A 72,089-nucleotide genomic window follows, 5' to 3' on the forward strand; every position below is an offset into this window, starting at 1 on the left:
TTGACGTAGCTTTTGTTGTTATCAATGTTGATGTACCCATGTCTATGTACGTGCCCAATCAGTGATATGCCATCTAACTCATCTTCTTGTCCCTGAGTAAAAGGTTAGTGTCATTCATTCATTGTTCACATTTTATTTCATTTTTTTTTTTAAATTTCTTATTGTATCCTACAAAATACATTAACTAAACTCTGTCTTAAGCCATTTTCAATTTTAGTACAAGAACTTTTAACAACACACATTGTATAGTTACTTAGAACAACAGAAAACAGCACCAATAGTCGACGCTGACACATCTACACATAAATACATATATATTGGTAAATGACTGAACATAGATTCTGATGAACTGTTGAAAGATTTATTGAACATCATTATTTATTGTGTCTTTGCAGACTCAGGTGAACGATTTAAATATGGCAGCAAAATTTCTTGCCGATAGCATACTGCCAGTTCATGAATATTTTCTTCAGCATGTAGTTAAATAAACCTGGTCATGTTCACCAATTGCAACCGAGGCGTTAACCAGAGAACATACTGTCAGAAAAATTATTGGATGGACTGTCGATATGTGCCATTTGTAAGAGTGACACGCAGTCTTAAGACGAACAGACGACATGAGCAGAAAAAAAAATAGTAAAGTGCAGCTACCTGGAAATAGCAACTTTCGGAAATTCATTTATTATTTTATATGGTGTAAAATTGTTAAAAACAGTTGGGGGAGGGTCAACTAGCGGGTGTAATAGAAATAAACGCCATGTTAAAAGCAATTTGTTTTTCTTCAATAACATTTTAATTTTTTTGAATCTTTGTATTTTGAGAAACTCCTCCTCCTGTTTGAATGATACATCGTGCCACGTCAGACTCATTACACAGCGGAAAATTGAACTACGGGACACTCGCTTATTCTGATGGCTCACTGGATGTGACAGTAAGCAAGCAAGATCTCAAAAAATCCTTCATTGTCTTTGACATTCGTGGGAAAAATCACTCAAGACTGACCAGAAGGTGTCATAGAAAAAAGAAAATAGATAATGTAGCTGTATTCTTGTTCTTCCGAAATTAATTAGTTTATTTGATCACAAGACGTCCTAAAAACTTAATCCGCCGCCGTATTGACCTAGTTACATTGTTGATGTATTAAATATTAAAATATGCACTTTTAGTTTTCTTCTTCTTCTTCTAGCCAGCTTTATTGCTGCTGAGCTGTGAGCTCTTTTGCAGACTGTGCCAAGGAAAAAAAGTGTGCTGTTTTCTTCAGTTGTTCAGCACTGCCGTACAGGGTGTTGGTTATGTTGGGCTGTAGTGAAAATAGGGTCTGCCTAAGATGGATTAGGGAGGGGCATTCAAAGAAGATATGGTTTACGGTTTCAAAGGGGTGGGCGCAGTGTCTGCAAAGGGGGAGTTGTGTGGAGTTTATTTTGTTCAGGTGGTAATTTAATAGTGGTGTGTGTCCTGTTCTTAGTTGGAAAATTTTAGATTGTTCTTTGCGGGGGAGGAAGTTAATACTGTCCAGTTTGTTAGGCGTAGTCATTTCTTTGTACATGGCTCTGCCTGTGTTTCGTGATGCCCATTGGTTGAGCCACTCCTCTTTGTGATTGTTGACTAACATTGACCTTGGGGTGAGGTAGTTATCAGGTCTATCTGGTTGTTCCATAGATGAACCTGCCTTTGATAGCTTATCTGACTTTTCATTTCCCATGATGCCAATGTATCCAGGGATCCACTGTAGTGTGATATTGATATTTAATTTATAGTTTTAAACTAAACCTGATCTTGAAGCTAGTGTTTACATTAAGCAGATCGCACGCTGTCAGGAACAGACTATTGTTCTCTAATTATCAATTTACAATGTTTACCTTAAAGTCATCGCTCAGGAAGATTTTTCAGATTAACATAGCCAGAAAAAAATCATTTTAAAGTCTTTGTTGAGGAGCTTTTGGTGTAGAAACTGATAACAGCAGGCAATTTAATCCTTTGTGGTCGAAGATGAACACAATCTTATGTCCCATGAATAATAATTTTGTTGAAGAACCTTCCGGGTATATTGAGACTTTTGCTGTAGTATATAGTTTTATTTTGCTGTAGGTTTTTCTCTCCGCCTCAAATACTGACATTCATGAGAACAGCTCTCACTGTGGGTATGAACTTTATTAAAATACATCCATTCCTCACCATAATCAATGATGAAGTATATGAAGTCATTCCATTATTTGAAAAATTTAATTCCTTAAAAAATTGTTATTACTTATTGTCATCAATTTTTTGTTGACACGGTATGTTTGCCCATTTGTGAAAATATATTTATATTTAAAAAGGCATATTTGTTAAAGGTAGATAATACAAAAGACAATTAAATTCAAACTAAAAAGAAAATAATACTGATTGTGTCCCTTACTCCCTCTCTCTCTCTACTGCCATTCCACGTGTCGTGTAAAGGCGTCGCTTCTCTTCCGTTTCTCCTTTACAACATTTTGTGTATGTAGTTCAGATAAGGAGCCGACGGTGGGTAGCCTCTGGTCAGAAGGGAGTGAAGCTGCAGGGGTGTCATAAAAGGGAGCGAAGGTGACCGATTCACAACATAGCCTGGAGCATCAGTGAAAGACATGGGCGTCCCTACAGAGTCCTGTTGGTCAGCGTTTTGAAGGTTGTTTTTCTGCTGGATGGCTTGCTTCTTGTGTTTGGTTCTGCAAGACAACGTTGTTATAGTAAATAAGAATATTTACACTTGTCTTTTTATTTTAGTGATTGTGTGGGGGGTGACAGGGGTGGGAGGGGAAGATTACTGATACTATACACGCACAGTTCCCATCATTTTCTTTGACCAGGGATACGTTATAGCCGTGACACAAGTGGAGAAGGCAGTGGCGTAGCAAAGTATCCATGGGCCCGGGTTCATTGAACCCATTCGTGCCACGGATGCTACGCCACTGGGAGAAGGGGGGCTGTCAGGAAACGTGGGAAGACCAGATTTACATTGCCTTCACAAAAGTTTTCCAATAACAGGAAGTATAAAGGAATTCTTCAAAGAAGAAGGAAGTTTGAAGGGCAATACCACGAAATAGGGTGTGACCCAAATCCAGAATGGTCTTGATCGTTTAGTTACTATCACATAAATGCTTCAGTCCTAACCCCTGGGAAAAATACTTCTCAGTTGCTATATAGTTTCTCAAAGCCGGCCGCCTCAACCCTTAGAAAAAAAAATGGAGAAACTCCTGACCAATTACAATAAGAACAAGATCTACTGTATAGGACATGAAATCAATTTAGGTGGCAAGATATTGAGTTCTATATTTACTTTACTGTACACTCGGTGCATCTACAGAATAAATTATAGGATTTATTTCCTCGTTAGAACATTTCCCATACAAATTACACTATAAAGAATTTGAATTGCCAGATCATGTTGACTGACCGTTTGTTACCGACACTAGAAACTATTGCCAATCACTATAACGCGGCCTATAAGGAAAAAAAAAAGATTATTTGAATAATAAAATACAAGGTGGATTTAAAAAAGAAATGTATATCTAGATCAAAGATCACAGACCTAGATATATTATACCTAGACTGGGAAACAAAGACAAATTCATATCCGATCATTATGTCCGTAACTCTTTTTTCAAGCTGTAAGGGAACTCGCCCCTGAATCTTGGAAAATCTATCTTTTCTGTCTTAAAAAAAAGTAATGATCTTTACTTTGGAAAGTTTAGAAATATTGCAATCCCATTTTGCGTAGTTGTATGGGCTATTAATCACAGAAGTAGCCTATATATTCATTCAAATCTATGATATATGGCCATTTTGTTTTAGTTTACATTGAGATAACATTTAAACAATCCTAGATCTAAATAATTCAAGCCTGTTGATTTTACGTCTTATGATTTTAGATTGTACATTTAAATAGATTGATTACCTATATATTTATAGATCTAGATTCTGGATCTAAAAATTGCAAAATAATAATTTACGATGTTCCAGTTACTCGAACTAAACCTTATAATGATTATTAGTATTACATGTTGCATAAGTTAAGTTTGAAAATATTTACTTCTTAAAACTACTTTACAAAAAGAACACCTTGTCAGTTTTTTGAAGTTTTTCACTACATTTTTGTGTAGTGTTACGAGATCGGCGCGTCCACTCTAGGTATAATATACATACATACATACATACATACATACATACATACATACATACATACGTACATACGTACGTACATACATACATACATACATACATACATACATACATACATACATACATACATACATACATACATACATACATACACATATATAGGTCTGTGATCTAGACTTAAGAAGTCCCAGTTGAACTATACAGTAGCACTTTCATTTGAAACGCAATTTGTTGAGAGCGTGAAAGATGTTTATCATTCATGTCGGGAATACGTATAGACTTCAAACTAGGAATACTATATAAAAAGTCTGCTTTCCCTTCTGGAAGGGTTAATTCAGATAAAGCATTCGCGGTTAATGTAGATCCTTCAATTTGCGCTGTAATGTGACCACCACTTCCGAATTGTAGCTGTTAACCCCATTTCTCTAAATCAAGTTGACACGATTGCAGCTATCTTGCAGCATTTTACATACATTACTTCAGATTCAGTGACATGTATTGATATCTTTATTTCTGACAACATCTTAAGATTGCTGTGTTATATCCAGAAAAGATTTATGGAGCAATGTGTGTGTGCCTTCTTTGTAATTACTTTCACACGACTGTAAGCGTTCCAACAATACGTTATTGGTATCGTGTCTATCGCCTGACGAAATGAAGCTGCTGTTTGAAAACTGGGTAACTTACCTTCGATTCTGAAACCAGGCTTTCACTTGATTCTCACTCAGACCCAGCGACTGTGATAAGGTTTCCCTTTTATCCGAACTCAGGTAGCGATTATTCTAGAAGAAATCGGGGGGAGGGGGGGGGGCGGGGAATAAATTTGCAAGGTAAATAGGAGAAGAATATATTTGTAAAAAAAACTTATCCAAAACCAATTTAAAACAAAATTCACAATATTTAGAAAATATGAAATATTGTTCATACACATCAGCCAGTGTGCAGAAAATATAAATGTTCATTTTACTGCAAAATACTTGGAACTTCAATTAAGTCAAATGTTGGAAGTGGAAAAAAAATGAAGATCACCAGCTGCAAGCTAGTGGTGTTTGAATCAAAGTAAACAAAATGTTCAGGTTTGTTATCCCGTCAATCATTTGCTCTAGGATTAGAAATAGATTACCCCGAAGGAACATTCGAAACATGTCAAACCAGGGCAGGACTAAAGTATATGGATGTCCCGGGGCAAGATTTTGTGCAGGCCCAAACACACTTTCATAAGCTTTAAAAAAGATCCATTTGTGAATAAAAATGTTTATATCTAAAGGCATGCAGAAAGAAGTAGAAAGAAATAGACTACTAGCAAGTTTAATCACACTCCTTTTAAAAGAAAAATAATATACATATTTTAGTTTTTAAAAAGTGTATATGTTTGAGTTTGTAGCGGAAAGGGCCCTTGGTATAGGAACTGCCGTAAAACCGGAGCTGTACCGGCATTTACCTATTCTAAGCATGCTGCAACTACAAGCGGACACTTCTTAATCAAGACCTTGTTGCCACCCGACGTAAGATTCAAAGTATTAGCGTTAGAATGAGAAAAAAAAATACTTAAAATTATCTGAGCCGTCGAAATTCCGAGATATTTGTCTCTTTTATGGGGCCCCCTTTTTGTGGAGTCCCCCCCCCCGTAGCCCCACCTGCCCTCCCTTAAATCAGGCCCTCAGTAAAACATTTAACTAACATTTTTACAGTGCTTGATATAGATCTACTATTCAATCTTTTCTCACCTTAAACTCTTCTTCCAGTGTATTCAACTGTGTAATGGTGTACGCCTGGCGCTGTCTTCTGGGTTTGATCTTGCTAGCAACTTGTCTCACACCTGACGATGTACAAGCCACTGTGGTAGATGACAGTAATTGAATTTGCTAGTCAGCATATTTTTCTTTGATTTACATCTATTAAGTAGAGAAACACTATTACAAATAAAAGAAGATGATTATAATTATATGCAGAGAAAGTAATCAGAGGTGCTCGTTTCTTAGCAGTCGAAGAATAATATTAATATCAACTTATTTATCCTAGATAATGAAAATGATGGTAAAGAAGCATGTTGAATAACTACAAAAGATAAAGGGATATCACATATTGAATTAAATTTCGATATATTTATATATTTTGTCTGTCTGTCCGTCCGTCCGTCCGTCCGTGCTGCCCGTTTAGATCTGTTAAACTAGAAAAGATATTAAAAATCCGAGATCATGATATTTTTAGACCATTCTGATGCAATGGCTACTTTTTTCTTTTCTGAAATTTAAAATTTTAATTTATAAATTCAACTATGCAAGCAGTTTTTTTTTTCATAAAAATACACCACTTTTACAACTATTCACTATTAATAGTAACAAACACGGGAGGCTGTTTTGTAAGAGAAGAGACAATGTTTCATATTTTTAACACATTTACGGAAACAGTTTTAGATTTTTTTTCAATTTTTTTGTTTATAATTGTTATTGCTAACTTAAGTAAGTTCTGTCATAAAAACTACTAAATTTACCCAAAAAAATGTTTACTTTTTTTTAAAGACAAAAAAAATATATTTATTATGCATATAAGTGGAGCATAATTTAAAACAATAATTAATAAGTACTTTTTCATATTATTGCGTTAACTGCCGCTCCGCATTTAATGCAATGAACACTTATGACTAACTAATGGAATTTTTTTTCTTGGGGCTTTTAATACAAAACAATAAAATCATATAGATAATCATAATATGACATAGGTTAGGCCAGGTTCACATCCAACTTCATCTTCATTTGCACCTTTCCCTTGGTCTGCTGGACCGTTGGGACACCACACAAGATCTGTCAACCATCTTTTTCCATACTTCTCTGTCATTTGCCTTTGATATAATTTTATTCTGATATTCTTTCTGAAAATATTGAAATCTGTCTTTTTACCTGCATGGGTGGACCACTTTGTGGGCCGAGTTTGAGTTTGTGTTTTCACACAAACTGTCTTTGTAATCTTGTTCTTAAGTAACATATTTCTAAATAAGACATTTTCTACTTTGCCTAACGTAGATATAGTAATTCTTTAGAATGCCTCGGTAAATTAGGAAATGGAGAAACATTTCGTACCTTGATTATGTTACCAGTAACATAAAATCATATTGCAAGACAATGTATAGCTGAACATCCCGGAACGATGAAGTAGTCCAGAAAGAAATCATTCCAAATCTAATCTACTATTTCTATGTGGCTCTACGGATGAACGTTTTGGAGATAAACGCATTTGTGTTTTGCTTTATTTTGTTACATAATACGGTTATTACGATTTATTTAGAAACATTGACTTTTGACACCCAAGTGAAAAAAAAAATACACTTTTGCATTAGCAGAAAATTCATAAAAAACAAGCTTCAGTAGCTAGAGACTTGAACATGTTCATGCACAATTAATCAATAGATCTAAATAGCCATTTGTTTTCTGCTACAAATAATTTCGTAGTATCAGAAAGTATGAAATAAACAATTGAGATTTCTAAGGATAATGATGCAATGGAAGGAAGGGCATTTATTTCAGTAAACTAAAGTTTCAGCAAAGACGAATGAAACGCTACAATTAGTCAGTTCAATGAAATAGACTTCAATACTTTAAAACTATGAGATGCTGCCTAATGGAATCACTCAATACTCTTTAATTTTAATACACTTCATAACTATTGTTTAATTGTCATAGAGAACGAAAACATGTAGCCATCATCAGCTAATGTAGCCATTTAGCTCGGTGTTTTATGTTACACTAAATTAACAAACCAGAGAGGGGGGGGTGACACCATGAGCTCACCGCACCGAATGACACCCACCCTAGTGACGCCTCTGGTGTTATAAATTACTGAATACTTTTATGTAGTGATTTTAATAACTAAAATGTTAAACATATTAATAGGCTCACAATGTGCTAATTTAGTGATAGAAGTAATAAGGTAACCGTAACACTAATACAACACAAATATTACATGTGCAGTCATGCTTTGATGTGACGTCATCGCCCGCAGCCTCCTGATCGTCTGAGGTGTCTCCTGTGAGGTCACTGTCACTGCCGCTTAATCTCTTGGAACTTTCCTCAGAATCCAAGCCTACCATGGGCGTCGGCCTGTTGGAGAACCAGCAAGGCGGCAAAAGCATTTTGGACAATTCCGGTGTACCTGAGATGGAGAGCCTGCTGGAGCAAATCTGTTGCCACAGCGACGTATTCCACCAAGGCAGATCACTCAGCGGGTCATGGTTCTGGGGATACTTATCATCCGTAGCGTCTTTGTTAAACGTGCTGATGATGGAATGTTTATAGAAGAAGCTAGTCCCCTGTATATGGTCGCGTAGCAACGAGCCACTGCCTTCATCGACTGAACGAGCGCCATCTTCGCTCAACTCTCCAGAATAAAGTTCCTGAATCTCTTCAACTCGGTCACCTTGCCAGGACTTGGCAGTGTTGTGAACATGCTCCAAAACACTGGAGGACAACTTATGCGAACAGAAATCACGTGGTTTCTTTCCACCAATCGAATCACAGTAAAGTATATCCTGAATAGAAAGGAAATGATGGGATTTATCCCTTTTTTTCGACATTTCTGAAGCGGCATTCTGGACAATGGGAAATGAAACAGCATTCTGGACAATGGGAAATGAAACAGCATTCTGGACAATGGGAAATGTATTTCCAACTTCCAATTTATTTTCATGTCCAGTTACCACCTCAGAACTATGACAAGCCGGTTCTAGGTCGTCAGCCTTGACTGACACTAAACTTTTGCATTTTTCCATAGTGGACTTTACAAACTCATCTTCGGACCTCTCGGCAGAATGTATCACGCAATGCTAACACATCACATGGTCGACTCAGGTATTATATAGCTGGCGACGCGCGAGCGGTGTTTGCTCTCAATTGTTTGTCCAAATGTAATTTTCTCTCAAGTCAATCAATGTAATTAGCCATTTTGTTCTTACAATTAGATAGCAGTTTGTTTGACATGGTTCAAGAGCACACCGTCAGAGGCGGCGACGTCCTTATATTAATGGGTGGGTGCATACTATATTTTATATAATTGCAGTAGAGAGAGAAGAAGAAGAAGAAGGTATATATAGTTATAAAAACCTAAAACGTTTAAAGTGCAATTTCAGTCAATATGTCTGTGATACAAATAGTGAGTAATGAACAAAAACTTAACACATGTAAGCAGAGGCGTAGTGAGCTTAACGGGGCAAGAAACTTTATTGGCGCCCCCCCTCCCCCCCCCCCATTTTCAATGAACATGATATAGAAATATAGGCTTATAAATAAAATAATAATAATAATACAAATAATCTTAGAATGTATTACCTAACTGAATTACTGAAATATCTACGATTATTCAGATTTTTTTTTTGGCACCTGTCAGAGTGTCATCGTGCCCCCTTGACTCCCATACTACGCCTTTGCATATAAGTAGCTCCTTGTTCTCGCTACACTAATAAATTCCAACAAAATCTATTGTTTAAGAAAGAAAGAAGGTAGGAACAAAAACAACAACACACACATCTCTAGGGAACAGAAGTAACTAAACAAAACTATACCAGTCTCTGCCATGGACATGGCGCCTCAAAACTTTAAAACATTATGCTCTTCACAAATAGAATGCATATGTCTGGCCTATCTGGCAGCAAGTTGCTTCCGTCACAGCTGGATTTCTCTTACAAAGGCCGCGTAATACACCTTTGAGATCAAAAGGAAAAGTATTGTCGAAGACAGGCGTAGACGGCGAAAAGTGAATTTCAATCAACCACTGGCAGACAGCGGTTTTGTTTGCGTTGGATGTGGCTAACTAAGTAGGCCAAGGTCACAGCTAGAATTGTGTAGACAAGTGAAATAATACAACTAATATTAATCTTCGGTCTCAAAGTCAAGACCTATGATGTGGTGCAGAGAAATGCACATTCTGTAGTAAATACTTTTCCCATCTTGTCTCCGCCTCTGCTCCCCTAAACAGTAAATAAAATATTTAAAAAAAAATATCCCAACGAATGGACTTGCTAAGCAATCAAATCACTTGCAGACGTTGACTGAAAAGTAGTAATGCAATCAATTCACCGGCCATTCTTGTCAACACAATCGCTTGTTGTCTAACCGGTGCCCCGACAAAAGAAGGAGCTCTTCAGCTCCTGGAGTGCAGAGAGCCGGGGGGATCCATCTTGTTTTCAAGCTCTGTAAAGAAGTGATAATGGTTAAAGAACGCTGAATATTTCATGACATTTCAATGTGATTGGGGGGGGGGGGGAGGAAGAAACTCAAACGCCTTTAATGTATATGGCCTATAAAACTAAGGAGACCTTGGGAACGAAACCATCTGTACCCTGAGAGCAGACGCAAGAAAACAATGTATCATATTCATACAGCTATCGATTTTGAAGCATCACTCTGGACGATGTTAAAAGATAAAATTTGGAAATTAATCGCCTTTTCGTTTCGTCTTTTTCTCTGAAAAGCGATCTTATTTTTTTATTTTAAATTATCTCTATTCAATTTAAGTGTATTTAATAATTATTTGCTTTCTAATTCGTAGACTCTTTTAAAAAAAAAAGTATTTGAAAAACTTGCTAATGCATTATGATAGCTGTGTGCGTAATAAGGATTTCTTTTTATACCTTTGAAAAAAGATATTTCGCTTTTTTGATGAATTTTTAATGCATTTTGCATCATTCCTTTTGATTGGGAGAACTTAAGAACGATCTCTTCAAACTAGATCATTAGAAGAAGTATTTGAACAAACTTATGCCTTGATGGACATAACCTTCAGGAGACTGTTTTGTGTATCCAATTTGTAATGGAAGATATTGAATATTTTAATGCACTCAATATTCACACTTTATTTTTATCTTACTTTTTTAAAATGTCCATAACTTTGATTAAATTTTTACATCAGAACGTTTGAAACAAAAATGTGAGTGTGTTAGGTAGTCTGGCACGTTTGTTTCCCAGGTATCTACAATATACATTTCTTGGTCCGACCACTCACTCATAATAATCACTAATTCTCCCACTTGCTAATTGTGAGGCAGAAAAGCACTTGGCTTCTGAACCGGAGGTCCTGGGTTCGAATCCTGGTGAAGACTGGGATTTTTAATTTTTGTAACTTTGGGCGCCTCTGAGTTCAACGAGCTCTAATGGGGGTAACTGACATTAGTTAGGGAAAAGTAGAGGCGGTTGGCCGTAGGCCATAGCAACAGATAACCTTTACATCATCTGCCCCATAGATCACAAGGTCTGAAAAGGTAACTTTACTTTTTTCTCAAACTTGATGTGGACGATAAAATACGAAAATTGAAGCTATCTTGTGAGTGTATTTGGTAGTTTAGCACATTTGTTTAGCAGGTATTACTCATACGTATGAGAGTGTTTGATAGTTTAGCACATTTGTTTTGCAGGTATTACTCATACGTATGAGAGTGTTTGATAGTTTAGCACATTTGTTTTGCAGGTATTACTCATACGTATGAGAGTGTTTGATAGTTTAGCACATTTGTTTTTGCAGGTATTACTCATACGTGTGTGTGTGGGGGGGGGGGGGGGGTCAGTAGGTTTTTAATGAACCAACCATGTTAATATTCTAGAGTAAAAATAATGTTTTGTTTATTTTGTTTTGCTTAGTTTATAAAAACAATAATTTAAATTTCATTTCTGAAATATTCCTTTTTTTTCATGATAAAATAATAATTCCACATTTGATACAAATTGAATTCGTTATTTGATTAAATGAATTAGAAAAATTGATGATTAAGTCTGGTACGCTGCATCCACTCAAATCAAAGCTACTCAAAGCAACTAAAATCAAATCCAATCGACTCAAATCGGCTGATTGGTCCTATTTGTGTAGGTGTTATACCTCGATCAATGATTTTACCACAGGACATAACATATGATGATGTATGTTTTTATTGTGTTTAGTTAGTTGATGCTTTTATATTAATGATTGTGTTTCTATACATTGCTTCTTTTGTCTCCGTGTATGTATTAATATAAAATGACTCAAATATACTGAAGAAACTTCTCAACTTCTTTTTCTTTCTTTTAAATGAACTCTTTCTAAACATTGGTTCGATATTTTATTTCGCACTCGCTGTCAATTAAAAGTACAAGAATTATCCTCCGATCTACATCTTAGTCTCATCATGTTGGCATTTCTAGACGTTGAATCAGTATTTTTAAAGCTATACGTTAAGCATTGTAAACAAGTTTGAATATTTTCTCTAGCGTTTTCTAAAAGACAAATACAATTCAGTGCGGTCGCCAAAAATAGTGTCATTTGAAACCATTCCTTATGATGCGATAGCCTGCAGCACCACCAAATGACTGGTAACAAAAGGGACTCCGAAGGAGTTTGTCATCCCCGTGATCTCAACAGGAGGAGAGGGTTAGTACTGTAGACCTATTAGGAAGAAATGGTTTTTTTATTTCTGTTTCAGAGACCTTTCTTCTCTTGTCATTTCAAGTGTGCTAGCATCAACTTTATCTTCTGCCTTCTTCAAATAATGTTTTGGAGATTTTTTCCCCCACTTCTTCACACCTTTTCTATAGATGACATTTTTATGAGCTAACAACCGGCTGGTGGAGTTTTGAAACAAGACGTTAACTTCGTAACAAAATATATTGACAGAATGTTAGGGTCGCATGTGACTGTGTTACCGTGCTGTCCCGTCACATCAATACCCTGCGACTTCAGGTTGAAACTTGGTCCGAATGTACAGTTTTAGTTAGTGAAGTATACATGGCACAGCGTAGGTATTGCATTGCACAGCGTAGATATTGTTGGTTGGACAATCTTGTTAGAACTTAGAGATGGTGTGGGAGACTACTATTTTGAAGTAAAGATACAGATATATATATATATATATATATATATATATATATATATATATATATATATATATGTATATAGCCTATGTTTGTGTTTGTGTGTTTTATGTGTGTGTGCATGTTTGTGTGTGTGTGTAGTCTAAAAAGGTTTTCTTAATTATTTATCAGGGAGAGAATTGACTTGTCGAATAGATTCTAATCTGACGGTTAAAGGAACTCCTCATGTCCCTAATAGTTGTTAAAAATCTTCCTCTTTGAAGTCTTCAGCAAGTGTGCGGCTTCCAAAAGACCAAGCCTAAAATTAGAATAGTGTTTATTAAATGATCTCAATATCATGCATTTCATTTCTGTTGGGAAGCAGATTACTGTCTGTCTGTGTCATAGTCTCTTTAGACTTTAGACAGTTATTATGATAGTCCTAGATTTGAACCTCTCCGTCATCATACCCTGATCTGCTACACAAAAATTTGGTTAGGACGAAATGATCTTTTTTTTTAAAAGAACATTTTAAACGTCTGTTACATTTTGTTATATCGCTTTGAATTAAATTTTATCAGTTATATATCTCCCTTGTTATATTGTGTTTCTATTTTGTATTCGTAAGTCTCATTTAAATAATACTAATTGTAGACCTTTTATTTTTGGTTAGATATAATTGCAGGTCGTTGGTATAGATGTATTCAAAAGTTGAATTGGTTGAATACCAATGATAAAGAAATGAGTGCAACAATTTGTATGCAAAAAAAAATAAAATGTTTCAGATCAGCTTCTGAATGAGTTACAGTAAATTAGACCATGTCTCGCTGTAGAATGAGTTACAGTAAATTAGACCATGTCTCGCTGTAGAATGAGTTACAGTAAATTAGACCATGTCTCGCTGTAGAATGAGTTACAGTAAATTAGACCATGTCTCGCTGTAGAATGAGTTACAGTAAATTAGACCATGTCTCGCTGTAGAATGAGTTACAGTAAATTAGACCATGTCTCGCTGTAGAATGAGTTACAGTAAATTAGACCATGTCTCGCTGTAGAATGAGTTACAGTAAATTAGACCATGTCTCGCTGTAGAATGAGTTACAGTAAATTAGACCATGTCTCGCTGTAGAATGAGTTACATTAAATTAGACCATGTCTCGCTGTAGAATGAGTTACAGTAAATTAGACCATGTCTCGCTGTAGAATGAGTTACAGTAAATTAGACCATGTCTCGCTGTAGAATGAGTTACAGTAAATTAGACCATGTCTCGCTGTAGAATGAGTTACAGTAAATTAGACCATGTCTCGCTGTAGAATGAGTTACAGTAAATTAGACCATGTCTCGCTGTAAACTTCAACAAGATATTGAACCGGGCACATCTGTTGTCAGGCAACTATCGACGTCAGCCTTTTCTTGAAGTTGACTGTAAAAAAAATACTATATGACTAAGTGTGTAATATATTGGCAAGTTTTTCTTTTTTTTTAACATCAAATGCTTCACGTTGGATTAGAAAATCAATAGTAAACAGTTTCCATTGTGTTTCAGCTGTGAAGAAATTTTAAAGTAAAATAAAATCTCGTATCTAAATGAGACGCAGTGTGTCTTAAGATTGTTTTTGACATGATTAAATAAAGTGAATTATATTGTAGGGGATACAACTCGTACATTTCTGTCAAGTTTACTTGTGGATACTATTTAGCCTCGTTTCAGATTACAGTTTGCTTCCAATCAAGTTATCTGTTCCTTCCAGTATGTGTCTTAAAGTTATTTCAGTCTTGGTGCTGTATTTAACCATTCTCTTTGCCAGTGGCCAAGAAGACTCAGTTTCAACAGAAGCTGTACCTGTCACTAATAACTTGACCACAGTTGAAGACGGAGTGTTCAGTTCATCCACACCCAATGTCCAGTTGAACGTGTCCAGACAAACAACTACATCCTTCAGTTCTGATGTTTACACCGAGACTCAACAAAACGTCACTGCTGCCAGCACAAAGTTGCCTGGAATAGATTTCTCCAGTGACGGCAAAGCTCCAGATTTATTTTCCTATTTATTTGGAGACATCCTGGGCGAGACACCTCTCAGCGACTGCAGCAAGACCGTCAGCTTGACGGACGTGACCAGCAGTATACCACCAGAGGTGTATCAATACTTCAACAACGACGTCACGTTGAAAGGTATAATCAGCGCTCTGTTTTTACCGGAACTAGTGAAACAACTTCAAGACTTCTGCAAGCGAGGAGACTGGTGTTTAACTAAAACCGTTCATCAGGTAAAGTTAAACGCTAACTAAAAATGTCCACCCTGTGTTGTGGACGGTCGTTGACTTGTAGCACCAAACTGCTGGTAGACAACTAAACCGCTGTAGGCGTTTTATATCTTAACTTATAAAACTTGTAATGAATTATTTTGTGAATAAAACTAAATAGAACTTTGATTATAATATAAACAAATTCAACTTGAGATACAATGAAATCAAAGTAGTAGACTATAATAATAATAATAATAATATAAAATGGTATTCTAAACATATCTAACTCACTACAATAACACATCCTTTCAGTTTCACGCTGTTGAGTCGTCTGTCCTAGCTAAGACTGCTGACGACATGCCACCTATGTTGCATCATTCAGAACCAATGGCTGACTTCTTCCCTTCATCACCATAGAAACACACACACACACACTCCATAACACCCTATAAAGTGATACTATTGTTTACATAATAAATAATAATGCACCCCTAAGCTGTCAGAAGATAAGTTATTGCCTTAATAATTAAAATTTTGTTTAAATTATCTTCAGTCTTATTTAGACTGTCAAGTGTAGGCCCCTATATTGAAGATAGGTCAAAACTACGCGCTATAAAGGTAGTTCGTTATTTTTTAAACTTATAACTAAAACGAAGTTCGTATCAAAATAACAAAAAAAAAAAACATTTGAATCAGTATTCTATTCAATGAGTTAGTTAATAAATGGAAAATATATTTTATAATGATCCATTGACAATTTAACCATTGTGACCTTAGATGCAAATTTTTTGTTTTAATGATCAAATCTATGAATGAAGCTTCAGTTCTTAATGAAGGTCCATGACCTTTTTAAAAAAAGTTACCTACCTTGAAGTTTTTCATTGAAAAGTGGTGTACTTTTTTTGACAAATCTGCTTGCATTTATAATTTTAAAAATTAGATGGTTCACTTTCGGAAATGAAAAAAGTAGCCGTTGCATCAAAACTTTGAATGATCTAAAATATCATGATGTCCGATTTTCATTTTCTCTTCTAGTTTCTGAGATCTAAACGGGACGGACGGACGGACAGACAAACCACACAAAACTAATAGCGTCTTTTCCCCTTTCGGGGGCCGCTAAAAAGGCAATGTTACTATGTGTAATTTCGCCGGTCATGAAATTATTTATTTTTTGTCCCCTTTGAGGCTAAAGAAATTTGTATTTTGTAAACTTTAGGATCTTAAATAAACCTGTAAGTGCGAGCACGACTAATATGTTAAGGATCTAAACCCAAATCCTGATTTCTATGTTCTTGTCTTTCACGACCTTTGCTGAATCTCACAAGTAAACTAATAGAGTTTCTGAATAACTCATGGAGGAGCTCTATTACTATGTTATAATTGCTTTACAAACAGGGACAACTCCCCAACCCAGTTGTTTGTTTTTTTAAGACATTTGCATAATTTTGTTTGCAGGAATAGGGAGTCTCCCTCTTATAAACTTCCATACCGGGCTCTTTTGCTGTTCTGATCTCTCTTGCTGTTCTGATCTCTCTTGCTGTTCTGATCTCTGAATATTTTGAAGATATTTTTAATATAAGTGCGACAACTATTACGCATACATTGGTAGTCTTGTATTTTAATGGTGCAATTTCAGACCAGACCTTCTGGATCCGCCCTTGTGAGAATGTAATGTATGCAATTCATAACGTTTTAGTCTGACAATATTTTATTTTCTTAATGTTTCATCTGGGAACAAATTTGCTTGTTGGTGAAACTAGAAATCAACTTCCCATTCTTCCTTGCATTTGTTAGAATAATTAGTTTATTCATTTATAGTATTTATGTTGTGTAAATTGAATGTATTTTAGCGAACTAATTCTACAAAGATTTTGTTTACTTAAGTAAAGTTAAAAATAAGTAAGTATTAACAACAGGGGCGGACTGGGTATCAAAATTGGCCCTGGCATTACCATATGAACCGGCCCACAAATAGCATGTCATATATTGTAGCCAGGATATATATGATATATATATATATATATATATGGCTCCTTTTGTCTCGAAAGGCAATGGATGCGCCCACATGAGTCACTGGTTTTGGCTTAATCTTGAGACGGGGCAGAATCTGGTGTGGCTAATCAAGCCAATTCTAGAACGGCAGACTTTGCCACAATTCGTACATGTGTATGCCTCTGATTTAGGGCTAGCAGACAGGGCAGCTTTCTTTTTATCCCTCTTGATTAAAGCCGATTTAATTCTTTTGTTCTCAGCAAGGGTTGTCCCAGCACGCACAGTCTGTCTCCATGCACTCCGGTCTTTGGCTATGTTTTCCCACATACTTTCGCTGATGCCTTGGGCTCTCATGTCTCGCTTGCAGACATCTCTATATGTTAGTCTTGGGCGGCCCTTGGATCTGACTCCTTCCACAAGCTCAGCATATAAGATATCTTTCGGGATTCTGCCATCTGGCATGCGGGTGACATTTCCGAGCCAGGATATATATGATATATATGATATATATATATATATATATATATATATATATATATATATATATATATATATATATATATATATATATATACAGTGCTTTTTTGTAAAACAAAAATAGGTACTCTGTGATGGATCACCTAACTTTTAATTAGTAATAAATTAATAATAAACGTTAAAATACAAGAATAGTAATACTTTTTCCCCACATTGAAAATGCTGCTGGAACGCCGTACCGGTGCATATCGTCACAAAAAAAAAGCATATATATAAGTGAGTGTGTGTGCGTTTGTAATTTATCTTTAGTACATACTGACCTTTCATTCTTTCGGACGTTTTTGGTACCCTACAAAAGGCTCTTCCTTTAGTTAGTGGAAAGAAAGTATACACCGCCATTGACGGCTAATGAGTCTGGGGGAACGCTGCGAGTTATTTATTTCCGGTATTTTAAGTTTTAAAATCGCTTATTTTGAGGTATCTACAGTGCATTAGTCTGCTACTTATCAGCTAAAAATTCAAAAACCAAATCTTTCATTTACTGCACTTAATTAATGGAGTCCAGCGACTTGTAGAAAATGGAAACTATAATTTTGCTTTAGTTTGTATATTGGATGGGGAGGGTAACCGCAAAACCCATTTTGGCTAAGCTCATGAAATTTGGTGACTGTAATTTTCTTAATATTTTTTTTTTGTTTATTAAGCTCAACCTCTCCTCTTTGGCTGCACTGTGGCAGTAGGTTAAGTTTCCGTTTCAGACAATGAGGTCTGAAGCAAATGATAGTTTGAACCCCTCCCCCTCCGGATACGCCCTTGTGTCATATTATATGTGTTATCCTAATTCTCATCAAAACATGTAACGTTTGATAGTGCATCGAAAACTGGAAGTATGATTGCGTAGGATGACGTAATGTATTTTATTGATACATGTATGTGGTCTGAAAACTATAAACAATACAATAGCAGCATTAATGAGTAAAATGAAAGAATTATTAAATCTTTTGGAGACTTTTTTGGTATTTTTTATTGATTACAGACGTTACTTTAGAAAATAATCTAGGCATGCATGTTGTTCTGTGACTTAAATTATGCTAAGTCGTTGGTATTCCTGTCTGACACATTCCGTTAAAAGATTAGAACGGTCAGAGAGGCACTTACTTACTGTGAAAAGCTCTTGCTTTGTCCTACTACATTCTCAAAAACGCCAATTGTATATGAATATACCATGACCAATTGAAATATAAATCTACTATCATTAAATATTAGATGTGACAGAGCTTTATTAAAACAGATAATTATTATAAGAATTTCCGTCATTGACTTTATACTAAGCATAAAAAAGTTCCCCTTTCAGACCTTGTGGTCTATAGGGCAGATGATGTAAAGGTCATCTGTTTCTGTGGCCTACGGTTAACGAGAGTGTCATGTGGCCAGCACAACAACCTTTACTTTTCCCATTAAAGCTGGCGCACAAAGATCCCGAAATGAAAAAAAAAATAGTCTTCACCAGGATTCGAATCCCGGACCTCGGTTCGGAAGCCAAGCGCTTTACCACACAACCACCGCGCTTCCATAAATTAGCCATTAATTAATTTCACGTGAAAGCGAGAATCGATTACAAGGTCGCCACACTTTGTCATCAGTGTATATATAACAATGAGATGCCCTTGTACCTTAGCGAACTGATTACTCCATATGTCCCCCAGAGAGCCCTGCGCTCAATGGACTCAACGCTTTTAGTAGTGCCACGTTTCTCCCTCAAAGGCTACGGTCTGCGTGCTTTTTCAGTTCAAGGACCAAAGGTTTGGAACTCACTCCCCATTGATCTCAGACAAACAACATGCTACACCACTTTTAAGAAGAACATTAAGACCTATCTGTTTAAAACTTTTTTAGATTAACTGTCATTATAACTCTCGTGTTTTTGTTTGTAATGTTGTTACAGCGCCTTGAGCCTACATTTTGTTTGTTAACAGCGCTTTATAAATAAAATTATTATTATTATTATTAAAATATGCAAAAGTGATTATCTATCTAGATCTAGTTTGTTTTTTTTTAGCCACACTTTTTTTTTGTAAGATTAAGTGAATAATTTTTAGATATTAGATTTTAGATTTTATTAAAATTAAACAAAAAGAATAAAGATTATTACTTTGCAAATCGCAAAAAGAAGACCATCCATATTGAGCTTTGAATAAGTTTTGTGGTTTGTAATTTCGCGGCTGTGTGTGTTAAAGTAAATTTCTATTAATAAAGAGCTACTTGTCGCCCTTTTCTGCGTTTTATCAATGTTTTCTAACTTAACTTCTCTCTCTTCCCTCGTTTTCGGTAACATTGTCAATGGAACCATCAAAAGTCGGGGTAGGGAAGGAGCAAAAACAAATGGGAGTGCCATCAAAGTCCATGCCGACCATAAAAACGTTTAGGCCAAACACAACTTCGAAGACATCAAAGCAGTATTAAAGCCAATGCCGCTCGTTGGCCTACACAGCAAAAAGCACGGTCTAACGTTTTGCAAACGATAATATGTACAGAGTATAGTGTACATTTTTCGATATGCTTATTGAATTTCAAACAAATAAATTGTAAACAAAATAAAATAAAATAAAACGTATTCGGGCATATGTATCTTTGCTACTGTCACTTTTGTAAAAAAATGGGTTTGCATTGAAAAAAAATATTCTTTGGTAGCAACCAGACCGGCCCATTTGGTGCCGGCCCACCGGGCATTTGCCCGGTATGCCCATATAGCCAGTCCGCCCCTGATTAACAATGATGATAATATTATAATTGATATTAATACTATATATTAAAGTTCTTTCGACATCGCCACCATTATTATTTGTTTGCATATTAAGATTTTAAATTTATTTTAATCTTCTGTATTTTGATTTTCCAAATATTCATTTAAAAAAAAAAAAAACTAAAACATAGTTAAATAGCGAAAATGTTTTTGTTTTTTAATACTGCCCCTCTTTGATACAAATCAGTGATTGAAGAAGAAAAAAATAATTTATACAATTACATATATATAGGCTATATATATATATATATATATATATATATATATATATATATATATATATATATATATATATATAAGCTTAAATAATTTGATTATACAATCTTGCATTTTAAAAATGACTATTCGCGATGCAACACAATTAGTAGTGCTTTTTAAAAACTCTATATCTACATTATTACTTATTGATCAGAGATAGCATTGCATATTTGTGTCTTGCTGTCTCATCAACATGGACTTGCTGTTGCATCAAGATTTTCCAAACAATCACAGTGACAAAAATCTTTTTGATTTTTTTTTCCATAGCCACCAAATCTAATGAATATTTTCTGATGATTTTATTTTAACCCCCATGAATTAATGGAAGTATTTTTGTAATGAATCAATCATATGATGGAATTTAGTGAATTTTTTTTTCCGTCATTAAAGACTAACAAGAGTAGCCAACTTTGTTGAGAGTTTTTACGTTTTATCTCAGAAGTCATTATCAATATCTGACTCTTGAATTTCGTCGTGGCAGTTCGCGTAACCAAATCCCTCCACTTTTACCAGCCGGCAGCTGTTCTTATCAGGATATCAAGAGAGAGTTCATTGGTTGACATTGTCTAGTTTTTTGTTTGAACGACTCTTTCTTCCTGCTCCCTCCACTGTATCTCAGAAAAACAAATACAAAATAGAAATTCTGTGAAAACAAACTCGATTGTAAGAAAAGAGAATTGATTATTTGTCTTCAAGTTAACAATTAGAAATAGAATCAAAAGCCTGACGACATCTTCATCACTTCAATGTAAAACTTTTTGACTTTTCCAAATGTGGAGGCACGGTGACTGAGTGGTAAAGCACTTGACTTCCTAGCCGGAGAATCCCGGGTTCGAAACTTCGAATACTGGTGAAGACTGGGATTTTAATTTCGGGATCTTTAGGCAAACCTAAAGTCCAGTTAGCTGGAATGGTTACCTGACATTAGTTGGGGAAAACTAAAGATGGTAGTTCATTTTACTGGCCACTTGACACCCTCGTTTACGGTACAAAAACAGATGACCTTTACATCATCTGCCATATAGATCGTAAGGTCTGAAAGGGGAAATTTTACTTCTAAATGTAAAGTTTGTGCATCAGAATATACATAACAATTAATATCAATTTTTGTCAAATGAACAACTTCGGGATTTAAGTCGAACACAAATATTTTGAGACAAAAAAAAGCAGATATATAAAATGAAGTAAAAATGAAGTTATGAAGTTAATAGAAACAACATGACATTGATAGTATGTTTCTTTTACAGAGTGTATTAGAAACCAGTAACAACTTCTATAGAGTTGGCCCTTTCTGTTCTAAAGCAATGTTACAGAGTCTGGAGAATCTCAAATTACAAACTAATGCGTGCGACCAAAAGGTAAGTTAGTATTAGTTACTTCTTTGTTAGTTATTAGTTAGTTATTTGTTAGTTATTTGTTAAATCCATGGTATTGAGTCTATTCTTACAAGTCAGAGAAGTCGAAATTACACAAAATACATTTTTACATTTGCCTTGATTCATTGGTTTTGTTATCAGAACATGACTGTTTTTATAAGAACTTTACCGATTGACTTATTGACACAATTTCTTATTCTCTTTAGAGGCGTGGGGGGGGGGGGGGGGGGGGCTGAGCGCTTGGCATCCGAACCGGAGGTACCGGGTTCGAATCCTGGTGAAGACAGAATTTTTTTTAATTTAAGGCGCCTCTGAGTCCACCCTAATATTAGTTGGGGTATAGTAAAGGTGGTTGGTTGTTGTGCTGGCCACATGACACGCCCGGAAACAGATGACCTTTACATCGTCTGCCATATGGGCATGGCCTGAAAGGGGAACATAACTTATTTTTTTAGAAACATTATCCTTGGGCAATCTTTCAATAGAAGTCTATGTTCCTAGAATTATCTTGCGTGAGTATGAGAATTTAAATGCATGTAATGGACAATAGAAAATGCCTCACAAGTTAATTAGTTAGTTCTGCTTGATCTGAAATAGTGATTATTTATTGTTTTCGTTGGGAACAATGAGATTTAAAAACATTTTCAAATGTAATAAATGCCTACTTCAATGTACAGATTTGTATATGGCTTGAGAATCACTGGATACGCCCAGACGAACAACTGCCCTGCTGCTGCACCGGTTCGATTTATTTCCTTAAGGACACATTCCTAAACTTAAGATTAAGGGGAAACAGTGTGACTATAAACCAGTCTCTATCTCTTTCTCTCTCTTTCTCTCTCTCTCTCTTTCTCTCTCTTTCTCTCTCTCCTGTACTTGTTTGGCAGTACGTTTGGCACCGACTTCGTTGCTCTTGGTGATAGTACCAACAACGTCTATGAGACTCCACTCCTGATTTTTCTCGAGGTTCAGAAGCCTTAGCCTCACAAGGGCGAGAAGGTGCCACTATCCTAAATAAATTGCCCAACTAGGCTGAAGAACTACATGTTCTGAAATGTAAGAGGTAGTTAACACTGGTATAGTTATATCTGATTTTGTGTATCTCTCATTTCGTATTAATGAGCTCAACAGCGCATGTTTCTAGTATACGTATTAATGAAAATGTAAATAATGTTTGTGAATTCAATTAATAGTTTCTTTTTAATGAACCTCATACATTGTTATCATTCCAATGAGCAGTCTTTGAATTTCATCAACGATGCTGTCAAACTTCTATGCGGTATAGAAAGAAGCAGTCTGACGCTAGAATGTTATGCTCGTACTCTGGAAACACTGTACGTGACATTTAGTGACTTGACTCATCCGTCTGGATCGGTAAGTCTCATCAACTGATGTATTAGAACGAACTAGCAAAGTTATTTGTTCATATTATGCTTGTTTTTTTAGAATACTAGGACTCCATTATTATGTCAATAAAATTACCATATAAGATACTTTATTGAGCAAATTTGTTATAAATATTTAGTAAATATTTTAAATGATTTTTCATCTAGCTAAAAAAAAAATTCTCAATTTAAGTAGAAACCTGTTTAAGTACTACTATACTTAGACAACACAAATGAAGAGTAAAAGTTTAAATATCTAGTAACGTCTAGTTGTATTGAACTTCAAGGAACTGACACAAAAGTTATTCGTGTTTTAATATATCAGTATTATAAGGCTCAAGTCTACAAATCAACCATTCAGAAAGGCCACGTTCGAGTCTAGTCATCGCCATTCTAGTACATCCATTTATAATTCTTTTCTGAAAAGATATCGACATCAAGGCTGTGTTGAAAACAAACAAAACTAAAGTGTATTTCATTTCTATATCCCATCCAAATCAAACACCCAACTTTGTAATGTCTGAGCGCGTGATTTTTTCACCTTTAAATTTATTACTCTTCGTTGCCACTCGCTGGAAATATTGAAAGTAGTAACTTTTCTTGGCTAACTGGTAGAATCCTAATCTACTCCCCATCTGGAGTACAACAGCTCACGGGATGTTGCCAATGTCAACAAACATTTCATGCCTAGTTACCTAGTTTATCTAGTTATATCTGCTTATAGCAATGCTTAGACTCACGAAAGATGTCCTACAAAAGGCTAAAAGAGTTTATAATATCTCAAATGCCAACATGCTTGCAACTGCACCAGTGGTTTGATCTAACTCTTGTCTAGCTGCAAGTCCTTTAGTAAAGCATTCACGTTGTGTAGAAGTATTAATGAAAAGAAACAATCTTAAATGGACATTATAATATTCATAACAAGAGAATGTTCGCGACGGCGAATGATGGACCCACCCAAATGAAAGGTCCATTATGATAAACATCTGCTAGAATTCTAAAAAAAAATTGAAATAATCCGAACATTCCATTATATTTGAGGTCTAATTTTTTTTAAACAAAATAATTATACAAAATTTCATAACTATCTAAGTAAGTTGGTATATGACCTCATTTCTAGATATAACAAATATATAATGTAAGTAAACATTATTGTTACAGAAAGTGACTATGTCACTAATTATTTTTTTTTCCATCTTGAAACTTAAAAAAACAAAATTGCAAAAAAATGTTTCTGTTATTAAATATGACATCGTTTAACTCATTTTCTTATCTAGACTATGGACGATTTAGTAAAAGAAGACTGCAATGATTTGCGTACTCAGGTAAGTACATTCACACTGATTCCATTAGCCTTAAATCGTAGAACTGAACATAAAATATGCAAAGACAATGACCGGTCAGTCTAGGCTGTTGTTTTATCATAAATGTTTATTTGCTTTAAACATACGTATCTATAACAGTAGGCTACTTTTATGCATAAACAAAAGTAAGATTTCCAAATTTAAAATTCTGGCTGGTCATTGTGCTGGCCACATGACACTCTGCTCGTTAACCTCTGGCCAAAGAAACGGATGACCTTAACATCGTCTGCCCCATATATCGCAAGGTTTGAAAGGGGAACTTTACTTTATTTACTTACTTTATCAATGAGACTCGCTGTCAATTAGACTCACTGTCAATTATTGTCATTTCCATTCATTGTGAAAGCTTTTGGGTTAAAACTATTTGAACTGTTGACATAAAATATTCTAGACTCTGATACTAAAAGTTATATCTCCCAACAGATGATCAATACTTACATGTGTGCCGAGAATGTCTGTGCTGAAGACATTCAACTTATTTTGAGGAAGTAAGTACTTGTTATATTTTTCATATAGCCATCAGATCTGTAAGAATATTCCAACTCTTCTATTTTAAAAAAACATTACTAGCCATCAGATCTGTAAGAATATTCCAACTCTTCTATTTAACAAAAACATTACAAGTTCTTCATTATAATGATTATAAACACATTACAGTAATATTAATTTATGAACAAACAAAAATGCACACTATCCATCTATTTTTAATTTCCATTACACATTAACCTGAGTAGTTGGTTTTAAGTAGAAAATAAAACATGTCATGATGACAATGTGTAGTGTTGGCTGAGAAGCCTAGGTACGTGAATAGATGCATAGCTACTGTTACAAGAAAAATACAATAGACATCTACAAATAGGAAACCATTTTGGACCAAAGTAAAAAAAACAAACACAATGTTTGGGATACAAGGCTTTCATCAGCTATAAAAAAAAACAAAAGAAAGAAACGACACAAAATATGCTTATAGTTCAGTTATCTTTCCAATGCTGTTGCCGACTACTAAGGAAGAAATGAAATGAGTATACACTAGTGTAGAAGAACAAGAACTCGGGAAGATGTGGTCATTGTTAACTATGTGAATATGTGTGACCGGGCGGTGGGGGGGGGGAGAAGAGCGGACAGAGGGAAGATGTGGTCATTGTTAACTATGTGAATATGTGTGACCTGGGGGGGGGGAAGGAGTGGACAGAGGGAAGATGTGGTCATTGTTAACTATGTGAATATATGTGACCGGGCGGGGGGGGGGGGAGAGAGAGAGCGGACAGAGGGAAGATGTGGTCATTGTTAACTATGTGAATATGTGTGACCGGGCGGGGGGAGAGAGAGCGGACAGAGGGAAGATGTGGTCATTGTTAACTATGTGAATATGTGTGACCGGGCGGGGGGGGGGGGGGATGAGCGGACAGAGGGAAGATGTGGTCATTGTTAACTATGTGAATATGTGTGACCGGCGGGGGGGGGGAGAGAGCGGACAGAGGGAAGATGTGGTCATTGTTAACTATGTGAATATGTGTGACCGGGCGGGGGGAGAGAGAGCGGACAGAGGGAAGATGTGGTCATTGTTAAATATGTAAATATGTGTGACCTGGGGGGGGGGAGAGAGAGCGGACAGAGGGAAGATGTGGTCATTGTTAACTATGTAAATATTTGTGACCTGGGGGGGGGGGGAAGGAGTGGACAGAGGGAAGATGTGGTCATTGTTAACTATGTGAATATGTGTGACCGGGCGGGGGGGGGAGAGAGCGGACAGAGGGAAGATGTGGTCATTGTTAACTATGTGAATGTGTGTGACCGGGGGGGGGAGAGAGTGGACAGAGGGAAGATGTGGTCATTGTTAACTATGTGAATGTGTGTGACCGGGGGGGGAGAGAGTGGACAGATGGAAGATGTGGTCATTGTTAACTATGTGAATGTGTGTGACCGGGGGGGAGAGAGTGGACAGATGGAAGATGTGGTCATTGTTAACTATGTGAATGTGTGTGACCGGGGGGGAGAGAGTGGACAGAGGGAAGATGTGGTCATTGTTAACTATGTGAATGTGTGTGACCGGGGGGGGGGAGAGCAGACAGAGGGAAGATGTGGTCATTGTTAACTATGTGAATATGTGTGACCGGAGGGGGGGAGAGCGGACAGAGGGAAGATGTGGTCATTGTTAACTATGTGAATGTGTGTGACCGGGGGAGAGAGAGTGGACAGAGGGAAGATGTGGTCATTGTTAACTATGTGAATATGTGTGACCGGGCGGGGGGGGGGAGAGCGGACAGAGGGAAGATGTGGTCATTGTTAACTATGTGAATGTGTGTGACCGGGGGGAGAGTGAGTGGACAGAGGGAAGATGTGGTCATTGTTAACTATGTGAATGTGTGTGACCGGTGGGAGAGAGAGTGGACAGAGGGAGGAATAATGTTTATGTCCTAGTCATTGTATTTTTCTATACATTTTTTTTTTCAAACCAGCCAGAAGTAAATCTTTATTTTGGTCTTAGTAGGTTGGGTAGTTTGGTTCCACAGATACATTTCATATAGATACTCTATATTGTCATCTTAGGTTAGCTGCTAGCGTAGTTTAACTCCACAGATACATTCACTATAGATACTCTATATTGTCATCTTAGGTTAGCTGCTAGCGTAGTTTAACTCCACAGATACATTCACTATAGATACTCTATATTGTCATCTTAGGTTAGCTGCTAGCGTAGTTTAACTCCACAGATACATTCAATAGATGTTCTCTCTGTATTGTCGTATAATTAGTTTTACTGCCTGGAAAGGTGTCCCGGCACGCACTGCCAGTATCATTGAGACCTGTAATATGACGATCCAGTGTGAACTGGAGACCAGCATGCCCACTGCTGTTGTAACCACGGTGAATGTTACCCAGGCCACCACACTATTTAGTGACGGGTTTGAAGACGAGGACATAGACAATTTGGAAGATTATGAAACTTTTCTCAAAAACATTGAAGAGATCCTTGAAGAGGAGGGGCAGGGTGTGCCCACCCTCAGCACGCCCAGAGAATACTTCGTTGATGAATTGAATGACATATACAACACTGACAAAGTGGATAACATAGTTGATAACAGTGATGATACATACAACAATAACAAAGTTGATAACAAAATTGATAACAGTGAGGACAATGATAAACAAAACTTTGGCAGTTCTGAGAATAGTGACGCATTTGATGACCAGAACTTCAATGCTGATAACACTCAGGTAAGCTTTGATAACTAATGTTAATGTTTAAACATGGCGGTTTTAAGAATGGCCAACTATGTCGATATAATAGATTTTGCATATTAGTTTGGCCACTCTATCGGATGCTATATTGAATAAATTAATTTAATTCTAAACAAGACTTTAATCTGGAATCGTTAGGCAAAAATTGTGAATGTTATTGCTATTAAAATGTTTTATTGTTTTTGTCTTTATTTTCATATGTGAAACCGAAATATACACAACTGAATGCCAAAACATAGGTATTACACTTTTGTAATATTAATAATTAGTATCCAATTTACTAACAACGAATACGGTGGTACACAATTATTGGCCTTGCCATTGAAGCTACACTGGCCCTAGGCTGGTTACACTTGTGCGGGGTCGATGGCAGTAGCCACTTTTATTTGTTCACATAAAATAGCATTATTTCAATTGATACTTTCACTCAACTACTTGGGGCCCATATGACTCGGGGATGCCCAGACAATCTACAGAGTTTTACGCAATTGTCTTCCCTTTTATGGTATTTTTTAACGTGTTAGATATACGATAAAATACGTTGATGTATCAACCCATTAAACATGTTAAATAGGCTACTACGAGAAGTGCATGTCACCTGAAAACAGATTTGATATCAGAATTTCAACTTTGGATAGCCCTGGAGAAAAAAAAATCTGTAATGGAAAAAAAAAGCCTAGTGGTAGGCGCTTAGGGCTAGGCCGACATTAAATATCTTCTTTGCTTTGCTAACTCTACGTTCGATCACTAGCTCGATTCCGTTTGTCTCACTTGCCTCCCTTTTACTTCTTTCATGCTTCTTTCCTTTCCTGTTGTTTTTCAATTGCACAATTTTTCTTAAAATCTGCTGCTTTTTTTTTTTAATTAGCCATTCTTACTTTTAGAATCCCCCCCCCCCCGGGTAAGCGATTTTTTTTTTTTTTTTGTGACACAGCCATATGTTATTGATTATTATATTTGTATTATGAATGACGCAGTCAGTCAACTAACATAACCAAGCTAAATAGTTGAATATCATTAGAATTATTGTGGATTCCTATTTGTCATGCGTATGTACTGGTCCCAATAGTTTCTATGAAAAAACAAACAAATAGCGTAAAAATCGTATAAAAATCCGAACTTTGTGTTTCCTGCAGGATTCAGAGTCTGTTGAGGACAGGACAGTTATGTTGGGCCTCATCTCCATGACTGTCGTCTTGGTACTTGGCCTTGTGGGTGTGGCCATCGTGGGTTTCAAACGCTACCGCCGGCTCAGGTACAGCTCTCTCAGGCGAGGCTACTCCCAGCTGTCAGAGGAGGAGTCCAAGATACTGCAGCACGAGTATAATTGATTGATTACTTCAGAGCTTTCTGGAGACGACGTGAATCGATTTGTCTTCCAGCTTTAGTTATAATTAAAACGTTTTCATGTGAGAAGTGAAGAGGGAGATAATTTGTTCATGTCTTACATTTTTAGATTACGTTTCATTCTAAAGATCTGAACTTTATTTGAATGAATAACTTTATATATATATATATATTATTTGAATAATGTATCAATCAGTCTCTTTTTTTTAACCAAATTTCATAGAAGATAGTTGACAGACGTAATTTAACTATACCTTCTTCTCTTTTCCGCTTTAAAAAACTCCAAAAAAAAATTAAAATATAGGAAAACCAAAGCATCATTCTTTGGTCAATAAGAGGTATGGATACAAAAGTTCAAACTGTATTTGATAGATCCTATAAATATATTGGAGTTAAGTAGTATTAGCAAAACGTATATACCAAACATTGTCTAAGGAATTAAATTATCAGGAAATTATTATTTCTAAATATTTAGAGATCCAGATACAAAGTGTATTTGATTTATTTTTTAGTTTTAAAATGTTCATTTTAAAAAAGATTTCATTTACATGTGCCAATCTAGATGATCATTAAAGCTAAATGTACAACAAAGTATTATAACAGTTCATTTGCTCTCTAGGTTGGCTGCAAGTGGGACAGAAAACTCTTCTTGTCTCAACACACTGGAAAAAAAAAGATTCAGTGTGACCTAATTAAGATCTTTCATGCTTTTCATATGAAGTCTATGTGATGTGATCAGTAACTGATGCTTCTGCTGATACATTTTTTTTATGCCTAAGAAATTTTCTACAACTTATGCTTCCAGTATTTTGTTTAATTATATATGATTTATTAAAGGACTGATGAACAACTGTACATAATTATGACTAACTGACACTGTATTTTTATGCTTTCACTTGTTTTTGACTTAAGCATCATATTATTGAGATAACTTGCTGGTTTTAGTACAGCAATTATTTCAAAAAACTTTTTTTTTCATCCATGACTCACATCTAACTTATTGGTGAGAATATTTTTTCCATTAATAATTTTTTTTCTAAAATAATAAGCACAAAAGTAATTCCTAACTGGTTTTAAACTGTGATCCATTATTTGTTCTCTGTTTCCTATCTAAAACAAAAACAAAGTCTTGCTTTTTAATTATTTCATTGAAATGTTCATTCTTTCTTTCACAATTCTGCAGATGCTAAATATAAAAAAATTAATTCTGTAGTTCTAGGCATCAAATGTTGAGGCTCTTAGAGAAGTTGAGTCATAGAAATATATAAAAGTTTTATGCAATATTTAAACTGGAAAATGATATTATGGACGGAATGCTGAAAAGAATTTTGTCAAAATATGAATTGCATATGAATTGCACTGAATCTAAAACATTCAAGAGCATTTAAAAAGATTAAAATAAAAATGATAGAGATCTTGGAAAAATTTTTTTTTTTACAGCTAAAAATATAACTTGTAAAGACCTTGTATGCATGTAATTACCTCCAGTCTATTGATTGAACTATTATTTATTTTACTATGAAAGCTTGATTTTATCACAATAAATAAAAAAATTATTGTCTTTTTTTTTTTTTAATATTTTTGGATGTCAGCCTGGTTGTGGGGCATGCACCCTGCACTTGTGCCTTGATGGTCAGGATTCAAACTCTACCTGCCATCAATGTGTGTGAGGTGCGAGCTAGGATGTAATAATCTTCAATTCTGAAGGAACATCAAACATGAAAACCAAATAAATGAGCACTATCCAATGAGTCTATATGTTAAGTAAATAATTCTTATGACTTCACACAATAGATATACAATACACAAATATAAAACTTAAACTTGGAAAATCAATGTCAATTAATTGCTACAATTGTTCATTTCATTTTTAACTAGTCACAGCTTTCTGTTTACTTTCACAATATTTACATACAATAAGTCAAAAAGGTTTCAATGTTCTTAAGATAAATAACTTATCTTGCAGTTTACATGGTCTAAATCTACATTATTTTGCAACTAAAAAAAAGACAAAAAACTCAAGACACTTTTTCATTTTGGGTTTCTAACATTCACACACTAGTGTGTACAGAGACATACATTAGTGTGTACAGAGACATACACTAGTGTGTACAGAGACATACACTAGTGTATACAGAGACATATACTAGTGTGTACAGAGACATACACTAGTGTGTACAGAGACATACACTAGTGTGTACAGAGACATACACTAGTGTGTACAGAAACATACACTAGTGTGTACAGAGACATACACTAGTGTTAAATACAGGATTGAGAACACGATTTTGTACCAGCTGAGCTAGATGGACAAAACAAATCAATAAATATATCAAAGTGACACACTTGTGCCAAACATTCTATGTCTGATTTATTAAGAAAAAAGCACTAATTAATGTGCTAACAACTTATTATTATAAGTGTCAACTTTTATAAATATAAATTATATACACTAAAAAATTTAAACTATAAAATGTTATCACATGATATACCTAAACCAACAAGATAACATTGCAACTTATTTCTCAAGTTGGTGAAATCACTTCCCAAAGTCCAGCTATTGTAATACCATCCTTTAGTTTTTCAATGGCTAATCCCAGCTCTTCTGAGTACACTGCTTCCTTGTCTTGGTCTTTGTTTCCATCAGCAAAGTAAGCCTATGAACAAAAAAAGTGAGATAATATTTTAAAATGTTACTTACAGTACTCTTCTTTTGGTACTCATATTAATTCAACTACTAAAATATAATAATATAATACAAGTTTGAGATTTTTACCGCAAATGCATCTGTGTGTCCATCATACTCAACCTCCACATCATCTTGTACTGGCGCGCGTGTCATTGACTCAGTCACTTGAGGCTGAATGAAAAACAAATAAATTACTTAAAAGTAGATATAATTAGTACATGATTTTATGTTATGTTGTAGTAGGGCTGTCTGGTCATGTGGTATATGGACTGTCATTTGTTAGTCTTGAAGGAACTGGCTTTGAACCCTGCAAGCAGTCATCCGATGTCATTCTGCAGGAAGTTTGGGCTACGTTGTAATTATCTTGAGAATCATAAGAATCATCCCAAACATGTAGACAAAGTGCTAGAATATCAAGCCAAAATCAAGGGATTTTTAATCAGTTCTAAGGGCATTTTTCCAGAGTCTACAAACTCAAGTCACTACTAAACAACTGTTCAAAAGAATTATTTCAGCTGAAGCAAATTAAGATGGTTGGAGACATAATACTAATCAAACTGACATAGAAAAAAAAAACTCAACCACAACTGAACCAATAATTTTTTACCCAAAGCTGAAAGTGTTAAATATTAAAATAATTTTCAGAACAAGACTTACTTAAATCTGAAAGAAACTAAGAATGTCTAAATCTAAAACTATATTATTTCAAGAATCTCTACCCATCAATGGTCAAGATAGTTAAGGAAGAAAAAAAAGCTTAAAATGACATTAATCATTTAGCAGTTTTTAAAATACCTGATCATCAATTTCATACTCCACACCAAATATTGGACAAGCGCTGTAGACTCTATGTAAATTCTGAATCATTTTGGTTGTGGATTGAAGTTTCTCCTGAGGATCAATCCTAAAGCCAAGAACATAGCCTCCACTCTAAATAGTTAAGAATAAAAAATTTGGAGATTCTTTAGAAAACTGGAATTTGTATAATCTTATCTTATTTTATATAATACAGACGTTACTTCAAAAAAGAAGATGATGTCATGCATATTAACCAATGAATTAAATTCTGCCAAGTCACTGGTTTTCCTGGCTAGCTCAGGCAACCCATTCCATGCTCTAATAGCACTAGGGAAGAAGGAGTATTTGTACAAATTTGTCCTAGCATATGGGACGAGGAATGTGCCTTTATCTTTGTGTCTTTCAGAGTATTTTATTAAATTTTGTTTTTGTATTTGAAGATTATGGTTCAGTGTTTTATGTATGATTGCTACTTTACTTTTGAGCCTTCTGTCCTTAAGGCTTTCTAAATTTAGTGATTTTACTAAAGGTGTTACTCTAGTCAAATGTGAATATTCGTTTGTTATGAATCTCACTGCTCTATTTTGTGTCTGTTCCAGTTTCTTAATGTTTTCTTGAGTTGAGGGGTCCCAAACGGAGGATGCATATTCTATTATTGGCCTAACCAAGGTTAAATAACATTTTAGTTTTATGTTCTTATTTGATTTATAGAAATTTCTTTTAATAAATCCTAATGCTTTGTTTGATTTTTTTGTAGTTTCATCAATATGTGGATTCCATGATAGTTTTTCATTTATTATAACACCTAGGTATTTTGCGTTTTTAGTCTGTGTTACTGGTTTGCCATGAATAAGATAAGTGGAATTAATTTGTTTTAGTTTTTTTGTTACTCTTAACAACTGACATTTTTCTGGGTGGAAAGACATGCTCCAATTTGATTCCCATTTCTGTAATTCATCTAATTCTCTTTGTAAAATATCTGTGTCTTGTGTTGTTTTTATTGTTCTATATATTATGCAATCGTCTGCAAATAATCTGACTTTTGTTTCTGAAGTAATGCAATTTGGTAAATCATTTATGTAAATTAAAAATAGTAGTGGACCCAAGACTGTTCCTTGAGGTACACCTGAGTTTACTGTTATCGGTGTTGATTTAGAGCCATTTATTATTACAGTTTGTTCTCTCCCTATCAGAAAATCTTTAATCCACTGATGCAGTGGACCATTAATGCCGAAATATTTTAATTTGTTAAGCAAACTATGGTGGTGAACTTTGTCAAAAGCCTTAGAAAAATCTAGTAAGATAGCATCTATTTGTTCACTATTATCTAAACCTTTTGAAAAATCATCAATTAGTCCTATTAGTTGTGTTTCACATGATCTATATTTCCTGAAGCCATGTTGGTATGGTGTTAGGACATTATGTTTGTCTAAGTGGTTTATGATGTTGCTACATATTATGTGTTCTAGGATTTTACATGTGATGCTGGTAAGTGATACTGGTCTGTAGTTTCCTGGGTCAGATTTTTCTCCTTTTTTAAATAGGGGGGTCACATTAGCTTCTTTCCAGTCCTTTGGTACTCTGCCCTGGTTAAGTGAAGCCTGAAAGAGTATTTTGAACACTGGGGCTAGCTCATTGCTTAGTTCTTTGAGTAATCTAGCTGGAATACCATCAGGTCCAGACGCTTTATTTGGTTTGGTGTTGGCTAATAGTTTTTGAATTCCATTTTCTTGTACTACTATATCTTCTATGTTGTCTACTTGGTTCAAATTCAGTAATATGTCTTTGTCTCCTGGGGCTGAGAATGCTGATGCAAAGTATTTGTTTAGGATGTTTGCTTTAGTTTCATTATCATTAAGTATTATGTTATGTTCATCTTTTAATGGCGCTATGCCTGTTGTTTCCATTTTCTTAGACTTAATGTATGACCATAGGTTTTTGTTGTTATCTTTAGATATTACATTGTTTATGTATTCACTCTGCAGCTGTCTGCTTACTTTTTGGGTTAAGTGTTTAATTTTTATATACTTTTTGTAAACTCTTTCTGCATTAGTTTCTTTAAATTTTCTATATAGGTTTTCCTTCTGTTTACAAAGCTTCTTTAGTCTATTATTAAACCAGCATTTATTTATTTTGTTTGATGTGTATTTAGTTGGTATATGATTTTCTATAATGCTTTTAAGATGGTTTTTAATGAAATTCCAGAGGTCATCGACTGGTTGGTTAATGTCTTTTTCTAATAAGAATGTTTGTTGAAAGATGAAATAATCTACTTTGTAAAGTAATTTCAGAAATTGTAATCAAGGATTGCATTCCGAACTCTTTCTCTATGGAATTATTTTCCATTATCTATTTGTTCACAAAACATTATAAATAGCACATTTAAAAACATATTAAATAGAAACTTTGACTTTATTATTCAATATTACTATTATTAAAAAAATCATTCTAAAAAAAAGACAAAATTAAAACATTCTGTTTTAAATACATCCTACTTGACCAAAACATTGTTAAAAAGAAAGATGAAGGGAAACTACTCATAATATCTAGGGTGGAGTAGAGGGAACTGAAACAAATGAGTTTTGAATCATTCGTGATGGGAGTGTTGATTTGATAAAAATGGCCATGTAAATGGAGTGTGGGAAAGAGTTTAAAAAAAGAATTTTTAAATAAACTACATTCTAAATGAATCTAGACATTTGAACTTACTTTGTGAGATGTTTCTACAACAAGGGCTATACCAAACTTGGAATCTCTTATTTTTACTGATTTCTAGCAATGATAAACAAACAATTAATTTGATAGTACCAGTATATACATTTCAATATGATTTTTTTCAAAATATTGTTAAACTATGAGTATTTAGAAAATTAGTGTAAAAAATATTTAAATTTGTTTTTCTTTTCAATATCTCAATAGAGAAAGAGATTTAAAGAAAAACAAATACAGATAAACTTGTTCAGTTATAATATTCTAAAATGTAATCTTGCACTCACCATTTGTAAATAGGGTATGCTGACATTAAAAGACTCATTGATATTAGCATGCCACATAAGTCTGACATTTGTGATGTAGAAAGTGCCTAGATTTCCCTGGAGAGACAAAATAATGAAATATAATGCAACATTTTTTTCTTCTTTTGGTTAAACTGGGAAGATACTATTGAATGTTATTGGCAGAAAACAACAATATAAGAGTCCAGTCAATCTGAAGGTTTTAAAATCAATCCCACCTGATCACTTGATAAGTTCCAGACTCCATTCACTTTATCATACACTTGTTCTTGTGGTAGAAGTCTAACTTGTTTGTCTTTTATCAAAGCCCCACGAAGTTTTAAATCTCGATAAAGTTTTGAAGTATCATAAGCTCTAAATGTGGAAAAATTGGTAATAAGAAATTAACCTCTATGCAATATACCATACAGATTAATCTAAATCATATAAGGTAACTATATTTTATTTTTTAAATATTTATGCACTATGCAAAAATATTTTTTTTTATTTCTTTTATTTATATTGATAATCAAATTTTGCTAAAGCATTATATCAATTTTTCTTTAAATCAAGAAATCGATCAATATAAAGAATGAGCATTAAAATTATCACATTAAAAAATAGTGTTACCTGTACACTGACATGATAGAATTAAACAATCTTGGAGATCCTGGGACCTAAGCAGATAAGACAAATTATTTTGTGAAGAGCTATTGCAAGTCCCTTAAGAATTTTCAAGTGAACTTAGGTTTTAAAATAATAGAAAAAACTTTAAAGATGTTATGGAAAATCAAACTAAAATTCATAACTTACCAAATTTGTAAAAATGAATTCAAAGCGAGTTGAGCCACATTTACAGAGAATGTATAAAGCTTCCACAGTTCCACGTAATTTCTACAGAATACAACATGGAAAAAATATAGTATTTGTATTTTTGTTTTCAAAATTAATAAATATAGATTTTTAAAAGATTTTTTGGTTTCTATTTAATATAATGTTTTGGATGTTCCTTTAGAAATGAAGATTATTACATCCTAGATCATTATGTAGGGATAGCAATGGGCAGGGTTCAAAACTGGAACTGTCATGATGACCGGAGCACATACTACTCACCCAGTCTTCCATGGTATAACCAAAGATTGATTATATACTTTTAAAAATGTTTTTAGAATGCATTTTAATAGTTCTTATATAAACATATATTTATTTAATGACAAAAAAAAATTATTTTCAAACTTACAGACTGAGCAGTTCTTGTAGTTATTGAAATAACACAATTGAAACCAATGGCTAAGAAAATAATTAAACAAATAATATTGTTAATGTTTTATCTTATTGACTGAGACATTGATATAATAATTATTACTACATCAAAGAAAATTATTCAAAACTATATGTAGCAAAAGTCTCAAATGTATTCTAAAATATTTCTATGCTTAGACTATGTAGTAAAATATATTATTTTTATTTATTATTATCTTAGTTTAAGGCTGCTATTGCGCTCTATGTATATATAAAAGCTTTTCTTTAAAAATAAAAATTATTGTTAAGTAATTTAATATTTCTCACATAAATTTGCTCGTGGGATTTCAAGAGAATGCCAGAGTACTCTGAGATTTGTGACCATCAATCGACCTGGAAAAAAGAGAACAGTTAAAAAAGGTACACAATTTTTTTTTTGTCTTATAAAAGAAACTATCAAATTTTTTTCAAGATTTTCTTAAAAGAAAATTCTGTATGCCACTTCAACTAGAACTATTTGTAGCCTTTAAAAATGTCTACAAGCCCTGAATAGTGTGTCAATTATATTTTAATACAGCATAGTCATATATTAGGTTCTTTTTGCTGTAATTTAACTCTACAAAAATTATACCCAGCTACTAGTGATATAGACATACACTATGAAAAATAAAATATTTTAAAATATTTGTTTATTAGGTAAATTATAAAACGTACCCCTGTCTCCATTGTTTCCTTTTGTATCTTCCACAGCATCTAACTGATCAATTAGCTTTTCTCCCGGCCTTAGCCTCATTTGGCTGGAACAAAACAAAAATTTTTTAGTACTTAACAGTAGGGTGTTAAGATATATAAGAAAACATTTTAAAATTAATTCCATACCATGTTCTTCTTGGTCTCAAAATGACAATTTTATTCACATAAATTACTTGATGTTTAGGGGTCTTTATATTAATAAATATTAGATCTTTAAAAAAAAAGTTAATTTTTGGAATTTTTAACAATTTTCATTGGTAAATTAAGTTTTTTAGCCATGGCTATGAGAGATATTTTTAACCAATTTTGTCTAACTATAGGTATTTAGGAGATTTTGGGTCGAGGGAGGTTATCTTTAAAAATAAATGTAAGGCAAGAAATAATGCTAAACTCTCAGATTACCTTTTATTTTTATTATTTTGGTATTTAGTCTTAGATATTTAAGTATCTGTAGTAAAGTTCCTGATTTAAGGGCTTGTTACATAATATCTTACGTTGGACATCCCTGCCATATTATTTTCATAACATATTTATTTCAATATTTTTGTTCAAAAAATCACACCCAAGGACACTTTGGGTGTTCATTGGATGTTTCTGATCAGGGAGACAAGCCCGTGGAGTGTGGCAGCATTTGCGTCGCCTGGACTGCGACAATCCATGGTGGAGGCTAAAAAGGCCGGAACAATCTATCATTGCGCAGTGTAGAATGGGGCACTGCCCTGTTGGCGCTTACTTTGCCCGGTTTCGGCCAAATTTTGATGCCCGTTGCCGACATTGTGGAGAGTCGGTGGAAACAGTGACGCATATATCTACGCCTAACAGCAGAGTTTCTCACCAAGGCTCTACGGGAGGACTGATCCTTCCAGCCTTGCCACCAATTGGAGTTCATCTCAGATCAGGGAGACATAAATTTAAGGGTTCTAAGATCACATAATTTTTTAAAAATATTTTAAGCCTCCAGGATGAACACACCAATAGGATCTCATGGCTTAGTGCAATTTTTGGATCTTGTTTAAGTTAATTAGCATATAGAATAATTATACTTGTAAAAAGAATGTCATTTTCAACCAATGTCAGGACTTCTATTCTAGACTGATAACATAGGCCTAGACTGTAGATCACTCTCTTGAATAGTTTAGGACACTCTTTTTTTTTTAAAGGAGATCTCTATGGTACTACTAGATCTAGTGCTTGCAAGATCTATGTGAATGAATGAATGACTATTTATTAAATCTCTAACCCTTAGATCTATTACTATTACTGTAGTATATTAAATTAGTTAAATTAGTATAATGGACCTCATTCACCAAAACGAACGGTCAAGTGATAATATTGATAAAACAATGAAAAAACTGTCATGTGATAACTGTTGTTGATTAAAATTTGATGGTAGTTTGTATAGAAGAGATAGAGAAGCATGTGACTAAATGTAGTTTGTTTACAATTGGTGAATGAGGTCCATTAGTCACAAGTAGTGTTAAAGTGAATTAATAGATCCAGTATTAGAAAAACAAAAAAATGTAAGACTTCTTCATGATATTATCTTATCTAATACTTGAATATTCATTGATTATTAGGTATATATATATATATATTACAGACGTTACTTAAAAAAAGATAATTGAGTACTACACATTTTGTGTGTCAATCTAGCCGTACATCATGTTAATCAATGACTTAAACTCTACTAAGTCATTGGTTTTCCATGCTGATTCAGGCAACCCATTCCATTCTCTAATGGCACTAGGGAAGAAGGAGCATCTAGTAACAAGTACAAATTTGTTCTAGCCAATTCTAGCGTTTGGTGATTATCTACTCTTATACTAGCCTAGTATTAGTTTTTTAGTATTCTAGATCAGTCACTTGAGCAGTGTTTCTCAAACTGTGTGCCGCGGCACACTAGTGTGCCGCCAAAGATTTGCAGGTGTGCCGCGGGAGTTTTCAGAACACCACACGTGCAGCGTTACACAGGTCTGCCTACTATTAAATGTTTATTTTACGTTGCGATGACATCCCCACTTACAACGACCAGTAATAATAGTGGATCGCTCCATAGTGACGGAAAGGGCTGTTAGCTCTTCAGGTTATGGAATTGTCCACTATACATATATTGACTCAAATGTAGGCTGCCTTAGCAGACGCACAGCAGTTCTTGATTTGGTAACGATAATAATAAGCGATGTGTTTCATGTAGATTGTTTATGTGTATGCCAATAATAACAAATTATCAATAAGCGTTATTCATTGTTATCCATGGAGAAATACGTTAGCAAGAATGAAACTTCGAAAGCGTTAAATGAAAAGCTAGGAACCAAACGAAGGTACAAAGAAGATTACTTCAGATATGGTTTCATATCTTCGGACCTGAAGATGCTCCATTGCCATTCTGTCTGATCGTAGGACGTAATCATCTTCTTTTTTGAAGTAACGTCTGTATTATATAAGATAAGATAAGATCTGCAATCCAACTCTGTCGAATGAGGCGTTTGTTCCAAGCAAATTGAAGAGACACTTGGGAACAAAACATCCAGCAGTAAAAGCGCAACCGAAGGAATACTTGGAAAACATCAGGGCTCAACAAAACAAACAAGCTAAGAAACTTACGAACTACCTAAAGCTCCAGAAAAGTTATTAGCAAAACGCAAGAAAGCACACAGAGAGGCTGGATCAGTCATGGCTCCAGCTTTAGCAATAGTTGTTGAAACTATCCTTTGACCCGATGCCACCAAAAAGTTCCTTTGTCAAATGATACTATCTCGTGCAGAATTGAAGATTTATCGTCAGATTTACAAGATCAAATCTGCTAACACTTCGATGTGACTGACAATGAAGTGTCTCTACTGTGGTCTCTTCAAGTTGATGAATCCACTGACGTTAGCGGCAAAGCCCAGCTGCTAGCTTTTATTCGGTTCATAATGGATGAAAAATGTGTCAACGAATTCTTATTTTGCAAAGACTTACCAACTACGACCAAAGGCGAAGATATTTTCAAAGTGGTGAACGAAAACATTTTGCTATTCAAACTACAGTGGAAAAACTGTGTCAGCGTTTGCACTGAAGGCTGTCCTTCCATGCTTCAAGAAAATCCAAATGTATTAGTTGTTCACTGCATGATCCACAGAGAAGCTCTTGCCTTTAAATCTTTGCCGAAAGATTTGATGTTTGTTCTGGATCAAGTGATTGAAGTTGTAAACTTCATCAAATCTCGACCGCTTGCATCACAACTTTTCTCTCAGCTCGTGAAGCAATGGATTCAGATTACAAATGTCTCCTGTAACACACCAACGTTCGTTGGCTATCCAGGAGAAACGTGTTAAAGGTGTCGTCCAACTCAAGGCTGAGCTGATTTCATTCTTGGAGGCTGAAAAAAAAGACTTTGGATTTTCTATTCATGACGAGTTCTGGTGGGTTAAGGTGACATTTCTCTCTGATTTATTTGACAAATTAAATTCATTGAATTTAAGTCTTCAAGGACCATAGAAAACCATCATCACTGCATTCTCAAAACTGAAAGTCATTTGGTGAAAAATTGTCTTTGAGGCAAAGTAAGATCTCGAAAGGAGTCCTGCTTTCCTACTTACAATGAATGTGCTTCAAATAAAGAAAACACCCTCGAAATTCTGGACACTTTGACAGCATTGCAGCATTCATTTCCAACAGTTGGAAATAATATGGATGGGTCAGCTATCCATTTGGAAACAATGAAGCTACAAATCTGACAACTGAAGAAGCAGAGCAGCTCATTGATTTAAAAAAACGATGCATTTCTAAAGTCAAGTTTTGCAGAGAAAAGCCTGGATGTGTTTTGGATTTCAATTGTATCCTGCAATCAGTTTAAAAGCAATCAATGTTTGTCAACTCTGGAGACTCGATTAGATCACATTTGCTCTAAAAAAAAAACAGGCACACCCTTCACATTAAATGTAATACTTAAAAACAGGTTAAATATTTTTTCTTTTTATTATAAAACAACTGTTGCTCTTCATGGTGTGCCGCAAAATTTTTTTAGTTTTTTACTGTGCCGCCAGAAAAAAAGTTTGAGAAACACTGCACTAGAGTCAGTAGAGTGACTAGAGTAGATGAGAACTTGCATCTTGGATCTTCATCCAAGTTCATACACAGTCATTCATGATCTTGATCTTCTCTTGTAAGTTTCAAAAATAACGTTTATCATTATGATTTAAATAATTTTTAATTGATTTTAATCTCTTAACTATCTAGATCTAGATCTGATAAAAAAGAAGTTGTTAATATGACAGTTTTATTTATACCTAGAGCTAATGTCAAAACGGACATCACGATCTTCCCACAAGGGTTCCATCGCCATTTTGACGCTCAAGCGGTTTCTAGCAACTGTGGATTGTGTAGACCTCTTTGAACAAGAAAATATAAAAAAAACAACAACTAATCACTAACCCTTATATTAAGGCTATGAATTACTATATCTCAGGTGCCGTCTCGTTACGCAAAACTAAGGTTACCTCTGTCCAGCAGGCAATTGTCAAAAAAAAAGTGTGAGAATGTCCGGCTTTCATTCTTTCCTTAACTGTTATTTTATACTTTCTACCAATCCAATTATTTCCTTCATATCTTCTGGTTAAAAAAACACAATCCTAAATAGTAGAAATAAGAGTTCGTATATTTACATGGTTGAGAGAAATCTGTTATTCGAATCAGAGCTTCTCATATCTGCGTTTATTTTTTTTTTCATTAACGGACTTAATGCTAAATTTAAAATAGCGTTCTGTCCGATCATTGGACAAAATAGACTTACTAAGAGGCTTTTTTTTTTCATAATGTATTGATACGATTGACTCTTCTCTCGCCCTATTGTATTATTTGACTAGTGAGGCGAATGGCTGGTCATTACTAGTTACAGTTAAAAATACTTAATGCTGACGAGCATGCATTTAGTTCATTACACATGGCCTTGACCAAAAATGTTCTATATTCTTAATTTAAATATGTATATTGCAGATGTCAGACACTACTCTGTCTGTCGGGACTGAATTAGATTTCCTCCCTTAATTCTATCTAACCCTGCCCCCCCCCCCCAGCTACCCTTGACATCTCCCCTTCCCTGTCAGTCTTTATTGTTTGGACTAGTTTCCCCACAGTTCTGCAGCTTAAATAGAGAAATAACTTCTACTATATAGAATGTTTACTCAAAGTGGATGGAATCACATGTGCATATTTACACTTCGCTTGAATGTAGAAAACTTTAATTTTCTAGTATTAGACTAAAAAAACAAAGACTAACACTTTACTTCTATACACTGAATAGCTGATTATAGTTTTTCAGAGATACATATACATGTAGACTGAATTTTTGTCTAAAAAACTGTTTCTCTGAGTAATGTTGTGTCTACAAACCATTCATTCTATAAAGGTCTTTTATCTCTAGCATAACAGCCTGTAATAAGCTCATCTGTTGACTATTCAATGAGATTAGGCCTATCTCATGGCCAGCAGATTTTTCAATGTTGTAATGAATACTGTTTTAAAATTGTGTTGCTGCTAGAACAGTGAATGTTATTGCATTTTCTTTTTTACCTTTTTAGTTTATTGTCATTGTTAATGAGTTGCAGTAGTTTATTAATACCGGTACCAGACCAACAGCTTAAAGATTAATTGAACTGGTACTTTTTTTTTTGACAATGATAAAATTAGTAACAAGAGATAATTTTACAATGTAAAAGTTTATTACTTTTTTTTTCGAATTATTTTAGGTACAAATAAATGTTTGTATGCCGACTTAATAAACAAAAAAAACAAAAACATCCGTACAATGGAAATCTTACTATAAGCATCAATTAAAGTAAAGGAGGTCCTTGGATTATGCAAGTCCAGAATTATGATTTTTTTGCATTCCGGATCTATAAAAATATTATTCAGCACAAAAGAATTTGCATCTTTCCAAATCTTCTGAACACAGTACGTTTGTAGGTTTTTGTATGTAGTGTTTTAGTTCATTACTAAGCGTATTTCATATTTCTTAACGCGTTTTGATAATTATGCAGGATACTGTGTTAGGATAGGATAAATGCTTACAATATTACATACAGTATGTATGCATGTTTCGACTTGCACTGAAAATCAATTTACAAAATGGTCTAGGCATGGATCAATGCAGTAACCCTAGGACCCCCAGTATTGAAATCAAATAAGTAATCGAGCAATATTAGTAGGGTTTTATAATCAAATTTGTTTTATTTCCTTTAAAAGATTTTTTTAGCAGGAATTTATGTACAGACTTTTGCAATGAAACAGTTAAAAATAATTCAGAAATATTTGTAAATAAAAAAAAAACAACAAACAACAGACTTCTGTATCCAAAGATTATTTTCATTTGTTTTGACTTATCTCCTTGAATACCACTATTTTTATTAAACAAATTTGTATAGTATCCAAGTATCAAAAAGATTCTAGTCAACAACAGTAAACAATAATTTAAATTAAAAAAAAAACATCTATTATCAACTTTGATAAATCCTTTGCACCCTAACAATTTGAAAATTATCAACAATTATAAAAAGAATACAATGACATTTTTAACAACAACAGATCATGACCCAATTGACTAAGAAAATTAATTGATGTAGACTTTTTCATCCTTTCTTTTCTTTTGCACAACAGTTCCAGGCTTGTGTTGGGCTTCAGGATGGTTGGCCAGTTCAGGGGGACAGGAAGATGCTGAGCTCTGCAACAGCACCTGCTTGAGATCATAAAATGTGGCACTGTCATCTTTGGTGATGAAGGTGATTGCCACACCAGCTTTTCCTGCTCTGCCTGTTCTACCAATACGATGAGTATAGTCTGTAGAGAAAAAAAAATTGAGATCAACTATAGCATGCAATAATAAATACATCCCCCCCAAAAATGTATGATTAGATCTGCAATATAGTGGAATAAAGTTAAGAGGGTGTGAAATATAACAAATTGTGAAGTGTGTTGCAATAACAAAGGGAATTGGTTGATATTGTTACTTAGAAAGATATCATCTTTTCTTTGCATTCCTCATGGAACACAGGGCCTCAGTTAAAACATGCCACTCTCCACGGTCTGTTGATAGTTTTTTAAAGGCTTCCAAGCTCTTTCCTGTCCTTTTGGCTTCATCTAGTACACTGTAACGCCATGTTCTTTTCCTCTGCGTCTCATGCCATGGAGGTTCCACTCTAAAGCCTATCTAGCTCTGTTGTTGGTATCTTTTACTCTGCGTCTCGTCCCTTGGAGGTTCCACTCTAAAGCCTATCTAGCTCTGTTGTTGGTATCTTTTCTAAGGTGTGGCAAATCCATCTCTACTTTCTAAAATCTGCACCTCTATATTTCTCTGCCCACCAATCTCCCAGTTTGGTGTTTTCTATTTTGTCATACCAGTGTATTTTTTAGATATTTCTCTGACATAAGATATGGGCTGAGTAAATAACTAAAGCAGTAGTTCCCATTTTGAGCTAACAAATTAATATAAACAATAACTCATGAACCAGGAATAAAATGAGCTAGCTGGAAACTATGAACATTAAATTTTTTTTTTAATAAAAAAAAATCTTTACTTAACACAAGAATAAAGTAATTAGGTATATGAATACTAAAATTTTATTAAGGAAAGCATTTTGACAATACTACCTTCAATATTTCTTGCCATATCATAGTTGATGACCATAGAGACATCCTTGATATCAATACCACGACCAGCAACATCAGTAGCCACAAGAATCTCTTTAGAGCCACCCTTAAGACTGGCCAGGGCAAACTCTCTCTGCTCTTGTCCTTTGCCACCGTGAAGTGTACAGGCATTGTGCTGTAAAACAAACATCCATATTTAGATATCTAAAGTACATTTAAAAATTGGAATTCTGAGACCAAAGAAAAATAGTTAGGCCTTTTTCTTAGAAAAAGTGATAGACTAAATTATGATAGATAATAGAACATTTATGAAATAGAACAATAATGATCACTTAGATACAAAAAAAAAGGCATTTTTGAAAATTAATTACCCCCATTTTTTCCAAAGATTTCGCCAGCACATCTGCTCCTTTCTTCTGGTTGACAAAAATGATGATTGGTGGATCAATTCCTTTATTGAGAACATCAAGAAGTTTCTTCCTGAAAACAAAGAGAAAAAAAAAAAGTGGACAAATGTATTACTATTGCAACCTGAATAAAATAAGGAAAAAAAACATTTTAATACAGTGTCAATTTAAAAAAATTATATGACAAACATGAGTCATTCTTTAAGCAAATTATTTGTGCACATAATGACTGACCTCTTCTCATTTTCAGACACCATGTAGACGATTTGTTCCACTCTATCAACAGGTTTACCAATATTACCAATGTATACAACAGTAGGTCGCCTCAAAAATGTTCTGGCTAGTCTCTCAATTGTTGGTGGCATAGTTGCAGTAAACATGACAGTCTGAAAATGTTTTTTTTTATTTTGTATGTTATTCAAGTCAAAGTTTTTTTTACTTTGTAAAAGGTAGATACAAATCATAACATATTTATTTTTACATAACAAAGATTAAAACTATACCTGTCTGTATTTTTTCTTAGTATTAAAATTTTTCAGAGTGAACGCGTCATCTTCAGCTTCTTCAGTATCTGGTTTTTCATTGGTTACAGGCAGGTATTCAAGAATTTTGCGCACTTCTGGCTCAAAGCCCATGTCAATCATTCTGTCAGCCTCATCCATAACAACATATGTACATTGATTGAGAACTAAATATCTGTTCTCTAACACATCAATAAGCCTACCAGGAGTGGCAATGACTATCTGAAAAATTATAATTGAAATTGCAATAGAGAACATTAAAATAGACATTTCAATAGTAAATATTTTAATAGACATAACTATACATTTCAAATGTAATTTTAAAACAATGACAGTACTTTCAGAGACAAGGACACCTTTTACTAACAGGCTCTGGTAAAAATGTTTGTTTTACATTTCGGATGATCCTATAGAGTTGAAAATTATTTACAATTATTTACTTTCTAGTCCAAACCTCCCGCAGGACAATGGGGAATGGCAGCAGGCGGGGTAAGAACCCGGAACCATTGACAAGTCAGAACAACAGTCCAGCGCACATATTGCATGACCCGGCAGCCACCCTTAGACAGCCAGCTCTTTTCTTGTTAATCTAGTACATCATACAATGCCATGAATTTTACTTTTATAAAGTGCTTGGTTTTTATTAAGCAGAAAGAAGTCTCACCATAAAAAGTGTTAGATTTCATTGCTACCTATCTCAAGATAAATTGATTGTGTCTATTGTCTAATTCTGAAATGCTTACCTCGCAGCCTTGTCTCAACTTGAAACCTTGCTCTTCACGAGATATACCACCAATGATTGATACTGTTCGGATGCCCAAATTTTTACCAAACTTAATGGACTCTTCTTCAATCTGCTGTGCCAACTCACGAGTGGGTGCAAGAATAATGGCATATGGACCTTGGTCAGCATCTTCCATTCTTGTTATAGAAAGAATTGTTGTTATCAAAATATGATATTTTATTAGATCATACAAGATTGTATGTGTAAAAGCTAGAATATAAAAGAAGACTTAATTCAAATGTTTCTAGTCATACCTTTCTATTTTGGGAAGTCCCATAATCCATTTCAACAAGGGTATAAGAAAAGCTGCAGTTTTACCACTGCCAGTTTCAGCTACACCAATAATATCTCGATTCTGAAGACCTATAGGAATAGCTTGTCTTTGAATAGGTGTGGGTTCCTTGTTAAAAAAAACAACAAGCAAACAATATTTAAAAAATGGAATGAGTTAATTTGATGTGAAAGCTTTTATAATAACAGATTTAGTCTTTTTATTTTAATATTAATCTCAATTTAAGCCTAAAAAAAATATTTAAAAAATGAAGGATATATATATCTAATTTTGCCTTTTATTTGCCATCAATTTTATGTTTATCGAAATTTGTTAATAAAAAACCAAATGTCTATTAGATGTATGGTGCATCAACCAGAGGGCATTTAAATCATCTAAAAAATAAAAATACACATACACAAACTAAATGCGTCAATATCTTCACTATATTTTCAAAGTTAGAGGTGAACTCAGATAATTATAAAATTTCACATGAGAGGTTCAAATTTGAGCAGCTCAGACCAAAGAACTGTTCACAGAGATGAATATAAGTTGTAAAAAATAAAGGCCTTTTAAGTGTGTTTATTAGACTTTTTTGTCATGTCCACAGATCTGTGAGCCATAGTTGAAATAAAAAGTTCAAACCATGAAAGATGAGAAGCTCCAGGATAATTTGTCAATAACAACCAGATTGCAAATGTTGGTATTTGAAAAAAAACTAGATCATAGCCAATTAACCTTCATATTGATCTCCTGACCATAGAGGAAATATTTTAATGAGGTGTTATGGTTTAGTGTCACTTTAATCACTAACAACTTTATGTACAGTACTATACCAGGTACAAAATAAAGAAACAAGCTTTAAAAACAATGTGCATGCATCAGACAAGGTGAGATTGGATTATATTTGATGGTAGAAAACAAGCCAGTGATAAAGGAAACTAATCAAGAAAACAGCAGCCAAAGAATGGGACATGTAGAGCAAAGAAGTGTAGCTGCAATAAAAAAAATTCTATGTATACAATTTAGCCATATAATTATTTCTTTAAATCATACCTTATATCCAATTTCATCAATTATATCCAACAATTCTTTAGGAAGATCTGCTTCTTTCCAGAACCTTATTGGATTAGGAATTCTACCACCTTTGCAACTAATGTTGAAATCTTCTTTGAAAATACGCCAATCTCTCTCAACCATGTCCTCAAGAGGTTTCTCTGACCAGTGACGATCATCCCAGCGTTGTTTGGCTTCCCTAGAAGCCACACCTTTTAATCGTTTCCTTAGAAAATGAAGAACCAGAAAAATCAATTAAGATGTAAAAATGCAGACAGTGCTCATAATTTATTCCTTTTTAAATTTCCTTAAAAGAAAACAAAGAAATTTTTTTTTTTAACACAACAATTGAGATATCAATGTAATTTTTGTAATTTAACATTACTTTTCCTGATCTTTCTCTGCCTCTGTTCTTCGTTTTTCCATGAGATCTCCATAAAACTTAGACTGATCTTTCTTTTGAGCCTTATAAGAAAAAAAAAAAGAAAAGTATATTTATATTGAAATAACCAATAAGTTATTTTTAAAACTAGTCTTCAAAATTAATATAATTTAGATGGAAGTAATCATTTTGCACATTAGCAAAATCATTATATTAACACTTGCCCTGGATGTGGCAAAATATGTAGGTCACAGCCTAGGCTGCGTAGCCATGGGAAATACTGCATTCCTCATTTATCTTCAGACTCAAAAACAAGCCTTATTATTATTATTATTATATTAAAACTTGTAGAAATTGTTTTTTTCCACAATAATATATCTGGGAAAGAATTATGAGAAAATAGATTCAAAAATGACATTTTAAAATCACTTTTCTCATTATTGAATCAGAGCAAATGTCAAAAAGAAACATTCTTGTTAATTCTGACACCAACCTTTATGTCAATCCCAGCAATATTGCCTCGACCGAAAAACTGGACCTGATGTTTCTCTTTGTAAAGCTGGTTATAGTCATTTGAAGTGTCATCACCAGCATCCCAGTCAAACACAAACTTCCTATCATTCAGACGTCTTATCCTCTTGCGCTTTTTGATAATTCCCAGGTATCTTTCCTTAAGGAAAAAAAAAGACTTCTTGTACATTTAGCATAACTTTTCAGCTAATTATGATAAAGGAGAAATAAATCCCAAATAATGCTTTTGCTAGTCAGTTTAATATAATCATAATTAATATAATTAATGTATACATCTGTCTTTCATTTAATATAAGGACATCAGAATGATTTACTCTGATTGCTTCAGATTCTTTGTCTTTGTCTTTCTCCTTCACTTCTTTCACTTTACTCTTATCTTCTCCAGGAACATCTTCTCTTTCTTTTTCTCTTCGCATTTGTCTGTCTCTTCGTTCTCTTTCTCGATACATATCTCTCTCACCTCTGTCACGATCATCTATAAGTTAAAAAATATAGTCAATTCAAGGAGGAAATTAATTTGCCCTTTTATTTTTAGAAAATTAAATGATTGTTTACATGCTGATCATATTCTTTAAGCTAGTTTATTTTATTAGGAAGTCTGGTTGAGACACTGGCCCCAAGGTACCCCTGAAAAAGACAACCCAGCCCCAGGATATCCCTTTGAAAGACAAACTCTACCTGATCTAGGAACCAATACTTAGTTTGTCTTGTTTATAGCACTGGATTAAATGGCTTATTTAATGTTACAAATGAAAATGAAGTGTTCAAACAAAAATATTAAAATTAACTGACATAAATTGTTCTTTTTCAAATTAAAAATTATATGAAATAAGTCATTTTACTTCAGCTTACAATATATAATTGTTTATAATTTAACTTATGAGATGTAAAACTGCAGAGTAAATTTGTATGACTTAAAGCATGAAATATTATTTAGTAAGCTTATAGTAAGACTTCAAATTAGTTAAACTTTCCTCCCATTATTTTAAGGTTTATATAAAGAATGTAAGAATGTTGACTGATGACAAAAATGTTGAAATCTTATAAAAAAAAAAATCCTTCACTTAGTTTAAAAATTAAAGTACTTGATTGAACCACTGCATAAAAATGGAAAAGACAGATCTTTTAAAATAAAATAGAGACTGTGCAACAATGAGTGACCATAACTATCTCTTTGTAGCTAAAAACAACAAAATTTATCTACCAGAAAACTCTTTCGCAGTTTTTAAAAACTCTAGCTGCTTGTTTCTTTCTTCCTCCATTTTTCTTCTGGCTTCATCAGCAGCTTCTTGGCGCTTCCTTAAAGCCTCAGCAATACGCTCTTCTTTGGTTAAAAATTTGGGCTGATAAAAAAATATTTCAGAAGTGAATTAACATTTAATTAACTAATTTTCTTTCCCCAAAGAATCTACATATGTTATCTATGCATTTTATGTATGCACTTATATACATACAGTTTGCTTTTTACTATTGTGAAGAGGAAAAAGTAATCAGAGTTATAAGATTATGAAAGAATAACACTGCTCAGTATAACTAAAACTGAAACTCCAACATATTTATCTCATATTTATCTGCCAGGTTCCTTATGTTCATGTAGTGTGGAATCTTGGAGTTTTTCTTCGACACAACACTATCTTTCGACCCACACATAAGTCAGCTTTGCAAGGGTCTTTATCTGCAGCTGCACAGATTAGGCCAGATCTGACCATATTTAACAACGGAGTCAACAAAAACGCAAGCTGTGGCATTCATACTCTCCCGCCTTGACTACTACAACGCCGTGCTAGCAGGTATACCCGATGACAAAATAGCCAAGCTGCAACGTATTCAGAACAACGCCGCACGAATAGTCCTTAGAAAAACAAGACGAGATTCTGCTACTACGCTCGCTCCACTGGCTTACTGTGAAAGCGAGAATCAGTTACAAGGTCGCCACACTTTGTCATCAGTGTATATATAACAATGAGATGCCCTTGTACCTTAGCAAACTGATTACTCCATATGTCCCACAGAGAGCACTGCGCTCAATGGACTCAATGCTTTTAGTGGTGCCACGTTTCTCCCTCAAAAGCTACGGTATGCATGCTATTTCAGTGCACGGACCAAAAGTATGGAACTCACTCCCCATTGATTTTAGACAGACAATATGCTACACCACTTTTAAGAAGAACATTAAGACTTATCTGCCTAAAACTTTTTTAGATTACTTTGTCATTTTAGCTGTCGTGTTTGTAATGTTATTACAGCGCCTTGAGCCTACATTTTGTTTGTTAACAGCGCTTTATAAATAAAATTATTATTATTATTATTATATTCATAGTCAGGACATCTAAATATAAAACATAGATACAACTGACATATATCACTAATAGATTTACAAATAAAAATTCCGCACAATTACCTTACTAAGGGCTGCTTCTTCTGCCTTTTTCTTGGTTAGTAGCTCTTCTAAAGATAAAGGTACCTTTTTCTCTGTTCTTTTGTCTTTGTTAAATTCTTCAGCTTCTTCAGCAGGATCTCTGCACAGAAAAAAAAATTATAATTTATATATAAATTCATACAATGCAAACATTTACCTAAGTTGACATGATGAAATTCTGCAGAATGTTATTTTAACATAACAATTTGAATAAAGCATTGCCTCCTAAAATAACATGTGTAACATAAGAAAATGAAAAAAATATAGCTGAAAAACAGGCAGAGGTATGAGAAATCAATTTTTTTAGAATTTTAGTGACACAAAACATTTACATTAAATAGATCTTTACTTTTTTCTTTATCGATGGTAAAAACTAGTTCTAATGAAAGTGTTGCATGATGTATTGTCTACTACAAGGCTAAGATACAAATCAGTGCTAATCTCATAGAAATACCAAAAGTCTATGTGACAGGCGAGCAACTCAGTAATTTTAAATAATTAGACAATTTTTTAGAACAAATGTTGAGGTCTGACAAGGCTGATAGAGTTTTTTTATAAAAAGATTTAAGACTAGTGTAATAAAAAACCACTTTGGTTATACCATCATCAATAATAAAGCAATCACAAAATCTACACTTTGCCTAAGAGTTGTTACTGTTACTTATAACTAGAAGACAATGAAAATTAATTGAAATATTTTATTGAGAAATTACAAGAAGAGACTCGATATGACTAGTACTTTCAACTCTAGCATAGCATTAAAAAAAAAATTAAATAAAATAAACTTATTTTTTAGTTATGATGAAAATAATGCATTTCTAACAATTTTATTCTTTTTTTTTGTATACAAGTTTTGTGTTTATGGATTAAAAATAATAATAGTAATATTGAAACAAAATGTCCTCTTATAATTTCTTTTTCAATTGCATTTTCATGCAGCCAAAAATGTCAGGAAGTTTCTTATGTTTAGATTTAATTTTACTTTCCTTTAAAAACATGTATCTGCGTCAATTAAATGAAAAAGAAATTTTCTGTGACTTGTTGTTGAATATTGGAAGTGAAGAGCTTTGACTAAATTATTACTTTTTACTTCTCTACTTCTGTGATCTATGATTTGAGCTAACAGGTAGCACAACTGGATGTGTTCTTATTTTTTTATTTTGATATTTTTCAATTACTAAAATTGTGTTCCCTAATGATTTAAGTCTGCATCTCAACTCATATTTCTTAGGCTGTGATATTTTACGCTATGTTAAATAAATTCTAAGCTGAAAGAGGCTGGTGGTGTAGAAGTTTTGACTACATTAGAAAAGCACCATTTGTTAAATAGACAAAATAATTACTTTTTGCCATCTTTTAATTTTGGAGAACGAGAGCGTTTTCTCTTGCTTCTCTCCCTTTCCTTACTTGTACTCCTGTTCCTTTTCCGCTCTTTACTACGACTGCGTTTTCTGCAAATGTAAAAAATAATCATAAATAGATTAGTCTATAATGAGAAAAACTTACTGATGTTTTAAAAATATGTAACATTAAATTAACTGATTGAGATTTTCTATAATTGTAACATAGTGATGAACTTGTTGAAAGCACAAAACTTTTTTTTATATAAAATTTAACTGCAATATAAAATAATTATAATTAGGTTAGCATTGTTAATTACCATGAATAGTAATTATTTAATATGTCATAATCGACTCAAACAACCCAAGAGTTACTGCTTGGTTATCAAAGGACTATCAAAGAACCATGCAAAAATATAGGAAATGCTCTTAATATTTTTTATCACATTTATATACACAAAAGTTTGTTTCTTTGTGAATTTCAGTTAAGCGTGAATGAATTTAATTAAATAAACATATGAGACTTACACTGATAAAGCATCAATTTTTCTTTAAAATTTACTCTACAATTTAAACTTAGTTCACTTTTAAAATCATAAAATTATTATGAGAACCATAAATAAATACATGTTTTTAATTAACCAACTTGTGTTAGTGAAATATAGTGTTAGGAATGAGCTAGCTGAGATCTTACTTTAAAATAAAAATCTTATATTATAGCCTTTTCTTCTCAATCACATTCTAAATTTTAAAATCTTAAATGAACATGTCGGATTATGAAGTTATCAATCATATAAATCTATTTATATTGCTACCTTTCCCTGCTTTTTGATCGATGTCTAGATTTAGTCTTGTTGGAGTTCCGTTCTTTAGATCTTGATCTCTCTCTCCTGGAATCTTTCTTTTTGGAGTCTTCACTTTCTTTCTTGCTTTCCATTTTAAGAGGACTTCGTGAACGAGAACGAGTCCCTGGACTCATTTCTGAATAAAAAATATTTTTTTTTTAAGTAAAAAAATATAAGGATTACCTATGCCAACTATACTACTTTCAACTTGTGAATACAAATTTCTATGTCTATATATGTATAATTTTATGCACAAACACAGAGAGCTTTTATTTTTCAAACAAATATTTAAACATTAGTATTGCAGTGTGATTATAGAGGTCTAGATCCAGACTTTATAGATCTTGAGGTTAACTCTGTAAATAATAAAGATAGCTCAGAGTCAGTCACTGATTCCAACAGAGTCACTCTGAGTCTGACTCAAGCAAGTCAGACTGAGACTCTGAGTCTAGATTTTTTTTAAACTAGATCATTAGATGCCTTTAAATGTCTACTCAAGATCAACTAAAAAAATTATCATCTAGATCTAATCTAAATCAGGTCTTAGAACTAGATCTAGAACTCTAGAAATGCTCTAGTGAATTCTAGTGTCCTACTAAGCCTACTTTTAACTTTAGTCTAGTAAAATTAATAAATAGATCTAGGTCTCGAGTAAGCTCTTATATTTGGGACACTCCATCCAATTCTCCTTTGCTGAACGCGTCGCTATTTTGTTTGTAATTCATTTGTTTTTATATTTGGAGCAAAAATTGACGTTTCGGGACTGCGCATGTCCAATTTAGATAGTTCCGGTATTTTTGTTCCATTTTTCCAAAGCAGATGGCAGTTTTTTAGATTCTTGATAACCATGTATGTAAAGCTATTGTTTTAACCCGGCAATTCACATCCATATAAGGGATGAGAGCTATATTATGAGCCTGTTTGATCGTAGGCTGATGGCTTTAGAAAGACATTCCAATCACACTGTTAGCTGTTAAAGAAAATTAAAAAAAGGAGATGTCCAAGCGAATAATAATGAATTTAACTCATTCTCCTTCCTTGGACACAACAAAATCGTAATAAGAAATATTATTGGGAATAATAAATCTATACTTTGTTCAATGATCGAGGTTCTAGAATATATAATTTATGAATGAAATAAAAAATGTGCGGGCAGTTAATTTGCAGCCAGAGACCATGCCTACTGCAGGACATCACGCCAGGTGAGCTGGTGGCGAGGAGAGTGAGGTTTACACTAAGCGTGTAGTGTCACAACCTATTGAACAGGCAGTGGGGGAAAGGAAGAAAGAGTCCTATATGAAAAAATTATAAGCATCTATGGGTTGGGGGGGGGGGGTTAATGGTGCAACAAAACGAACATCCAAACAAGAAGAGGGTCCATGGATGTGAATTAGAGAGTCTAGGACTAGAGAGAATACATGAAGTTGTGATGTAGTTGAAAATGTCATGTTTATTAAATTATAATAATTTATTCATAGATCTATAATCTATATAGAATAGATTTATTTCTGTATTTCTGTCTTTCTACAAATTGTATAGGTATATAAATAAATACTTTATAATTATAATATATAAATATATATATTATAATATATATATATATATATATATATATATATATATATATATATATATATTTAAATATATATATTATATTTATATGACATTATGGCAGAGAGAGAGAGAGAGAGAGTATGTATCATCATTATTGATTATCAATGTCAATATAAATATTATCATTATCATGATAATCATCATTTAATTTCATTTAACATTTACATTATTGATTATAAATTATATATATAATCATGACCACTATGACTAGTCTATTATCATTATTATGACTATGACTAGTTACTGACTAGTATGACCCCTGCCACTGGTGTCACTGTCAATATCATTAATAATTAATATAATACACATTATTTATCATCTCTATGATTAGTATGAATACTATGATCATGTAATGATGTTATTATAATTATTATTATTTTATTATAAAATTAAAAATATAACTTATTATTATATAATAAGGCAAGGCATTATAAGTATAAGCCATCATAATGAAATTATATCATAATAATAATGATAATATTAATAAGTTTAATAAGCTATCATAGTATCTATCTAGATTCTAGAACTAGAGATCTTATCCAGATCTAGTATAAATCAGAAAAATTTTTAATTACCCTTGAGTCTGGGTGTAAATAAAATATAATCGAAGTGTAAGATCTAGACTAGATATTACTTTATTAGACTATTAAAGTCTAAACTAAATCTCTAATTTAGATTTATAGATCTTCAGTAATACGAAAACAAAACATGCATAACCGGAAGACTAGAACTGTGTATAATTATTATTCCGTTTTTGTGAAATGGTCTACAACTATTCATACTGATGCGCGAAACAAAAATGATGAGATTGTATATATTGATCTAGTGTGGCGTAGCGGGGTATATGATGCCCGATGCGGCAGCTTCTCACAATGCCCTCCAAAAAGAGCTAAGTAAAACTGCAAAATGACTTTACAACCAACAAATGTGTTTTTCGAGTATTCACACCTCCACCTTCCGTTAGTCTGTTGAACCGTACCGGGGCACCATACAAGACCGTCTTTCTCTATTCCTCTCTGTCTCTCGCTGTGTGACAAACCAGTTGAAATAGCTGTATATAATGCTCCTGGCGAATTTCGTTTTTGTCACTGTCATATTAGGAGCACTGTCAAGATTAACTTCGATTCAGTAAAAATAGGGGTCAAAACCTAAAATTTAGAAAATTAAAAGAATACGTTGCTACCATATATAACAATCTGCCTGCCTCAGATTTAGTAGAATATTATGTCTCCATGAGTTTATATAACGTTTGAACATGTTGACAGTACTTGGATAGTAGTCTAATATCACCATACGGGCCTAGATCTAGCTCCAAGAAATTGCCTCGATTTTGTCCTTCCAATTCTTCAACAACTTGTTTGTAATATCAATGGCGATCAGGTTTTGCTTTGAGAGAAAACGAATGTATTATAGGCCTATATTCTCTCCCTTTTCTCCCTTCTTGTTTAATTAAATCGTAAGCGCTGCTGTCATTGATATTGTTATGACTTTGCAATGCGCACCGCCATCCAATATAGTGCAGAAAGAAGGTGCGCACTATCAGTGACCAGACAAGTCGGATGTTGACATAAGAGACTAACGATTTCCGCCCAAGTAGAGAGCCAATATGGAGATGCCATACTGAAGGCAGATGCCCTTTGTGTTTGTCATGTCTCCATGTAAATAAACGTCAATGTCTCGTTGAGTTTCCTCACTTAAGTTATTACAATTGGTGTCAGAAGTGGAAAGAAACAAATGAAGAAACAAGAGAAGTCTGTTATGTGCCTGAAGTGTTTGTTCCTGTTGCACCTGTTACCAGTATCTCGGTGAGCCGGACAGATCAAGACAACGTTGGGTCTGCGTCCAAGCTTTCTGCTGTGGACCTTAAAGACCTCTGTTTATCTGTCAGTACCTTTGGCGAGAATTCAAACCATGAAAGCCAGAAGACCGTTTCTGATTCCTTGCCTTGGATGTCGTTGGGTGAAATTACGAATACGGGCCCCAACAATGGCCGAGACAGAAACAACGAATTGGACTTTGGCAGCTGCATAAGAAAGAATTCGATGCTAGGCAGCTGCATCCAGGCGATTGACTTGAACTGTATATGCGGCGTCCTGCGGGGACAGTGCACATGCCAAGAAACCCAGCTACAAGATCTGAACTTGACAGAAATGTGTACTTCTGCCCACATCAGTGAGAGTGACTTGAACGGTTGTGAATTAATTCCAGCGAAACCTGATGTAGCGGTGGATGAACATTACAAGGATGCTTCATGGGCATACCTTACAGATGAGGCTGAGAAAGACTATGTGCCTGAAACCATGGCTACCAGTGGGCCTACAACTGTGTCACGAGACATCCATGGAAAAGGTCCGCTGACTCAGCGTCTTGGAACAACAACCCTGGAATCTACAGTGATCGCCACAACCTCCATTTGTGTTAAGTGGCTGGCATCAGAGACTACCGTCATTAAGTCGAAGCAGCGACCACGATATCGTCTTAAGCATAGACTGGCCAACTGGCAGAAGAGAAAGCGACGGCCGCGGAAAACTGTGCAGATGGCTTTGTGGGCAACAGACACCCTACCGTCTGTGGTTCCCACTGATCGACCTCCACCTGAACTGTCAAACCTCGGCTGCAGTGTTTCTTTTCGGGACGAAAAGTGCTAAGACGGGGGCAATGTTATGACTTTGCAATGCGCACCGCCATCCAAGATAGTGCAGAAAGAAGGTGCGCACTATCAGTGACCAGACAAGTCGGATGTTGACATAAGAGACTAACGATTTCCGCCCAAGTAGAGAGCCAATATGGAGATGCTGTACTGAAGGCAGATGCCCTTTGTGTTTGTCATGTCTCCATGTAAATAAACGTCAATGTCTCGTTGAGTTGCCTCACTTAAGTTATTACAATATATTCCCTACTCGCAAACAAGCGATGACTAATTGTGAGCTCTGCTGGACTCTTATATTGGTTTTCAATTTTCGGCGATAACCTCCACCACTAATTGAATCCATCTTTAAATTGGCTCGCAAAAACCTTCCATCAGGAAACAGTATCAGGACAAAAGAAGAAGTGGCAGAGAAAGCGATGGGAATGCAACATAAAAGAATAGAATGTCCTGTCATTGAAAGATATTGAGATTCTATCAAAGGCAAAATACAAAGAAAGGAATGGAGAAAGACGCCCAACAGATCTTGTGTGGTGCCCCAGCAACCTAAGGGGTAAGTGAAAGTGAAGGTGGTACTTGTGATCTTGTTGAGAAGAGTATGAAGGAAAATAATAATAAGGGCGTCCACTTTCTCAGACATTTCTCGCCTTTTGGGATTCGCAGGAAAAGCTAATTAAGCCTTTGGAAGCGTCACGTCTTCACTTTAATAAATTCTTGATGTCTACAGACTTAAATTCTTCGAATGGACTATATATCCATATCCGTATGCTGAAACTTTTCAGATATCTTTGAGTGGCAAGTTATATTCGAACATCATCTGTAGGCCTATATATTGTCTTCAAGTCAAAATCCAAAGTCTTTTAGTCTAGAAGTGACAGGCAAACTTTTTAAGTAGCGGGCCAAATACTACAACGAATTTTTTTCGCAGGCCATAATATAACACACACAAAATGTGTGTATCACATTTATAGATATCAACGTTAACTAGTGCGATGTAGCCTGTGCAATCTAGGAGTTGGACTGGTTGTCAATGGAAAGCTTTTATAGGTATGGTGGAGTCTTATATCCATTAACCACTTCCGGCAAAGACAACCTTACAGAAATATTGGAGTTTTATTAAAGCTGCAGGCTTAAATTTGCTTCACAACTTCAGTTCACATTTTAGAGGCCTTCTATAGGGGAAAAGACGGTATTAGTTTTGTGTGGCCTGTCTGTCCGTCTGTCCGTCCCGTTAAGATCTCAAAAACTAGAAGAGAAAATGAAAATCGGACATCATGATATTTTAGATCATTCAAAGTTTTGATGCAACGGCTGCTTTTTCTTTTCCGAAATTTAACCATCTAATTTTTAAAATTATATATGCAAGCAGATTTTTTAAAAAATTACACCAATTTTCAATAAAAAAATTCAGGGGAGGTAACTTTTTGAAAAAGGTCATGGACTTCTTCATTAATAATTCAAGCTTCATTCAGTGTTTAGCACAGTGAACATTATGCGCAAGCGGCCGCTTTTGTTGAAACAATGCCAGAAGGCTACTGTAGCCTACTGTCCGCTCATAATGAAAAACCATCATTGCCTATTGGCATCGTAAGTAATTAGGCTACTTAAGAGTATTTGTTAAGTCAATCCTGCAGACTCCTGGTTCTCACAGATATAAGAAACCTACAAATGACTCTCTGAATGCTATTCTTTTGTGTATCTCGTCTGGTCTCGTCATCGGAGCTCACAAAACAATTTCAGAAAATATGCTTATTTAATCAACTTCTATTACTTCTTGTGTGCTGTCAGCCATGATTGAGAAAAATGGCAAAGATCGGATCACCCAAGTATTTGTACTAAAATTGCATTGCCCAACAGGTCTATTATCTCGTTTTGAATCTGTGGGTCGAGGTAAAGGCTTATGTTTTTTTTTTTTTCAAGAATTGATGTACTGCTAAGACATTGTCACCTAAAAGATACTCTTCGATCGCTATGACCACTAAATGAAAGGTTGTTGCACTCTTAAGTTAAAACTAACATTCACTATGCGATGAATTACTTTCAGTCAGTAATTGGCAACTTCTTCAATATATGCTCCTTGTTTACATCATCCACCGTTCTCAGTCGTTCATGTTGTCTGTCTGTTTGTCAAGCTTGTTGATGAAGTGAAGTCATTAGTAGGCCTATTTTTTTTTATGAGATGATTGGAAAACAAACAACAGTGGTACTATGTTCTATGTCAGGGTGTAAACCCGAGACCATCGACACCAGCACGACTTTCCAGTACACATACCAGACAACAAGGCAGCCTTTCAATTGAAAGACATCGTTCTTTAATTTTTTTTTATAAACCTCCCAAATTCAGTCACGAAAAGTAGCAAAAGAGTCAACATCTTTAACGTTTCCATAAGAAATGGAGTATAATGTTTCTTTTTTCTAGTGTTGATATCTAATTTTAAGTCTAAATCTAGGTTTCTGGTAAAAGGAAGAAAAAAATGCTTACTTTAATATAAGACAGAAAGAAAAAGGTAATACTATCAAAGGTTTAATCAACATAGAGGGGAAAAAACAAAAGAAATGGAACTTTATAAATTTTTAACCTTCAGTTACGAAATTACAGTGTAGGGCATGCCACAATTGGTCATTAGTCATGAGACCTTGCGATATGAAACACCTATGTGTCAAGCAGTGTCGAATTTAGAGTTAAAAAAGCATGAAGCTCTTTGAGATATAGGTCCCATATAAGTCCAGATATTGTATATAAATACAAAATATTTCTTGGAGGCCCCAAGCTAGAGCTTATGTGCCATAGAGATAAATTCGACCCTGGTCCCATGGTTGTTGTACACCATCGGTTGTGGGCCCCTAAATGGTCGTGGACCCGGGTTCATTGAAACCCTTCGCGCCATGGGTGCTACACCACTGGTACGGGGAGCTATGTGCAGGAAAGCCCTAAGAGCTTCTTCAAGGAGTGTGATATTGACATTCATGGCATGAAGCTGTTAGTGTCGGAGTCCCGTGATAAGAAGCAAGAAGAGTGGCCAGCGTGAACAAGCGCCTAACCAACAAAAAGCTGAGAAGCAAACCTACCCATGCAACGTATGCGGCTTTTTTAAAGCGAGGATTGGATTTAACAGTCATCTCTGAGCTCATAGGATATGACAAATGTGCTCATCTTCGATCACGAAGGAGCAGCTATAGGCTATATCATCTATGACTTATCTCCCCTTAGCTTAGTAGCCTACATTTTCTGTGTAAAAACAAAATTAATTAATTATGATTAAATTGGTTGACTTTTAGCGGCCCCCGAAAGAGGAAAAGACGCTATTAGTTTTGTGTGGAACGTCTATCCGTCCGTCCTGTTTAGATCTCGTAAAATTGAAATGATAGTGAAAATCTGACATCATGATATTTTAGACCATTCAAAGTTCTGATGTGAAGGCTACTTTAAAAATCTAATTTTTTAAAATCACTTAACACCTATGCAAGCAGCTTTTTTTTTATAAAAAATATACCACTTTTATTCACTATTAATAGTAACAAATACGAAAGGCTCTTTAGTGGGGGAAATAGCTACCTATCATATTTTTAAAACATTTATGCAAATGGTTTGAGATTTTTTGTGAAAATTTCTTTTTACATTTGTAAGTTAATTAAGTTCTGTGATACTAACTACTACATTTACACACACAAATTTTTTTTTTTTAAAGAGAAAAATCTGTTTAGTATGCATATGACTTGGACATAATTTAAATCAACAATTAATAAGTAGGTTTTCATATAATAATAATAATAATGAAAAAAGTCTACCTCAGCCTGTAAACTGCAGCATTAATGCCATAGAACACAGGAAATTATTTTATTCTTTTTCTTGAGGATTTGAATAAGAGATTAACCCTTTACAAAACAATTAGATATTCATATGACATCTGTTAGGCCAGGTTGACATCGAACTTCACATTCACCTATGGTCTGTGGACCACTGGGGCACCATGCAAGATCTGTCAACCCTCTTTCTCCATTCATCTCTTCGAGGGCTGATTTTGAGTTAGTGTTTCCACACAAACTGTCTTTGTAACCTTGTTTTTTAATTGATTCACATGTTGTCATCGAGCATGAGCATGTATGCAACATTTATTGATGATGAGTAGAAGTGGTTGAAAAATTGGTAGCAAAAATCCAAACATACAAGAAAGATACTTAGTAAGTTAATATAAGCATTGTAATAAAAAAGCCACTACAATAGGGAATGCTCAGGACAAGACTTTTGATTCACTGAAAGAACAATTACAATTCATAAAAATATCCTAGTCAAATCTTTAAAAAAAATTTAATAAATAAATAAATAAAAATGTGTGTATTTTGAACAGTATTTATTCATAAATAACAAAAGCAAACATCAACATTAATATAGAAAGTATATTACATTTTGTTTAAAATCAGAACTATGGAACTCAGAAAGTCAGACCTTTCAACTAAATGCATTGAATCAAAGCTACAGCTTTGCTTTAAAAAAATGGAGATCTTTAAATTGTAAAAAAAAAAAAGAAAAAAAAAGAGTATTTCATTGTTTTCAAAGAATTTTTCTTGTATAAATTGCATTGTATTACATTTTTTTAATGATACAGTTTATTTTTTCCCTTTTTTATATGCATATTACTCTTTTGGTCAAAGCAAAGTTGTAGTATAGACAGTATTTCATAAGACTGGTTACACTAGAATATGAGAAATTAAGGAGTATGAATGTAATTACATTAAATTCAAAAGATACTTGTATATTTTAAATCCCAGAAAATCTAATGCCCATTAAAAAAAAAAAAGATAAATCTTTTGATGTCACCATTGGCCAATGTCATAGTTTAAATCTAAAATTTCCTGCAGATATAAAAAAAAATATAAATTTAATGCAGATTATCCAAAATAAAAAAAAAATGTCTATAAGAATGATATAAAAGTTATGGTCATGAAGCACTACCATAAAATGTCATTCACATAGTCAAAATGACAGTAAAGCTCTAACCAGTATCCTATCCCCCCCCCCCTCCATCAAACCATTCTTCCAGAGTTGGTGGTTATAATAAAATGAGGAATACTAAACCCCTTTCCAGCCTACAGCCTGACAAGAGTAGACAACCATAGCTGATGTGATCTGCATCTGGTTGTTGGTCCACCATAGAAAATTCAGAGCTGGTCGAGGGTGAAGAGCCTCTCATCACTTGTGGCTATGAGAAGTCCCTTGTTAAGACTAACAGAGCAAGGGTACTTAACAACGAATCCTTTATAACATTAGAGTTGAACTAACAAGTGTTCTATATTACCTACTATAGGCCCAATAGACAGGAAGCTGCTCAGAACCATGCTTAATAAGGTCATGTCTGAAGACTTGTTACTTACAAATTTTGATTTCTACTCTCTACATACATATCATTTACCAAAGTATTCAACAAAATATTTTGTTATAAAATATTATAAAATAGAGCCATGCCACATGCATATATTGGCAAGAGTAAGGTAACTATATTATATTGATTTTAGAGGTTAACTATTTAAATCTACTTTATATATATATTTATATATATGTAGTACAATTGCCAATGAGAAATAAGCTAGACACTTACTCTGTCATGACAATACAAATCTTTCACAGCTTTAAGAGTGTGACTATTGTTGAGGCAAACATATCCTGAACGACTTGGACAATATAAGGCTATCTGTAAATAAAAATGATAGAGTCTAGACAAGTTTTTAAGACTGTACTTTAATAAAGTATTAGTATTGAAGAATTTATCTCTACAAGATATCAGTTTTATCATATATATATATATAGTGAGAATCCTTAATAATTTTTTGAGAGTAAATAATCTGCAGGACTAAAAATAACACCTTGTGTGTGTCTTGAATTCGCAGTTTTTTCTTTAAAAATTCTGAAAGAGAATGTATAGTGGCACCCCCTGTGACCCGAATGTACTCTTTAGTCTGAAAAAACAAAATTGAAAAGAAAGTTTAGTAAACAAAAAGCAACATAAGAGAAAAAACAAACATCCTAAGTCAAAACAAGGATTTATATAGTATATTATATGGGAGGTAAGTCGTAACCACATAACCTGAGGACCTCCTGTATATATATATATTACTTATTTTTGTTTTCTTTTTAAAAAATATTTAATAGGCATTGGTTTGTGTTATTTATTACTGCACACATCAGAGGCAGTTATATACCATTAGAGTCTTACCAAAAGCCTTGAGATGTTTGAGCAAAGGAAAAGATTTCTTCTAGAGGCCAGGAAATAATATAGACTATTAGCCAAGCTCCCTGTACCCAAAGGTTATCCCCTAAATTAGATAATCATTTAAGGGCTAGAGAGTTCTTCTGACTTTTTTTTACCATGTACTCAGTACTTTGAAAGCTCAATGGAGGTTGTGTTTCCTTTTCCCTGTTCGCCTATTTCTTCTTAGTAGTAAAAGGATGCCATGAGGAGGGTAGCAAAATACTACTCCAGATGTTGCCATTAATTCAATTGAACTTGATACAAGATTTAATGGACAATGACTAGTGTATTTAAAACTAGTACACATGCAACTGTTGCTGATAAATTTCTTAGTCTACTTGTAGAAAATCTGAAAAGCATGCAATGTTCAAGCTCCACAGGAAACAAGAAGGAGAGAGATAGGTTAGTGGTTCGTACTTTCTGATATGTGTGCTGAAAATATAAAAACATGTCTGTCTACTGTATTGCAGACCCATGGGTCAACCTGTAATGGCCTCTCTGAGTTAGTGTGAAAACACAAACTCTCTTTGTAATCTTTATTTTTCTTCAAGATTTTATAACTCTAATTAATTATAATTTTAGATTCAAAATCAAGATAGGTAAAAAGTTGACTAAAAGAGAAAAAAGCAACATTGTCATCTTTTTAATATACAGATATGAATGATACTTACCAAATTATGAATATCATCTTTAGCCCTGTAAAGAAATTGTACGGATATAAAAATTTAAGAGTTCATGATCAGTCAGCGATATTATAAATTTAAAAAAAAACAACAACAAAACAACTTTCAATCCTTATCAAACTGTTATTAAAATAAAGTTCCAATTAAATAAATTCAATTAATTTAAACCTTCAAACTGTAAAATACTCACTCTAAACATTTTAACCTTAAAGAAATAGGAGGGACATACAAATGTTTGTAAGAGGAATGTCTGGGTGGGGTAGGGAGAATGGCAGGTTGAGCCTTGACTGCTACTCGTGTTTGTGTTTCTAAAAATAAAAAAAACCCATTAGGTTAGGTTTTATTCAATTCTACATTTTTGTATCAATCAACTGACTCATAATGAAAAAAATATTACAGATCTGTCAATTATTTAAAAAAGAATACATACAAGAATTAAAAACCTACTATTTATTTCTCTATTATGCTTTTCGTAGAAAGCCTTTTCTTTCATCAATTCATCTGAAAAAAAAAAAGTTTGTTTTTTTTAACAAAAGAAAGTTAATTTTCTAAAACTGTTCAATAATCTATATCATAAAAATAAAGAGGGAAAAACTTGTTATTTTAAATGAAAGTTTCTTTTCTATGTGACAATGCAACTGAGATTTAAGTAAGGCTAAAGCATGTGACAAATGTAGCAACGGGAGGAGAAAAGCTCTAGAAAACAGGTGCTAACAATGTCAGAAAAACTGGTTGCTTATTTTCATGATTTTATTTATGAATAGATCTTATTAAATTATTTTAAAGAGAATTACTATAAATATAAATATTCTTATCTAGTATCTTCTTTTTAATTTTAAGGGACAATTTCAATAAAAAAAAATTGTCCAGAAGTCAAGTCTATTCTTTAGTTCCCCTTTCAGACTTGTGGTCTATAGGGCAAATGATATAAAGGTCATCTGTTTCTGTGGCCTACGGTTAACGAGGGTGTCACGTGGCAAGCACGACTAACCGCCTTTACTTTTCCCCAACTAATGTCAGTTACCCATTAGAGCCGGGTGGACTCCGAGACGCCCAAAGATCATGATCAGAATTCAAACCCGTGACCCCTGGTTTGGAAGCCAAGTGCTTTACAGCTCAGCCGCCGCACCTTCTATTCTTTTCTATATTTAAATGCATGGTCTAAACTAAAAAAAAAATTTTAATCCTTGCCTTGTCTTTCACTTTTTATTACATAAAATTGGAGGCTTCGAGCCTTTTAAATCTAAAAAAATATTACTAGACACATGTATTACAAGTTTCGGATGTTCCTTCAGAGTTTGAAAATAATCTACATAACATCCTAACCCAAACCTCCTGTGGACAATGGGGAATGGCGGCAGGCAAAGTAAAAACCATGAATCATCAAAACAACAGAATGACAGTCCAGCATGCATACCAAATGACCAAGCAGCAAGTTCAAAGTATGATGTGAGAAAACCATAACAGCAACTCCTCATCTTTTATTATAAGATATTACAAATATGATTTATCTGGTAAAGAGTACTGGGAAACATGCTTCTTGAGGATAGCAATAAATAAAAATGAAATGTGATAAGCAAGAAGAAATGAAGAATAAATATCTATAATAAGGCAGAGTAAAGGCATCCAGAGACTATCCCTCTTGAAAAAATTAGCTGGCACAGATTGGGGAGCTAATCACAACATCCTGAAAAAGACCTATACCAGTTATGTAAGACCTGTACTAGAATATGGTGCCACAGCATGGGGCTCAGCAGCCCAAACCAACCTAAGAAAAATAGACAAGGTTCAAAATATTGGTCTAAGGATAATGACAGGAGCAATCAAAACAACAACCATAAGAGCTATGGAGGAAACCGCTGCCCTGATCTCTCTGGATGAAAGAAGAGAAATAAAAATCCTTTCCCAATTCACTAAATTGGAAACCTTGGAGAGGCACCCACTCAGAACAAAAATCCACAAAACTGGCACAAAAAACCGTCTCAAAAGGACCAATTTCATACAGGAATCTCTAAACCTAAAAAGAAACACCAACTTGAAAAAATTACTCTGGAATCCTCAATACACTATAATGAATCTCCTCCCTGGGACGAAAGCCCTCTTCCTACTATAAGGGACCATATTGAAAACATAAAAAGAAAATCTGATTACAGACCAACAGAGCTCAAGGAAATAGTGAACTGTTTTCTACATACCAATTACCCTAGCAATCAGTGGATCAGAGTTTACACGGATGGCTCATCCCATAAAGCCACCACAAATGGAGGAGCTGGAATACTTATCGAATGGCCAGATGGAGGAAAACTAGAAAAATCCTTTGCAACTGGAGAGCTCTCTGACAGTCACAGAGCAGAAAGGGAAGCACTAGCACTAGCTGCTACCATGCTAGCAAATCATCCAAGTTCCCCTCACAGTCAGATTGTCTTTCTAACAGACGCGAAAACAACCCTCCAAAGCTTGCAAAACTCTGATTCCCCTTATATTAAAAACCTCAGAACAGCACTTACAAAGCTCAACAACAACAGCAAAAAAACTGTTATTCAATGGATACCAGCTCACATACAACTAGCAGGAAATGAGAAGGCTGACACACTCGCCAAGATTGGGAGAACAAACTCACAAGTAAACTCTGCACTCTATCCAGAAGAAATTAATTGTAGATAAAATAAATGAGAAATGGACATCCAAATCACAAGAAAGATGACGCTTACTATAAGCTGTCCCGACAAGACCAACGTCTAATCTTTCGACTCAGGACCGGACACAACAGAATGCGACAACACATGTTCCGGAAGCTCAAAATTGGAACCAGTGAAATCTGCCCATGTGGAGTATCACCAGAAAATGCCGACCACGTCCTCCAAAACTGCTCTCTCTACCAAGAGGCCCGTATAAGACATTGGGCCCAAATCACCCCAATAGAAAGAAAACTATATGGAGAGCTCCCTGATTTGGAAACCACTGCGCAGTTCATCTCATGTATTGGTCTAGTCATATGAACACTCCAACATAACAATGAGAACGATGAAGAAGAAGAAGAAGGCTTGTCTTCGAGTCCGAAAATTAATGAGGAATGCAGTATTTCCCATGGCTATGCAGTCCCAGCTGTGACCTACATATTTTGCTCCATCCAGGGCAAGCATAACATTGTCTGCCGGTGGTCGATTTAGATTTTCTTTTCGCTGTCTGCGCCTGTCCTCTGCAGCAGATTTTCTTTTGGTATGAATTACTGTTTCAACTTCCTCAAATGTCGGTGAGTCAAATTTCCGGAGGAACATTTGCTAGTGATATGTGCCTTTTGTCGAGCTCCTTTCTCATCACCAAATAGCAGGCTGTAGTGTTCTGTCGATTCTGTCCACCCTATTAACTGGTATGGCGGATATACTAATTATCTAGAGCCTGGCTGCAAAAACACTTTCATTTGTCTACACTGCTAAAGAGGCTGCATACATCATACACTGCCTGTTCTCCTTAAATACTATATTACACATATCCCTAAATTTATTTAATTTGAAAACTAAAAATCATCACATCCATGTGTAGAATGCCACTGTAAGTTACACTACAGCACACATTGTGTTAAGGCTTTTTTTTAATCTCAAGAACTAAGAGCCTAAATACAAAACAATAAGTAACTTTTACTATGAAAGAAAAATAAAAACCAACATTAAAACCATTTTAATAAAAGAAGAAAAGGGCTAATAATAAATAGGTTTCAATTAATCAAAAGAGAACTATGGTCATTTTTTGACTGAACTGCAGTTATATCACAGAAACTTAAAAAATATTGATTAAAATGTTTACATCACAAAAAAAAATGCAACCTAAAATTACCTTTTTCTACATGAGGAAGAAGTGCATAGACAATGTCTTGCAAAAGACCATCAAACCTTAAATAGACAGAAATAAAATTAAAGATAGCAATAAGACATGAAATAAAAGTAGGCCTACTATAGGACAAAGTTACATCCCTCTAAATAAATTTCTACATTAACATACAGCTTACCTTATGTGAACAAAAGGATCTGTAGGATGGATGAGAATGGCACACATTGGACAATTCAAACTTCTGTCTAGGTGTTTTACAATGCAATTTTTGCAGACTGAAATAAAACCATTTTTTTTTTAAATCAAGCAACATGGCTGAAAAAGATAAAAATATATGAGCACACAGAAAAAAAAAAAAAAAGAAGATATTACAGAATCTATTTAAGTAATATTGTTTGTCACTAAGATCTTGTAAAAAAAAAAACGTAATAAAACCAACCAAATTTCCAAACTTTTTGCCATGAAAATGTTAGAATTTTTATAATTTTTTTTTTACAATATTATTGCCTACTTGAATCTATGAAGTATCTGTTATTGATACATTTATTGTTTGAGGACTTACAAGAATGCATACACTCTGTGATTGTGCATGCTTCATACAGATATCCTTGACACAGACCACATATCAAGTGTGGGTTGACTGACTGGATTGGTATCCATAATATGTTCTGGTCATCTATTCTTCTGGGTGACAGATGCTTCACTTTTTGAGCATCATCCCCTTCAGCAGCACTAGTCATTGCTAATATCAAGAGAAAACTGTTGAGAGATTATATAAAGACAAATTAATTGGACAGGCACATTTTATACAGTCACAAAGTTGCCACATACATAGGCTAATTGTTTTGCAAGAAGTAGAGTAAGTGGAATAGCCTGGATCAAAAAGAATGGTAGCCTAGGCATTTAGCAATGGCTATAAAGTATGTAATGCACATAATATTATTATTATTGCTTCTGTATAGGACATCATTCATTAATGCCTCATTAAAATGCTCAGTGCATATATTAAATTATTTAATAAAATAAAAAATTATGTTTTAGTAAGTATACTCTCCTTGAAATTAGTGTCAGAAAACTCAAATTTTTCAATCAAAATAATTTGCACTGAAAGAGTTAATAAATACTTGCATTACTTGATTTAATTCCCCCTTTAGACTCACCTTAATAAAAGTTAACCTTGACAGAAAAAACAAAGAGACACCGATCAGTATACCTGAAAAAAAAAAATTCAATAAAATTTCAAAGACTAACCACTTCTAATGTTTGTTAGTTTGTTGATTTAGAATAGGATTCTACATTAAATTAATGTTCTGACTAATCAACAAAAATTATAACTTGAATCTATAGATGTTAAAAAATGTAAAATATAAAAAAATAATTTAAAAAATAAGACTATTCCTTCTTTAGGAAGCTGATGACTATTTTGTAAGTGCTAATATTATACTTTTCAAACAAATATTGAGTTATAATTACCCCACCCCAATGCCCTCTATCCAAGAAAATATCATAGTTCCAGAAAGTCTGTGTTCAGATTTAATAATATATATTATAACAATAACAATCTATGAATGATACATACATATAGATCTATAGATCTTTATATTAAATACAGAGATACTCTGTCTAAATTTCTAAAAGAGTATATTACTGTACTATTTACTAATATTACTTAGGACTTAGTCTTAGTACTATTACTATCTACATAATTAGTCTATAGTCTATGGCCACTAGATCTATATACTATAATATTACTATAAAATTGAAAATATTGTTGTAACCCTGCCTTGCACCAGTGCTTGAGGTGCGCACTAGTGAACGTAAACAGGAAGACACTAGAATGGAGAGAATAACAGTGCATCAGGGATTATAAAGAGTCTGAATGTTTGGAAACTAAGAAGCCAGCTTTTGTGCTGCCTGAAGGTTGTAGAAGGGACCTGGAGCGAAGCGGGGAAGGCTGTCGTTGGTCCACATTCGGGTTGCTGTCTAAAGGACTGGTCAATTAGTAGCAAGACTCTGAGGAAGCTGAAGGGTGTTATGTGTTTGTCCTAGTGAATAAACACCTGTCTTTATTTCCTGTTAAACTTTCTTGAGTTGCCTGCCTTTATGTTGAGTGCCTACCCTAAAGTTACAACAATATATTATATATTATATAGATCTAGACTAGAGTCTGTACTCCAGATTTCTAGACCTAGAGTAATCTAGAACTAGATTAGATCAAGAATGTTTAGATAATAACTGTATAGTGTATAAAATTAACATCATTATTTTTTATATATTATATAGGTCTTGTCTTAGATCTAGATCTTATTATATAAATTCTATAGTATACTAAGACTATAGTCATGGTATAATTTGGCTATAAGTCTAGAATAGCTAGATTCTATCTGTAACTAGATCTATGTCTACACTACTATCATCTGTCTATTAGTCTATAACTATAGTGACACTTTAGTCTATAGTCATATTATAGATTTAATAGATCTAGAATCTAGACTATACTGACTGTAGTATAGATTCTAAGTCTAAGTCCTAGACTCTTAGATTTAGATATAAGTCTAGGACCTAGGACTAGATTAGAATCTAGAAACTAAGATAGATCAGATCTAATAAGATTCTAAGTAGATCTCTAAAAAGACTCTATATAGGTCTAGAACTAGATTCTATATTACATAAATAAATAATTATATACTTATAGGCTATAGATTACTATAGATTATATATCTAGACTTAGACCTATAGGCTATAGTCTATAGTGACTTATAGTCGTATAGGTATAGTATAGTATAGCCTATGCCTATCCTATAGATTTTAATTAGATCTACTTACTACTAGTCTAGAATCTAGATAGGATTAATATCTCTGATCAGTGATCTAATAAACTCTAACTAGAATTATTTTATTACTAGATCTAGATCTATGAATATAGACAATATAGTATATATATATGCTATTAGTAATTAGACTAATTA

General features: G+C 34.1%; 5 protein-coding genes across 11 annotated transcripts in view; 1 reads left to right on the plus strand and 4 right to left on the minus strand.

The window, feature by feature from the left end:
- Positions 1-354: 354 nt before the first annotated feature.
- LOC106080148 (homeobox protein engrailed-2a-like) lies at positions 355-8,945 on the minus strand. Of its 2 annotated transcripts, none has more exons than XM_013241475.2 (4): positions 8,101-8,945; positions 5,868-5,959; positions 4,828-4,922; positions 355-2,687 (listed from the first exon to the last, which is right to left on the minus strand). In XM_013241475.2, exons 1-4 carry the CDS (start codon positions 8,903-8,905, stop codon positions 2,465-2,467), a joined length of 1,215 nt encoding a protein of 404 aa, XP_013096929.2. In that variant the 5' UTR covers positions 8,906-8,945; the 3' UTR covers positions 355-2,464. The 2 variants fall into 2 exon arrangements, with proteins under 2 accessions (XP_013096929.2, XP_013096928.2); XM_013241474.2 differs by having other exon boundaries at positions 5,868-5,977.
- A 5,478-nt stretch (positions 8,946-14,423) lies between these two features.
- Positions 14,424-31,015, plus strand: LOC106053743 (uncharacterized). The gene is made up of 7 exons (XM_056032814.1): positions 14,424-15,219; positions 21,976-22,086; positions 23,344-23,478; positions 24,767-24,814; positions 25,277-25,341; positions 27,610-28,072; positions 29,233-31,015. Exons 1-7 carry the CDS (start codon positions 14,701-14,703, stop codon positions 29,425-29,427), a joined length of 1,536 nt encoding a protein of 511 aa, XP_055888789.1. The 5' UTR covers positions 14,424-14,700; the 3' UTR covers positions 29,428-31,015.
- Positions 29,608-42,336, minus strand: LOC106053742 (Bardet-Biedl syndrome 5 protein-like). The gene is made up of 12 exons (XM_013209348.2): positions 42,190-42,336; positions 37,880-37,962; positions 37,493-37,558; positions 37,164-37,213; positions 36,737-36,817; positions 36,554-36,600; positions 36,163-36,298; positions 35,927-36,022; positions 35,640-35,702; positions 32,928-33,062; positions 32,220-32,303; positions 29,608-32,100 (listed from the first exon to the last, which is right to left on the minus strand). Exons 1-12 carry the CDS (start codon positions 42,243-42,245, stop codon positions 31,969-31,971), a joined length of 1,029 nt encoding a protein of 342 aa, XP_013064802.1. The 5' UTR covers positions 42,246-42,336; the 3' UTR covers positions 29,608-31,968.
- Positions 42,337-44,103: 1,767 nt separating this feature from the next.
- Positions 44,104-56,421, minus strand: LOC106053744 (probable ATP-dependent RNA helicase DDX23). 2 transcript variants are annotated; one of them, XM_013209350.2, is made up of 16 exons: positions 56,290-56,421; positions 54,071-54,236; positions 53,259-53,366; positions 51,898-52,015; positions 50,701-50,839; positions 49,811-49,971; positions 49,459-49,635; positions 48,969-49,048; positions 48,584-48,809; positions 47,511-47,656; positions 47,216-47,393; positions 46,455-46,694; positions 46,186-46,337; positions 45,916-46,024; positions 45,545-45,719; positions 44,104-44,734 (listed from the first exon to the last, which is right to left on the minus strand). In XM_013209350.2, exons 2-16 carry the CDS (start codon positions 54,232-54,234, stop codon positions 44,508-44,510), a joined length of 2,400 nt encoding a protein of 799 aa, XP_013064804.2. In that variant the 5' UTR covers positions 54,235-54,236; positions 56,290-56,421; the 3' UTR covers positions 44,104-44,507. The 2 variants fall into 2 exon arrangements, with proteins under 2 accessions (XP_013064804.2, XP_055888804.1); XM_056032829.1 differs by lacking the exon at positions 56,290-56,421 and adding an exon at positions 55,963-56,038.
- A 6,279-nt stretch (positions 56,422-62,700) lies between these two features.
- The window catches only part of LOC106053747 (polycomb group RING finger protein 3-like), a 10,297-nt gene continuing 908 nt past the window's right edge, over positions 62,701-72,089 (minus strand). For 2 of the 5 annotated variants that reach the window (XM_056032841.1, XM_056032868.1), the window contains exons 2-11: positions 70,283-70,333; positions 69,683-69,880; positions 69,299-69,395; positions 69,127-69,182; positions 65,740-65,793; positions 65,483-65,600; positions 65,281-65,305; positions 64,224-64,316; positions 63,959-64,051; positions 62,701-63,215 (exon numbers count right to left, since the gene is read on the minus strand). In XM_056032841.1, coding sequence (XP_055888816.1) covers positions 63,177-63,215; positions 63,959-64,051; positions 64,224-64,316; positions 65,281-65,305; positions 65,483-65,600; positions 65,740-65,793; positions 69,127-69,182; positions 69,299-69,395; positions 69,683-69,880; positions 70,283-70,333 — 824 coding nt within the window. In that variant the 3' untranslated portion in view covers positions 62,701-63,176. Of the gene's footprint in view, positions 63,216-63,958; positions 64,052-64,223; positions 64,317-65,280; positions 65,306-65,482; positions 65,601-65,739; positions 65,794-69,126; positions 69,183-69,298; positions 69,396-69,682; positions 69,881-70,280; positions 70,334-71,946; positions 72,040-72,089 lie in introns of those variants that run through there. The other 3 variants (XM_056032862.1, XM_056032856.1, XM_056032850.1) reach the window with 2 other exon arrangements.

The sequence above is a fragment of the Biomphalaria glabrata genome, chromosome 1, assembly GCF_947242115.1.
Source record: "Biomphalaria glabrata chromosome 1, xgBioGlab47.1, whole genome shotgun sequence".
Classification (NCBI taxonomy): domain Eukaryota; kingdom Metazoa; phylum Mollusca; class Gastropoda; family Planorbidae; genus Biomphalaria; species Biomphalaria glabrata.

Excerpts from the sequence above, each read along its gene's own strand:
- LOC106080148 (XM_013241474.2), bottom strand. The coding sequence starts at position 8,905 with ATGGAAAAATGCAAAAGTTTAGTGTCAGTCAAGGCTGACGACCTAGAA. Across the intron at positions 5,978-8,100 it reads ATCAAAGCATGACTGCACAT|TGGCTTGTACATCGTCAGGT; the intron begins GTAATATTTGTG and ends CATCTACCACAG. Across the intron at positions 4,923-5,867 it reads CACTGGAAGAAGAGTTTAAG|AATAATCGCTACCTGAGTTC; the intron begins GTGAGAAAAGAT and ends GATTTCTTCTAG.
- LOC106053743 (XM_056032814.1), top strand. The coding sequence starts at position 14,701 with ATGTGTCTTAAAGTTATTTCAGTCTTGGTGCTGTATTTAACCATTCTC. Across the intron at positions 15,220-21,975 it reads TAACTAAAACCGTTCATCAG|AGTGTATTAGAAACCAGTAA; the intron begins GTAAAGTTAAAC and ends TTTCTTTTACAG. Across the intron at positions 23,479-24,766 it reads TGACTCATCCGTCTGGATCG|ACTATGGACGATTTAGTAAA; the intron begins GTAAGTCTCATC and ends TTTCTTATCTAG.
- LOC106053742 (XM_013209348.2), bottom strand. The coding sequence starts at position 42,245 with ATGGCGATGGAACCCTTGTGGGAAGATCGTGATGTCCGTTTTGACATT. Across the intron at positions 37,963-42,189 it reads CGTTTTGACATTAGCTCTAG|CCAAATGAGGCTAAGGCCGG; the intron begins GTATAAATAAAA and ends GTTTTGTTCCAG. Across the intron at positions 32,101-32,219 it reads GACACACAGATGCATTTGCG|GCTTACTTTGCTGATGGAAA; the intron begins GTAAAAATCTCA and ends TTTTGTTCATAG.
- LOC106053744 (XM_056032829.1), bottom strand. The coding sequence starts at position 56,023 with ATGTGTATTATATTAATTATTAATGATATTGACAGTGACACCAGTGGC. Across the intron at positions 53,367-54,070 it reads CGATCAAAAAGCAGGGAAAG|AAAACGCAGTCGTAGTAAAG; the intron begins GTAGCAATATAA and ends TTACATTTGCAG. Across the intron at positions 47,394-47,510 it reads GGACTTCCCAAAATAGAAAG|AATGGAAGATGCTGACCAAG; the intron begins GTATGACTAGAA and ends TTCTATAACAAG.